A 72089-nucleotide genomic window follows, 5' to 3' on the forward strand; every position below is an offset into this window, starting at 1 on the left:
ATGTGTGTCTCGTTACGATTAACAATATATGTAGAGGATCTGATTACCATGAATATTATATAAGCGTCAACATGGAAACATGCCATCTTTTTCAGAACTGCCGCCAGGGATTCACAGCACATTTTGTAAGTATTAAATTTTATGTTGTCAATCGTTATTTCTTTATTTGTGATTTCGTGTTATTGTTTAGACTTGTCCTTTTTTCTGTTTGTTTGCTGCCCCAGAGGAGGAAGGTGGCAGAATGGTTAAGACGCTCAGCTGCCAGTACAGAGAGTCTGTGAGGGTGTGGATTCCAATCCCGCTCTCGCCCTTTCTCCCATGTTTGACTAAAATCAAACTGAGCGTCTAGTCTTTCGGATGAGACGATAAGCCGAGGTCCCGTGTGCAGCACGCACTTGGCGCACTGACTAAGAACCCATGGCAACGACAGTGTTGTCCTCTTGCAAAAGTATTTAAAACGAAATCCACTCTGATAGGTACACAAATACATAAGCATGCACTCAAGACCTGACAAGCGCGTTAGGTTATACTGCTGTCAGGCATCTATCTGCCTAGCAGTAGTGGTGTATGGATTTGTCCGAACGCAGTGACGCCTCCTTGAGAAACTGAAACTGCAACCCCATCATCGTCACTTCCATTGCTGAGACTCATGGCTTTCTTCCTTCAAAATGGCTTCCAACTGCTGTTTTTAAGGATTCAACTGCCTTTCTACCCCAGATCCCAAGCCCCCTGTTTTTATAATGATGTAGCACTTCCCCTGTGTCAGCGCTCATTTTCCTAGCAACGCTAAGGTTATGAGCGCCTCGTTCTTTTGCAGCTTAGTGACCATTTGACTCAGGGCTGTCTGCTGTCACCCACGATCTTCCTCCTCGTAGTAGACTGGATCATGTAGAAAACCACAGAAAATAGAGGGACAGGGATCCAGTAGACTCTCACCAAACAGTTAGAAGACCTGGACGTCGCAGGCGATGTATGCCTCCTCTCACATAGACACCAAGATGCCCAAGAGAAGCTAAACAGACTGTCTGAAGAAGCTGAGAAAACGGGTCTCAAGATTAACACCAGGAAGACCGAGCTGATGAGAATAAACAAGAGGCAGAATCAGCTCCATCTCAGAGGTGGATACATCAGTGAGGCAGAGAGGTTTGTCTACCTTGGCAGCGTAGTGAGCAAGAATGAAGGGGCGGATGAAGATATCAAGAGCCGCATCAACAAAGCGAGGCATGCCTTCAACACCTTGCGGCCAATTTGGAACTCCACATCTCTTTCCACTCACAACAAACTGAGGATCTTCAACACCAATCAACACCAGTGTTAAAGCAGTCCTGTACGGCTCTGAAACATGGCCAACAACCAATTCGAACACAACAAACTACAGGTCTTCGTCAATAGATGCCTACCCCATATTTTAAACATCAGATGGCCAGAGACCATATCAAATGCCTGCCTCTGGAATAGAACAAACCAGGTGCCCATCAGTGAGGAGATCAGGAGGAGGAAATGGGGGTAGATAGGCCACACCCTGTGAAAGCCTCCAGACGACACCACAAGACCGGCACTTGAATGATACCCCCAAGGAAAGAGGAAAGTAGGCAGACCAGAGCAGATCTGGAGAAGAAGCACAGAGGATGAGATGAAGGCAGCTAGATGGACATGTACCCGACTGAAGAGGACAGCCCCAAACCGAATCCGCTGGAGGAGTGCTGTAGCAGCCCTATGCTCCATAAGGAGTCAAGAGGCAAAAGTCAAAGTCAAGACCATTTGACTCCCAATAACTTACTCAGCCCTTTCCAGTCAGGATACAGGCCTCATCATAGCACTGAAAGTGCACTTGTAAAGATTATGAATATTCCAATATTCCTTGACAGTGGTAAAATTACTGTTCTTACTTTGCTTGATCTTTCTGCTGCTTTTGATACCATTGACCATGACATCTTGCTAAACAGACTTTGATAAACCTTTTGCATCTCTGGTTCCAATCCTACCTTAGAAACAGAACAGAAACAGTTACGGTAAATGGCCACCAATCTTTCCCATCAACAATTGAATAAGGCGTTCCTCAAGGATCTGTACTTGGACCAGTCCTGTTTATTCTTTATACACAACAACCATTATGTCAATCATCACGTCTTTGCTGATGATAACCACCTGTACAAGGAAACGACTTTATCCGATCTTGACTCTTCCACTGGTGTACTTCAACAGTGTATTGCTGACGTTAAGGCATGGATGACTCAAAACAAACTACAATTAAATGATAGTAAAACTGAAGCCATTATCATTTTTTCAAGCAGACTCAATAAACAACTCTTTAGCATCCTCTCTTAAAACTGGAGATTCAGATGTAGACTTTGTAATATTTTCAGTGAAAAATGTGGGTGTGATGTTTGATTCAAACCTTTCAGTGAAGAAGCACGTTAACAATCTCTGCAAGGCTGCATACTTTCAAATTCGTAAAATCAGTTCCATCCGCCATCTCCTTACTAAAGTAACACAAACTCTGGTGTGCTTTCTTGTCTTGTCCAGACTTGATTACTGAAACTCACTCCTCATAAGTTGTCCTCAATACTTAATACAAAAACTCCAGAAAGTTCAAAGCACAGCAGCAAGGTTAGTAATTAGAACCAAAAAAGACTGACAATATCACTCATCTCCTACATTCTCTTCACTGGTTACAAATTTCTGCCCGAATGCAGTACAAAGTCGCAACTCACCTTCAACTCGGGTGCTGCCCTTCAGTATCTGAGAGAAGTCATCCAAACCTACACATCCCCTCGACAACTCAGATCATCTTCCGATTCACGGCGGCTACTTGCTCCCCGTGTCAAAACCCGATCCTTCGGTGATTCTTCTTTTTCTCATTCAGCTCCGTCTGTCTGGAACATGATCTTCGTCGCTCTCCTTCATTTCAAACTATTAAAACTGGTGTGAAAATCATAGACCTTCCATGTCTTTCTAATGACATACAGCTATAACCCATGCAAACTCTGTGTGTGTGTGTGTGTGTGTGTATGTGTGTGTACACGCGCGTGTGTGTGTGCGTGTATGTGAATAAGTAATGTAATACGCTTAGTCTTTGATTCTGTTTTTATGCTTTTGTACGTTAAATCTTTTATTGTGTATGTGTTTTTAGTGTTTTTTGTAAAGCGCTTTGAGCTCCCTTTAAGGAAGGAAAGCACTCAACAAGCATTCATTATGATTATTGTTATGACACAGGTGAGCTGTCACACTCATGCTTCTCATGTTTTGACAGCCCATGCATTCTTTTTGATTTCGAAGCATAATGTGCAATGAAAGTTATTTGCTCTTTCATTTTCTTTTTAACATTAATTTAGACGTTTTTGTGCCTTCCATAACACATATCAACCCATGCACAGAACGAGCCGAACACGAAAGTAAGTTAGATGTTTTAAATGTGTATTAAACATTCTGTCATTATTCGTTATTCAATCACTATAACGAATATACAAACCATATTTCTCTCTCCTTCTCCTTCTCTCTCTCACTCTCTCTCTCCCTCTTTCTGTCTCTCTCTCTCTCTCTCTCTCTCTCTCTCTCTCTCTCTCTCTGAAACTGACATACAAACATGCGTAAAAAAGCGGTTGTTCAACTAGTGACCCACGCGCTTTCCAACGTACAAAAAAATCCGACCATTCTCTACCCGTTCCTCACACTTTTACAATTGTCATGCACCCATGTGACAGTCAACCGTGAACACATAGTTTCAGTTTCTCAAGGAGGCGTCACTGCGTTCGGACAAATTGATATATGCCACACCACATCTGCAAGGCAGATGCCTGACAGCAGCATAACCCAAACCGATCGTCAGGCTTAAGTGCACGCGTATGTTTGTGTACCTATCAGAGTGGATTTCTTCTACAGAACTGGACAGCACTCTTGTTGAGATGGATTCTTTTTCAGTGCGCCAAATGCGTGCTACATGCGGGACCAAGGTTTGTGGTCTGATCCGAACGACTAGACGCTCACTATGATTTTCCTGTCAAACTTGGGGAAAAAGGTGAGAGCCGGAATCGAACTAACACCCTCACGGACACTATTGGCAGATAAGCGTCAAAACTATTCTGCCACCTTCCTCCCTCACACTCATACACACGACACAATGCTTTTCTTTCTTTTTTTTCAGCTGGAACAGGACGTTACCGTCTTCCGAAGATCGGCGTATTGATAGCAGCACTGGCCCTCATCCTTTTCGTTGTCATTGTTATCGCTGTGGTCCTCAGTAGAAAGCTAAATGATTCTGCTGGTGAGTTGGCGGCGGTGAAATACATGACTGACTGAGATGGTACTCTGTTTCTTCTCCTTGCGTTTATTTTCTTCTTCTCTGTATCTTCTTCCCCTTTCTGTTTGTCTGTCTTTCTGACTGTTGTATCTACCCTTCCACTCAGCAACCGGGGTACTTACCTGCCTAACCACAGTTTGTTTTTTTTCTTTTTCATTTACTGCTTATTAACTTTCCGCCAGTTTAGGAAAGATAAACCCCACAAGGTGTTGGATCAAACGTTGGGTTTTAGCTTACGCAAAAACAGTTTACACGTTTCTAACAAAGGCATGGCATCCTATCCTGTGTTGAATAATGCAACTCTTTGTTTAGGAAGTGGTATTATGTTTAAATTGTTTGCATTTATACTGTGTCAGGAAGTGTGGAAGCGCTGAGGAAGAATCATGTAAAAGGGATGAGGTAGTTTTTGGAGTCAGTGGTTTTGAGTTCAGTGGAACATGTGTACTTCTTTGGGTAGTTATGTGAGGCAGCGATTTAGCTCTTATCTTGATTGGCAGCACTTTTTGTGAAAACAGTTCAGGAGTAAATTTTTATGTTGAAATGGAAAATTGTGGCCAAGTTTTTGTGTCACTCCTTTATGAGCCGCAGGCTCATGCATTTAGGCTCTGCTGCCTCTTGTTGGCATTTGATGGTCCGGGTACCAGTGCTGTAGCCGTGTAAGTATAGGTGCCTATTCCATAAACGATCCTCGCGAGACTGATAATTGAAAACTGGAAGATTGTTTTATTTAATCGAATTATTTACTTTTTCATTTGTGATTGTCTCTCGCGAATCAAATGTTATTTCAAGTTTGATTTATTATTTCACGGATCGTTTGTAGATACACTATGTTAAAGAAACCGAAATCCGGGTGAGTACAACTTTGTATATTTTTGTAGTCTGCAAAGATTTCCATTCGTGGAATCTAATTTGAGGCTACTCTAAAGATTTTGGATAGGCAGTATATGGTAGGGTGCTGAGTGTTTCAGGTGAACCTCAGTGCTTCCAACTTGCCCTGGGTCCGTAGGAGGCCCCTGGAGCTGCTCCCTCAATAACTGAGGCTGGAGGGGTCCAGTCGAGAATCGGGTTGCTGGAAATGGGACCAGGAGGGTCCAGTCAGATTTATTAGCTGCTTAGATGGATAGCCAGAAGAGGGTCTAAAATTGATTGGATGATTGCCAATATTAATTTTAAGGATCATATTATTTATTTCAAGATTTAGTTTCCTGAGAGAATGTGTGTGTGTCTGGAATAATTTGAAGTATTTTGATACATTAAGTTTGAATCATAAAGAGGGACCGTTATGAGTAGTTTTGTCTGTCTATTGGTGCGCCTTCCGAGTGAATGGAGTGATGCGTGACCGTGGAGTATGACATACCAGTATGAATTTTTTGCAAGTTCTTGTATTTATCTGTATTCGAGCATGTGGCACGATGATTCCCAGTTGTTGTCGATTCCCCAACAGAAAACACTAAACAGAAAGGCATCTCGCGGGCATATTAGAGATTTATTGAGAGGCTTGACAATAAACCTGTGTCCTTTACCTCCACCGTCCACACAAGTGCAACTGTGTATGGTCATGCAAAGCGTAGGTGTAAGACAAGAGGTCAGTTCAGACCTTTGCCAGTCTGTCATCCACATGATGTAAGAGATTATAATCGAAACAAGAATGGGGTGGATAAATCTGATCATCTCACTGAAAAACATAGTTGTCCCCGTAATGCATAGTTCTGGTGGGAAACTATTGCTGGAACAAACCCGTATATTCTCTTTCGACTTTTTGGCGGCTTGATTTCACAACAAAACCTAACCGTGAAATAGTCAAAATTGAGTAATCACGTCATACCTATGCCTGCCTCACCTCATAGAAAGAAAAAATCAGACAGCCGACTTGTCCATCCGACTTTCGACACAGATCAGCGTGATGATATAAAACTTTGCTATGTTAAATGAATGAAAGGGAAAAAAAGGTGTTATGTGTGAAACTTGTATAAGATTCGAATAATTTTATTATCTCCAACTGGAGAAATTTGGTCAGGTGCATTATCACACACACACACACACACACACACACACACACACACACAGTTCTCAAGAATTTAAAACGTGGAATAAAAGTCTTCAGAGCTCTGAATTTCAACTTAAAAGTTCTGTAGCGCCGTCTTGATGGCAGTAGCTCATACTACTTTGCTAAACTATGGGTGTCGTCAGTTGCATTCTGCTTGCTTTTCTTAACCACTCGCTTTTCATACAGGTCTTGTATACTAGCTTGTTTCACTCCCACAGTTTTACTGCATACACTCATGACATCGTTCAAAACACGCTTACTCCTCATTCCCAAACTTCCATACCAGCACATAAGTGAAACTGTGAGCACGGACTCAATACAACATCGATAGTAACTTTGAAGTATATTCGAATTTATACCAACATTTCTAAGCTTATGTAAACACAAAATTCTCGACTGGCATTTCTTATGAATGGAATCAACATTTCTGTCAAAAGTCAGCATATTGTCTAAGGTGGTCCCTAAATATCTATATTCATTGACCCTCTCCACTGTTTGACCATCTATAACAAGTTTAGCTACAGGCAAGGGGTCTTTCGAAAAATCTGTTAACATTCCTTTTGTTTTCAAAACGTTGAGATCCAGATAGTTTTCCTCACACCAAGAACAGAACTTTTTAATATCGCTGAAATAAATAGCATCAGAGTTGGACAGATCTTCAATAGCTGAATCATCATCATATTTTATGACAGGAGTTTCCTCCATGCCTCTGCAGTCATTTGTGTACAGTGTAAATAGGACAGGGGACAGCACTGTACCTTGGGGTGCACCAGTAGAAGTAGAGTTTAGAAAAGAGTGGGCAGAATGAAAACGGACTGAGTTCTATTGAGAAGAAAACTTACTATCCAAAGAGTAACCTTTGGATCAACATCCAAGCCTTGCAATTTGAGGGCAAGGAGATGAGGTTGTATTGTGTTAAAAGCAGAAGAGAAGTCGACAAAAAGGATACGAACAAAAGATCCTGTATTATTTAAATGAAGGAAAGCATTATGAAGGAGAGTTAGGATAACATCGTCAGTACTTCTGTGTGGTTTATAAGCAAACTGAAGAGGGTCAAGATGCTGTTTAGTGAAAGAAAGTAGATGGCGGAGAACAATTTTTGACTCACTTGTGTAAACAAAGTGAGTCTGTGTTTTAACCCGGTGTTCGGTTGTCTGTGTGTGTGTGTCTGTGTGTCCGTGGTAAACTTTAACATTGTCATTTTTTCTGCAAATACTTTGTCAGTTGACACTAAATTTGGCATAAAAAGAGGAAAAATTCAGTTCTTTCCAGTCATCTTGTTTAAAACAATATTGCATCTCTGGGATGGGTACAAAAAATAAAAAAAAGAAACCAAATTATATGCAAAATGAAGTCACTGTTATATATATATATTTTTTTTTATTCTCTAAACTTGGCACTTGATCTGATATTCTGACACAACAACAAGAGCAGTCATTATTATTATTATTTTTTGTTCAAACAGGAACTTCTTTTGCTAAGCATGGAAGTTATATCTATTTTGCATGTCTTTGTTGCAGATAGTAAAAAAGGGAAATTAATCTGTAATTAATGCTAAGGGGCTTAATTTGCTTTAAACTGATCTTTCTCATCTAAAAATTAATATTACATTTTGAAATTATACTCAATACATAAAAAGCTTGTGTGTCTTACTCTCAGTGTCCAGGGCTTTCACTATGTTCATTCGCCCAAGTGGTCTTTTTCGGAAAATACTACAATCAATACCACGAGTGGACTTTATAGATCTACTGGCTGAGCACTGAAGGTCATGGGCAAAAATCAATTGTGTACACATGTTTGAACAGATTCAAAGCACGTGCTCATATTCTTCGCGAACGCGAACGACGCCAATTTGTTTCAAGTTGTTGACCTGCCCGTTCAATCCTATATTCAATGTCAGGTCAGGTCATTATATCTGCTACTGGTAACCTGTAATCCAGTACAACCTGTTCAGGGTCGGGTTGCCGACGACTAAACCGGCACTCCCACCGCTCCCTTCCGGGACTGGTGAGGTGGGTGGCTAGACACCCTGATGGAGATCCATAAAAGGGCGTCGGCTCAGGAGAGCCACCGACGGCCATCTAGCTCCACCGTGCTGTGTGCATGCCACACGCAGTTGGCCCCCGGGGTGTGTCTACCCATGCATGCGAAGTCTGGATCCGGCAGAATCTGCGGAAGAAACATATCGGTTCAACGGAGAGGAAGGCAGTTACAGCAACGCACTGTGGAGTGCAGAGAGCAAGATGAGACACCGAAAGGATATCTTGGTCATCCACTGCATCCGTGTTCATCCTCCAGTCATCTCGACTTAGTCTTGCCACTGGATACTGGTGGACCCAGACGAGAGAGTGAGGTCGACGTTGCGCAACTCCTCTTCACTTTAAACAAACTCAACGCGCAAGGCATCAGTCATCCAAAATGACCTTTCATCCTTCATCATTTCATCACCCCCAAGTCCTGTGGCGACAGGCGAGCGACGAAACGACAGGTGTGGGTACACTGGCAGTCGCAGCCGCAGACCTGCACGCAGGCGGCTCAGGCCATAGGGTCGTTCTTCGTCGACAGGAGCAGCGATGGAGCTCGGCAGCCGTCTGAGCGTCTGAGCAGCCCTCTTTAGGAATGCACTGCTCACCTCCCTGGCATGAGGAAGGGGCTAGAAAAGGTGCCCTAAAAATTGCCTGCTCCATATCACCCTGGCCAGCATACCGCGGCTGGCAGGGACCCTACATCAGCGGTCGAAACAAAAAGAAAGAAAAGAAAAAAACAAGGATCGTTCCTCTCACCATTGGTGCTTGGAACATAAGGACTCTCCTGGACAGAGATAACGCGGACAGACCCCAAAGGAGAACGGCACTAGTTGCATCGAACTGGCCAGATACAACATTGACATCGCAGCCTTGAGTGAGACTCGGCTTGCAGGCGAAGGCGAGCTCTGTGAACGGGGATCTGGTTACACCTTCTTCTGGAGTGGACGAGGAAGCGAAGAGCGACGTGAGGCTGGCGTTGGTTTTGCAGTAAAAACAGCACTTGTCAGCAAGCTAGCTGGAATCCCAAAGGGAGTCAACGATAGGCTTATGACCATGAAACTCCCACTGGCATCTGGCCAGAAGCACCTCACCATTGTCAGTGCCTACGCACCAACCCAGATGAAGTGAAGGCGAAGTTCTATGAGGACCTTCACTCTGTCATAGCTGCTATCCCTAAAGCAGACAAGCTCATCATTCTTGGGGACTTCAGTGCTAGAGTTGGCTCTGACTACATCTCCTGGGATGGAGTGATTGGAAAGCACGGTGTGGGCCACTGCAACCCATATGGATTGTTTTTGCTTCAGACCTGTGCAGAGCACGGACTGCTGATAACCAACACAGTTTTCTGCCTCCCTACCCGTAACAGGACGTCATGGATGCACCCTCGCTCAAAGCATTGGCATCTCATCGATTATGTCATCGTCAGGAAAAGGGATTGGCAAGATGTACGTGTAACAAAGACCATGTGCGGCGCCGAGTGTTGGACAGACCATCGCCTTGTAGTCTCGAAGCTGAATATTCGAATCCAGCCCAAGAGACGCCCCCAAGGCCAAAAGGCTCCAAAACGGCTCAACATCGCTAAGCTGAAAAACATCACCATCAAACAGTCCTTTGTGGAGCTGCTGGAAGATCGTCTGGAATCCGCCTCTCTGGACAACCAGAATGTGGAGTCTGACTGGAGGACCCTGCGTGAGCTGATCTATAGTACAGCTTCAGAGACCCTGGGACCCATGACCAGAAAGCACAAAGACTGGTTTGATGAAAACTGTGATGAAATCAAGCAGCTTCTGGATGAGAAACGCCGTCTGCATCAAGCCTACCTGAGCAACCCAAAGTCCACATCAAAAAAGGATGCGTACGATGCCATCCTCAGGACTGTTCAGCAAAAGTTACGCCAGATGCAGGATAAGTGGCTGAGTGACAAAGCTGATGAGATCCAGGGATATGCTGACAGGCATGATATGAAGAGGTTCTATGATGCCTTAAAAGAAGTCTATGGCCCCACATCCTCAGGATCATCCCCCCCTCCTCAGTGCAGATGGGAATACCTTGATCACCGAGAAAGAGAAAATTCTCGCTGGGCTGAGCACTTCAACAGTGTCTTAAATCGCCCTTCCTCCATAAATGATGAAGCCATAGACCGTCTCCCACAAGTCCCCATCAACGAAGCACTGGACGGTCTGCCAACACTTCTTGAGACCCAGAAAGCAATCCGTCTGCTATCCAGTGGCAAAGCACCTGGCTCAGACTCCATACCAGCAGAGGTCTACAAGGATGGAGGCACTGTGCTGACTGAGAAGCTCCATCAGCTGTACTCACTCATGTGGAAAGAAGAGACAATCCCCCAGGATTTCAAAGATGCATCTATCATTCACTTGTACAAGTGAAAGGGGAACCGGCAAGCCTGTGATAACCATCGGGGCATTTCCTTGCTCTCCATCACAGGCAAGATACTTGCCAGGATCCTACTAAACCGCCTCACAGCACACCTTGACTAAGGTCATTTGCCTGAGAGCCAATGTGGATTCCGGAAAGAGTGCGGAACCACTGACATGGTGTTTGCTGCAAGGCAGCTGCAAGAGAAATGTCAGGAGCAAAATGCTGATCTGTTCTCCACCTATGTCGACCTCACAAAGGCCTTCGACACTGTGAGTAGAGGGGGACTGTGGAAGATCATGGCCAAGTATGGATGCCCTCGGAAATTTATTTCCTTGGTCAGCCAATTCCATGAAGGCATGCAGGCTCGAGTCCAGGACAATGGTGAAACATCTGCTCCTTTTCCTGTCACAAATGGTGTCAAGCAAGGCTGCGTCCTGGCTCCAACGCTGTTCAGCCTCATGTTCTCTGCAATGCTTACTGAGATGGCGATGTTGGAATCGGCCTAAAGTACCGAACAGATGGCAAGTTGTTTAACCTCAGAAGGCTTCAAGCAAAAACGAAGGTCATGACAGACATCATCAGAGACTTTTTGTTTGCTGATGATTGTGCCCTCAACGCTGGATCTGAAGCTGACATGCAACTCAGCGTCGACAAGTTTGCCACTGCCAGCAGGAACTTCGGCCTTACCATCAGCACGAGGAAAACTGAAGTTCTCCATCAGCCAGCCTCAGGGAAACCCCACGTTGAACCCAACATCACAGTCAACGGTCAGAGACTCAGTACGGTGGAGCGGTTCACATACCTTGGCAGCACACTGTCACGAAATGCGACCATCGACGATGAAGTGAACGTCAGGACTGCAAGAGCAAGCGCAACTTTTGGTAGACTCAATGCAAATGTCTGGAACAGAAAAGGCATTAGTCTTGAGACCAAGCTAAAGGTCTACAGAGCAGTAGTTCTCCCCACACTACTGTACGCCTGCGAAACTTGGACAGTGTACCAACGACATGCCAAGAAGCTGAACCACTTCCACACAACATGCCTTAGGAAGCTACTGAACATCAAGTGGCAAGACAGGACCCCAGACACAGAGGTGCTCGCAAAAGCCACCCTTCCCAGCATCTTCACCATCCTGATGCAGTCCCAGCTTCGCTGGGCTGGACACGTGGCGCGCATGCCAGACCATCGGCTGCCCAAAAGGCTCTTCTATGGCGAGCTGCAACAAGGGAAGAGATCACACGGAGGTCAGAAGAAGCGCTTCAGAGATACTCTGAAAGTCTCTCTGAAAGCGTTTGATATCAACCCTGACTCCCGGGAGGAATCTGCAGTGGACCGTGACAAATGGCGCACTGCTGTGCACAAAGGCGCCAAGTTGTGCGAGGCCAACAGGACTGCTGCAGCTGTTCAGAAGAAGCAGGCCAGAAAGTCATGGGCAAACAAGCTCCCTGACAATGATATGCCTGTCTTTGTCTGCCCCAACTGTCAGCGAACATTTCGTGCGCAGATTGGACTATTCAGCCATCTGCGCATTCACAGATAGATTAATGAGCATCCTCCTCCCCACCCCACCACCACCCTCCCCCCATCCCCCAGTTGGATGACAACGATGGTGATCATCGATCTCGATGCACACACCACCACCATATTCAATCGACAATACACGATAACATGTGATGGTTGGAGAAGGAGACCGTTACATATTTATTCAGAGAAAGATTTGTGAACGCCTCATCACTTACTGGATTATGCTCCAAACTGCCATAAAAATATCCATAGGATCAGTCGGAATTCACAGTTACAAATAATAAACCATGAGAGTTAATACCCTTGAATTGATGAACCGCAAAAATGTCCAGTCTTGACTTTTCTCAAAATGAAGCCCTTTTCACTTCATACGACGTTTAGAAGTACTTGTACTTGGCTCTGCATGTTATTAGTTTAACAAAATACTCAATTTTGTTATCAACTTTAAAACTATAAAACTAAAATGAACATAAAAGGGAAATTGAATCGACCGTGTCAACCAGGTGTAACTAAACTTAGACATCTATCTAGATCCAGGTAAAACGGTAAATGTTGCAGTGTGATTGCAGTGATAGCCACGTCTCCTTTACCTCGGACTTAAAAAGAATTTTTAATTGCCCTTAAAGATTTTTTGAATGCCCAAGATACACCAGAATAATATTATTTAAACAGCGTTCTCATGGCGATTGCCGCAATCGATTTATCGCCCTTTACTAAAAAGCATGTTTAAGTGTTATACTTTTGAACGTCAGTTAAGGAGCCACGATAGTGTAATAGGTAAGACAGTTTCTTCTGACTCGAACACGCGGGGTTCGAATCTGCCGTTAGGACTTTTTTTTCTTTCTTCTTTTTCTTTTAACCCGAAGCTTTATAATAACAAATACAGAACACATTTTAACGATTAGATTTTTTTTCAGGTGTATCACAAGTGAGTCTTGAAGGCCTTGCCTCTCTTGTTTCAAAGCATTTCATCACTATTGAAGTCAGGACGATAATCATTTATTGCGGCTGTTTTTTTTTGTTTGTTTGTTTGTTGTTGTTGTTGTTTTTTGTTTTTTCTTGGGGGTAGGACAGATAGTAGATTTTTTTTTCCAGATGCTGGGGACAGAGCTGTCCTTCAGAGACCAGTTGAAAATTTTACAGAACACGTCACACAGCTGGGAAGCACATGTTTTCAGTAATTTTCCGCATATATTGTCTGGGCCAACTGCCTTCGTGTCATTCAGTTTTAAAAATAGTCAACCTTTGCATCGATCTCAAAATCCTGACCTGTGTTCCTATCTTTGATCTTTTCATGCAACTGTGAGATAACACTATCCAGTTCCCTCCCCAGATCATTCCTTTCAAAGCAACAGTAGAAATTATTAAGTTTATTTGAAAAATCAAGCTGTTCATCCCTTTTCATTTCACAAGCTACTGTTTTCCTTTGCGTTTCTCCAGTGATAATTTTTAACCCATCCCATGCATCTTCCATTTTTCCTTTCTGAAACTGTTGCTCTACTTTTGATTTGAATTTCCTCTGTCCCCTCCGCAATTCCCCTCTAAGCTTCTTTTGTATCAGTTTCCTATCTTTCTTGTTCCCTGACTGAAATGCTACCTTTTTCTCGTTTAAAATGGCTTTGAGAGACTTTGAGATCCATGGTTTGTTGCTGGGGAAAAGTTTGATTATTTTTGTTGGAATTATCATGTCTTCACAGAAACTGATATAAGAGGCAACAACATCAGCTGCTTCATGAACATTCTCACATGGGTCAATCAACACACTCCAGTCAGTACAATAAAACATCCTCTCAGTTCATCCACACTCTCTGACGTCCAAACTTTCACACTCTTTTTCACAATCGGCTCTATCTTTATCTTTGGTCTGTAGGCTGGATTAAATGAACAACATCATGATCAGATGCACCCACTGGTGCCAGGGGAACAGATTTGTAGGCATTAGGAATGTTCCCTTAACATAGATCGACTGTCTTGTCCAGTCGGGTGTGGCAGGAAACATATTGTTTAAAAGAAGGTAAGGCTTTCTTTAAATCACAGTGATTAAAATCTCCAACAATAAAACACGGGGCGTCGGCAGAAACGAGTTGAAGGTCGCGAACAACGCCTGCGATTGTCTTTCCTGCACGTGCAGCAGATGCCTGGTCAAAGACTGGGGCGTACACAACAGTCAGAAAAATGCGGCCGAACTCACGTGGCAGATATCGAGGCCTCAGCGACACTGTTATGAGTTCAAATTCTGGAGTACACAATTGCTTTTTTACACACATTCGCACTGTCACACCACTTTTCGTTGACATACAGGCACACGCCACCACCCATTTTCTTCCCCACTTTCTTGCAGTCTCTGTCCATTCTGTACGGAGTGTTAAAAAACCGTTGATCGCAACACATTCATTCGACACTTTCTCACTAAACCAGGTTTCGGTAAAACAAAGCACACACGCGTTCCTAAAATCACTTAAAACTCGACAATTTGCTCGTACTTCATCTAAATTACAGTTTTTGCCGTTTGGGTTAAGAGATCTGACATTAGATAAAATCATAGATGGTAGTGGGGGGTTAGTACTATTTTTCTCAGTCTTCTCTTCATGCCTCCTCTCTTTCGTGCTTTCTTTCTCTCACCTGCTTCATTCTTTTCATCACAAATAACGTCACGAGGAAACAGTTGCTCAGTAAAAGCGGATGGATCGCGCACTGACCGTAAACTGAGAAGGAAATCACGGTCGTAATGTAAGGCGCCTGTACCTCCTCGCTGTCCGCCATTTGAACCACCCGGTGACACAAAAACACCAAAAACACAAGTCCAGAATACAGCCAGCACCACCACAAACAGCATCACAATTGTCATACTCTTCATCTTTAACACCTTGCACACCACTTTGAAACAATATTAAAGCACAAGGACAGGGCGAGGACAGCAAAAACACGGATGAAGCACAGAGCACAAACACCTGCATGTCGCCCCCTCGTGAAGCGCCACCTATGTATGTATGGGGGTATATTTTGGTATTTAGTTATTTGTTGAATTTTCTTTTGGGGTTTTGGAAAACAGAATTTTTGTATTCTATTCTTGTGTTCTAGAAAACACAGCAGACAACCCCACCGCCACCTCCATCACCGCCGCTCACAATGCAAACAACACTACAACCCAGGAGTCTTCCTCCTCTATAAGCCAGGAGCCTTCCTCCACTATAAGCCAGGAGCCTTCCTCCACTATAACCCAGGAGCCTTCCTCCACTATAAGCCAGGAGCCTTCCTCCACTGAATTCTCTTCGACAACGAGCACAGCACGTGAGGTGTTTTTGTTGTTGTTGTTGTTGTATTTTTGTTTGTTTCCTGCCTCTCTCTCACTCTCACTCTCTCACTCTCTCTCTTGCTCGCTCGCTCTGTGTGTGTGTGTGTGTGTGTGGTAAATCAAAGACATCGCATAGACCGGAAGTCAATTTTGCTTCAAAAAAATGAAACTGCAACTGTATCAGAAGCTGTTGGTGTTCATGCTATTACCGTCTGTTCATGAGGCGGATACACCACTTTCCATATTGATGATTGTATCATTCTACCCAGGTGTAGCAGCCTGTTCGTACCCTAGTGGTTTTCACCCCGGGATCAAAGCTAGTTAGTCCAGGGTATCTCTAAACTAGCCTGGAATGACCCAACGTAGATAAATTTGACCGTGTCTGAACGCCTTCTTCACCACATCCCCTGTCACATTTTACACCAGTGGATAGGGGTCGGGAGAATGGGGTGGGTGGGGGGGGGGTCATTCTGGGCTCGTTAAAAATAACCCCAAGGGTAAATTTGGAGCAGTTGGAATTTATCCCTTCCCACACTTATCTGACACTGACTTCCAGTGAAGGGGAAATGGGGTATTTTTGGCAGACTGCCAGTGTCCTGGCGTAACGGGCCAGACTCTCCCCTATCCAGAGTAAGCTCCTATATAAAGTGGCCTAGTCCAGAACATGCCCCTGTATAATCTGGCATTATCCAGAATATACCCTGGATATACCCTGGATATAAAGTTGCCTCGGCTTCTTCAGTTTATATCTCGTGTGCCATGTTATACCCCCCCCCCCCCCCCGCACGCGCCCCCCCCCCACCCCCTCCCCGTTTCTCTCTCTCTCTGTCTCTCTCTCTCTCTCTCTGAGATACATTGACATTTGAAGGGTGTGAATTGCCAAGAATTACAATCTTAGAACGTGGGCTATGTGAACTGCAATGGAATATTTTTACACAATGTTGATTAAATCCCGACCAATGGGCTTTTTATTCAAAATGAGAAAAGTTCAAAGCAACCAGTTTACTTTTTGTTTCGATAAAAGTGACTATTGTCTTATCATAATCGCGAAGTTGCGTATCGAAAATTTTCGACATGGAACACTGTTTTAAATTTTATGTTTTGGTGTGAAATTTGTTCTGGTCTGATCCAACCCTGATCTCCTATGGTGTGCCACAAGGCTCTGTCCTGGCCCCCGTTCTGTTCGTTCTGTACACTGCTCCTCTTTCTGATGTCATTTCTGACCATTCTGTTCTTCACCACTCTTTTGCTGATGTTACTCAGCTATAAAAGTCTGCAGAACCAAACCAAGTACACAGTCTGATTCTGTCAATGCAGGATTGTATTCTCGATGTTAAATGCTGGATGACATGCAACAAACTAAAGTTAAATGATGACAAAACTGACGCTATGATTATTTCCTCTGCAAGAATGACCACATCTACTTCTTTTCCTGCCTCTGTTGTGTTTGGTGATGCCACAGTTCAGTTATTTAAATCAGCAAGGAACCTTCGAGTCATTCTTGACTCAAACCTCAGCATGCATGCTCATGTAGTAAATCTGATATGCATAGTCAATTGTGAACTTCGTCGCATCAACTCTTTTCGTCAGTACCTTTCTGTTGAAACTACTAAAACTCTTATTTCTGCTTTTGTGCTGTCACGAATCGACTACTGTAATTCTCTTCTCATAGGCTGTCCACATAATACTCTTCAGCGAATTCAAAAACTTCAAAACAATGCTGCCCGTCTGACTCTCAGAGTCTCACATGCTGATCACATTTCTCCTCACCTCCGCACTTTACATTGGCTCCCCATTGAAGCGAGAATTAAATACAAAGTTGCGTGTCTCTGCTATTCTGCTTTCCACTCCGCAGGACCCACATATCTTTCTGACCTTATCAGTGTTTTCACTCCCGCAAGAAATCTCCGCTCCTCCTCTATTACCTTTTGAAACTTCCTCGTGTCAATACAAGAACTTATGGTGAACGTTCTCTCTTCTTTCCTGCTCCTCACATCTGGAAAAAACCTTCCTCATCATATCCGTGCATCTGATTCTATTTCTGCTTTTTGCTCATCACTAAAAACTCATCTTTTCAAAACCTATCTATAAGCACTCTCAGCTTCCTTGTTCTCCAACACGACCCGTCAGCTCATGTTGGATGTATGTATAGTGGGAAAGGGAGAGTGTGTGTGTGTAGAGGGAGGGTGGGGGATAGGGGAGGGTTTTTTGAGAAAGTGGTCATGAATGTTTTATGTAACTTTTAATATTTTTCGTTCATGTAAAGCACTCTGAGCTCTTAGAGAGAAAGGGCGCTATATGAATGTACATTATTATAATTATCATTATAAGTCCAGAATGTCTCCCTTCATCCGCTTCCACCACATCGTAATGTGGAGAGGCATCAGCACAACTTAGCCTCAAACCTTCCCCATTCCCTTACTTTAGTCACGATGGAGTGTGGAGGAGTTTAAACACAGGCCATTACAGTAGGTCTCCCATACCTTTACTTCCACTGAGTTGTAATGGAAAGGGGGAAGAGGGTCACAAAAGACTGTCCCAAACGACTCCACCTTTTTCATAGCTTGACTGGGGCCGTAGAAACGGGGTTATTTCAAACTGGAGAGGATCGATCTGGACTGGCTCTAAATGATCCTGGGATCATTCGAGGCAAGCAAAAATAAACCCCCCCCAAAACAAAAGAACAACAAAAAAACAACAACAACAAACACATAAAAAATAGCACAAGTGACATGAGGTACAAATATCTTATTGCTGATCCACTGTAGTCTACATTTCGAAATTTGAACTTTGTCATTGATAATAATAAATTATTTGTTTACGGACATTCAGAAAGGTTATTTCAGCCATTCGACAGCATGGAAGAATCTACATTTTCTCATTCACTATTTTATTCAGGATCACATCCGGCTGGTGGAAATGATGTCAAAGTAAACACCAAGAACACACCAACGGAAGCAGACAACGCCACGACCGGCCACGTCATCTGCACATTGTATCGGTAACATGCTGGACAGGTAGGGACGACGCACACACAGTTTTCTTACAAGGAGATAGTAGGCTAATCTCATACAAAATCATTGCAGTGATCTTGGAAAATAGCCCTCTTAACATCAACAAAACTCAGATCTCATCAATCAAATCTGTCTTTGCTTTGCTGATTAAAGCTGGCGTTCTCATAGTTTATTGCAGTGATCCTGGAAAATAGACCCCATAACATCAACAAAAACCAGATCTGATCAACGAAATCTGTCTTTGCTTTGCTGATAAAATGATAAAATCCGGTGTTCTCACTCTTTGTTCTTTTGGTGTTGTATTTTCCAGGAGGAGGTTAATATATATATATATATATATATATAGAGAGAGAGAGAGAGAGAGAGAGAGAGAGATAATGGTAATATATCAATATAGATAATGGTAAACGAGAATTCTTTGCCTTACCTAGTAAACTGTTTGTAATATTAATGCTTACGACATGGAGGTCAGCACAGAGAAGTCAAAGGTCATGGTCAACAGCACAACTAACATCAGTGCCAACATAACCATGAATGGTGAGCCCTTGGAAGAAGTGACCAGCTTCAAGTACCTGGGAGCAACCCTGTCCAAAGACGGCACCTGCACAGCAGAAATCCGAAATAGGATTAATTCTGCAACGGCAGCGATGGGCAGACTGAACAGGGTATGGAAGAGCAACATCAGATTCCACAAAAAATTCCTGCTCTACAAGTCACTGGTGGTCTCCATCCTCTTATATGGATGTGAGACATGGACACTGATGGCAGAAACAGAAAGAAGAATCCAAGCATTCGAAACCAAGTGCTTGAGGAGACGACTACACATCTCCAACAAGGAGCACAAGACCAATGACTTTGTGCGGAACCTGGTCAGCAACCTTGTTGGGCCCCAAGAACCACTGCTGGCGACTGTCAAACGACGGAAGATGGCATGGTTTGGTCACGTCAAACGACATAACACCCTCTCCAAAACCATCCTGCAAGGGACTGTAGAGGGAGGGCGCAGACGGGGACGGCAGAGAAAGAGCTGGTCCGACAAAGTCAAGGAATGGACCAAAATGATGATGACAGATCTCCTCACCACAGCTGCCAACAGAACGGCGTGGCGAGCTATGACATCTTCCTCATATCCCCCCAACGACCCCAACGGTCGAGGGAATGAGTGAGCGAGTGAGTGAATATTAAACAGCTGCTTAGAGGTGGCGCGGGCAAGTATCTTAGCACTGGCGAATTTGTCAAGATCTTTGAGGACGAGATTGAGTTTTTCAGCATCAAGCAGACTTTTAAATACAGAAATGTCAATGGTGGTTATGTTTCTGGCTTCAACAAGTACTGGGACAGGAGGGGGTTTGGAAAGGTTCAGTTGCATTTGCACAGTGAAAGTGATCTGAAGACAGTGTTATCAACAGAAATGGTATGCATTTGATAGTTTATCAAAGTGAAAGTTAAAATCTCCTATAATGAGACAAAGATATATAAAAGACAAATATACCGCCGTGAACATCAGTGTAGCTGTTCCTATCGTTTTGTACAATGTGTCTTCAGAACTTTTATCATCTTGCGACACCCCTGCCTCCTCTCCCAGATGGAGACAATGACTACATCCTTTCAACCACAGTCTTCACGAATCTGCTGACATCGAACTTTACCACGAACTTAACTTTTTTTTTAATGGGGTTTATGTACAGTTCCACAGCACTTGATTGTTAGAAAGTTTGAAAACTGCCACACTCTAGCAAAAAACAAACAGCAAACCAAAACCAACCAAAAATTATTTTAAAAAAAGGAAAATTCAGATGAACCCTAAGTCATCGGAGTAGTGTGTGTGCGCGCGCGTGTGTGTGTGTGTTTGTGTGTGCGCTCTCTCTCTATATATCTCTCTCTGTGTTATTAATTATATTATCTTTCTATTATTTTTTCAGGGAGAAACGCAGAACGCACCAACAGATGACTACAGCACTGTCGATTTCATCAAGCCACCACCACCACCCCCTCCCCCAAGAGCCCTCAGAAAATGCCGATCCACTGTTTCAAGGTGTTAGGACTGATCCATATACGCTGCCCAACATCTGATTAAAACAATGGAGTTGATGCCCTGCCTTCGTTGTCTGTTTGCCTGCCAGCCTGTCACTCTTGACTTTATTCTTATTATGTACTGGCGATAGATTTGTTAGATATGCGCCCATGTGTCTTTACAAAGCATTAAATTACAAAGAAAGAGGTGTTGGTCTGATGGCTGCCTCCGTAATCTTGATGATCGTTCTTCTTCAGTGTGCTAGTTCATGATTATCTATAACTGGTTATGAATTGATTTCTTTCCTCCTGTCGCGAGGGCACAGGTTACTGCCGTAAATATAACATTGGGTCTTGAGTCTCTCTCTTTCTCTGCTCCCTCCCTCCCCCTTTTCTCTCCCCTCTCTCGCTCTCTTTCTGCTCCCTCCGCTCCCCCCCTCTCTCTCTCTTTCTCTTCATTGTTACTCACAAAATGTTGTCGCTTTTTGATAATGTGTTCATGCCTCCCCCCCACCTGTCGATCTCTCAATGTCTGTCAATCTCTTTCATTTTTCCGTCGCCCTCTTTTTTTCTCCCCCCTCGCCCCCCCCCCCCCCCAACCCCCCCCCCCCCTCTCTCTCTCTCTCTCTCTCTCTCTCTTCTTGCACAACATTGCTGCGCTGACTTAAGTGTCGACACGAACCAATTTTTTTTTAATCACCTCAACTGATTGACGTTAGCTAGTTATGTGTTAAATAGTCCAGTTGGTTGTTTATTGTTGGTCCCCACATGAACCTCTTTTCAAATAATAATATACAGAAGTAGTGCATACAATATTTGATTATTGATCTTTTTTTTTCTTTTTTTTTTGGTCCAAATCCCGCTTCCCCCGTCCCGCCTCTCACACACACCCTTCCAGTATTATGTTTTTTTCTTTCTCCAATCACTGACACTCACCCTCTCCATTTTAGATTTTGTACTTTATCTTTTCCACATTCTGTTCTCTCCCTCTTCCTTTCTTAGTACCCTCCCACTCCCCCCCCCCCCCCCCAACCGCAACCGCCCCCCCCCCCTTTTCATTCGAATATAAAGAAATGTCGATTTCTAATTAATAATAACAATCATCATGATAGAAATGATAATAATCCAAATAATAATAATAATATCATTTATTTTCAGTCTAATATCATCTTGGATAAATAAACGAACGAAGAAGGCAGAGGTGTGGAAAGGAAACCCTCCCTTATACTTCATCTGTATTGATAAATAAGAAAACTCCACCAACATGTTACAATTCGTGGACTGGCGATTTCCACAGCTCTGACGAGCAACAAGCATCAACGCAGCCAACATCTGCAGGTTAGTGCACGATAAATTCAAGTCACTGCAACAGACATTACGCCATATCACCGAGGAGATTGACACTTTGAAAGATCAAGTACAGGAAGACAGGAACGACATACAGGACTTACAAGATGAAATAGAAGCCATTCTTCAGCGCCTTGAAAAGCTGGAGCAAAAACAGGAGACCACAGAAATGGACGCCAAACGGTACAACCTCAAGTTCGGCGTTCCTGAACCACGGAAAGGTATGATTTATCCATGTGTTGAGCAGATCGTCGACATTCTTAACGATTACTCTTACGACGAAACATGGAAACTGTTGCACCCCGACCCTCCTGGGACTGGACTTACCTTCTCACACAGAAGGAATCAGGAAATTGGAAAGTTAAATAAGTTTTATTCCCAATCAAACAATTGCAAATACAAATGACAATAAAGTAAACTCCCAAACAAAAATATACTGTTACGAACTATGGCATACAACACTCGTGCAATCAAAGCACACACTTGCACGCACACGCACACACGTACACATGATCACACACACACACACACACACACTTGGATCCCAGTGATGACTGATGAAAGTCGATGATGGATGTATTTTCTGCCCTCCATCCGAAGTTGGAACATGAAGGAAAGAATGGGAGGGGACAATCACAAGTCTTGACCTCTCCCACCTACCCCTGACCGCAAACGGTGAGCGGCACTGTTGAAGGGGCTGGGGGAAAAGCTGGAGTGATGAGGTTCCACACAAGATGATAAACGACGATGACTGAGACGAGGGACGACGATGAGAAGATGGATGAAAGGGTAATGTTCGGGAAGGGTCAAGGGACGCAACTGGGCTGGGAAAAGGGAAGCAAAGGAAAAGGGACGAAAGGGAATAGCTGGGTCATAGTGTCTGTGCCCAACTTAGGATGGCGTTGCAGTCTGGCGAAGAGACGCTGGCCCGTTTGCCGTCCCAGCGGACTCAGGCGGAAGAGGAAATACTAAGAACAGGAACAGGCCTAAAAGGCCAATGTTACTATGACAGTAATACCACGAACTTATATAAAAATTAGAAGAACGATTTTAAAACTAATTCAATTATGTTATTATAAAATCTGCTTTAATCACTGCACTTGGCAAACATGGCTCAATTTCAGTACGTGGTTTACATAAAACCCAACCAACTACAAAACAACAACCACTACTACTACTACTACCACTACCACTTCTACTGCCACTACCAACATCATTACTTGGGAAATGAACTTTCCGGGTCCTATTGATATACGGAAGAATTACAACGATGCATTCTACTAAAAAATCCCCCAAATATTGGGAAGCTTTTTATCTACGAAGAGTAATGATTTAATTAAGTGCAACAAGAAAGTCAACATCAAACGAGCTAGCAAACTAATTTTACATTATACAGAATCATTACGAAAGAGACCCCTTCCTATTCATCCAATGTAGCATTCACACAAAAAATAAGAACATTTAAATGTTTAACTAAACATATGTACTAGCTACTCAATGGAACAACTTAGTTTGTCAGGAAACCCGACTTCAACACACACAGGTGTTTTGCAAAACTGGGCAACACATATTGCCACACACACAACATCCACATGTATGTTACTTTTGAGAGCTCTTCCGCGCGTCTGCCTTCCAAAAACCAGTTTTAAATTTTCAGCTGCTGCTTCCCTGGGTGCAGCTTAATGGGGGGAAAAAACAGCACGTGAAAACCCAAGAAATGACACTATATGAAACTCAAGCACAAAACAGGCGTTCGACACACGAAATAGCAAAAAGATCAAAAGGTAAAAAATGTAATCTATCTCGCGACAGAAACTGTCCGATGTTAGACATGCTTTTTGGGTTGGGGACTTCCGTCAGCACAGTGATGACCCCCGACCTGTGGTAGTCCAGTTTTCTTTGTGGACAGACAAAATTCCTGTTCTCACTGACAAGGAATGAGGGAAGAGCTGCAACGGGATGGTATCAAAGTCACCTCCGATCTGACATCAAGTCAACGAGAGATGATGGAGTTCTACAGAAAGCAAGGTCAGTCAGTTTATTACCGCAACGGACGTCTACATTTTCTACATAGGTCTCAACAAACCAGCAACAGAAATCCACATTTTCATCATCAGGAGCGTGATTTTGAACTATCTGGAAAAGCCTCCAGTGATGTTAGACAGGCTCTGCACGATAAAGACTGGCCACGCCTCTCACGCTGCAGATGGAACGAACATGAAACGGGTCACGGTCACCGGCAAGGACAGAGCCGGTCTGGTGAGGGATGGAGGGCAGACAGGACCACTGACCACAGACACCAACACACCAGTGACAGAAACAGGAGAGGACTTCGCCAACAGCAACACGAACACCGAAGGGACAACGAGGGAGACAGGCGGACAGAGACAGAACCCAGGACTGCTGACCTATTCAATGACTTTCTTTTATTCACTTCCAAGGCTTCTAAATTGTCACACCATGGTAGGTATTCAGGTGGAGTTATTGTCATGTTCAGGAAAATATTTTCTGCATATATTAAGCACATTCGGGTCACAACGGAAAACACTATAGTTTTTAAGTTGAGAAAAACTGTATTCGGAACCGATAAAGATGTTATGTGTATATGTTCTTATATTCCCCCACATGATTTAAACTACTGGAAGACACATCTGGATGGATAAGGTATAGAGTTGCTGAAAGATTATTACTTCAATTACTAGACATGTATAATGATTTTTATGTTTTGATGTTCGGTGACTTCAATGCCAGAACTTCAAGCGCTAACTACTGCTCTGTGCGGGCGATAGAGGAGATTATGTTCAAGCAAATGAAGAAACGTGATTTTCATAGTGATAAGGCCGCTTTTCTCAGCTCAAATTCATTAGATCCAAAAATAGTTTCGCAAGAACTAAAAAGTATTGGATGTGGAAATAATAACAAAAAAAACTCAGCAACAATATAACGATTGATGAATGGTATGAACATTTTAAGAATGTTCTTGGAAATAATACTGATGACTTCAGTCGTGAACTTCCCGAGTTTGATCGGTTTGAAGAGCCAGAACACATCTTAAATGCAGTTATTACAGAAGAGGAAGTGAAACTTGCCATTAAAAAGCTAAAACGTGCAAAGCAAGTGGTCTTGATGGTGTAAGTGCAGAAAGTTGAAATTAGGTGAGGAGGAAATTATTTCAGGAATGGGCAAAAGCTATTGTTATACCAGTCCTTAAAAAAGATGTTATAGAAGATGTAGACAGTTTCAGAGGGGTGTCCATGCTTAGTATCATATCCAAATGTTACACAACTGTGTTGAATTCAAGGTTGTATTTATGGCTAGAAGATAATAGCCTAATCTCTGAATGTCAAGCTCGTTTTCGAAAATATCACTCTACTATAGATCATATTTTTACCCTCTATGCTATAGTCCAGAATAGTCTAAACAAAAAAGGTTAAAAAAAAAAATGTATGTTGCTTTTGTAGATTTTAAGAAAGCATTTGACTCTGTTCGACATGATAGACTGTTAGAATGTAAAAATTAAAAAGATTTTTAAAAATTGAATAAAAGGAAAATTTTTATGTTCACTTCGGGCTATGTATGAGGTTTTGATGTCATGTGTATGGATAAACTATCAGCTAATAGATTATTTTGTCTGTCCTGTTGCTGTTCATCAAGGATGTGTATTAAACCCAACTTTTTTTTTCTTTTCTTTTTATAAACCAGTTAGCAGATCATGTATCAGGAAATGGAAAGCATGGTATTCAAATGCTTCGTGGAATTATGGAATTGTTTATATTTTTGCCGACGGTGTTGTTTTGCTCTCATCCACTCCTTCAGGTCTGCAAACACAGTTGAACTGTCTAAAGGCTTGATGTGAAAGCATGGAACTTGAGTTTCTCCCGGAAGTTTTCAGTCTACAGAAACTATCATATAAACCCTGTATGAAACCGCGTAATCCATTTCAGTATGAAACCAAAGAGACAACCATCATCGAAAAATTAAGACGCAGAAGAAACAAAAGAACGGCGCTGAACCGAAAGCGAACTATTCAGCCCCCATGGTGGAATACTGACACAGAGAGAGAGCCTAGATAGAAAAGCATGTGGCTGTCAAATTTTGGCAAAAAGAAAGAACAAAGCCTTCTCCGGACAAGGAAATTTAAACGAAAATGAAAGAAAAAACAAAACAATTTGAAGTAATTGCTCAAGAGGCCAAAAATGACAAATGGTAACAGTTTTGCGAGGCACTCAGTTATGACACAACATTAACAGAGTTCTGGCACTTTTATTGTTGCATGGAAGGGAAAACGTACACAGCAACAACCCCAGATATGTTATATACTGAAGGAACCAAGCTTAAGACAAGTGAAGAAAAAGGATCTGCCCTGCTCAAACGGATCATGCAACAGAGTGATCAAAGAAACTTCGATGAAAGAAAAATAAATACATTGAGAGTTAAACCAAAAGCTTATGCAGACCGGATCTGATGATGACTTGACAATAGATGATCTAAACGAATCAACAGCTAAATGGAAGAAAGAATCGGCTCCTGTCCCATACAAAGTTCGTTACTCGGACATCAAGGGGCTATCGGAAGGAGACAGAAACAAACTTTTCAATCTGTATCAAAACAGTTTCCACAATGGACATGTGCCGGAGGACTGGACACACAATTTCTTAAAACCCATACAAAAACCAGGAAAGGACCATCGTCAGGTAAGTGGCTACCGAATCCTAACCATGCAAAACATTGCTGGAAATCTCATGGAACGCATAATAGCCAGGAAACTTGCAAGGAATCTTGAACAGAGGCACATTCTCCCTTAAAATCAAGGTGGTTACAGAACAGGTAAGTCAACATGGGAAAATGCAGCTGCTTTCGCATATGAGGTCTATGAAGGATTTCAAAGAAAAGAAGAAACACTAGCAGTAGCAAACGACCTTGAAGATGCCTACAATAAAGTCCAACTTGTGCACCTCATGGAGCTGCTACTAAGGTATGGAGTAAGTTTGACACTTACAAGATGGATAGCAGCAGCGCTTCAGGAAAGAACTGTCGTCCTACACCTGGGAGATTGGATGTTTGCGCCTTCTAAACTATCCATGGGACTGCCACAAGGGTCTCCGTTCCCTCCTGTCCTCTACAACGTCTACATGAAAGGCCTTGCAGACGTAAGCAACAATGGAAAAGCTCGGGTGCTTACTCTTGCGGATGATGGCCTGGTCTTCAAAACTTCGAATGATGCCCAAGAAAGATCTAAATCCGTCCAGAAACAACTGAACAATATCGCTCAATGGTGCAAGGACACAGGATCTTCCATCAATCCAGCGAAAGCTGAAACGTTGCTGTGCACCCTCAACAACAGAACCACGAGCAAATCACCACCACCTGTGTCATTCGACGGAATTCAGATCGAGAAAACTGAATGCCTACACTACCTAGGAATACAGTTCGACAGGATGCTGACCTTCAGAAAACATACGGAAAATACTGTACTCAAATTGCTTGGGTTTACATGACATGAGGCACAACAATTGTCAGGCTAAATGCTGATCAACTGAAGTCCCCATTTCGAAATATGAACTGTATCATTAAAACACTGAAAGATTTGTTTACGGATGTTCAGCAAGATTATTTCAGACACTCGTAAACTTGAAATAATCTACGTTTTGTCATTTCCGGTTTTGTTCTTGAACTGCTGTGATTCCCTTGTTTTCTCAGATCCAACTATTGTGTCTTACTGTGAGGTAAATTTCAACGACGTAGACCAGACTTTGTAAAAGAAAAACGGCGTGTTTGTTTTTGTTCAGTATTGCAGTCGACTATGAAGAATATTTCTCGACTGAACGCACCCAACAGAATGCAGAATGATGACAGCCTGTACTATTGAAAAGAAACCCGTTTTAAATTGGATCCCAGGTGTTGGCAGATTCAGTTTCAGTTTCAAGGAGGTGTTAAAGCGTGAAGACTGATCCATATACGCTACACAGCATCTGTTGGGAGGGGAGCACATGCATCACCTTGGCATAAACCCAACACACTGATCAGAGCTTTTAGAACCTGCATGAGGTTAAGATAACAAAATATACAAATAAATGAACACACGGTGTCGGCGATCCTAACGACTGTTCGTTTGAACTGCTCTTTTTACCCCAACACTACAGTTGGCACTGTAATGCCCATCTTCATTTCCTGCCATTCATGGGAGTCATGGGCGGTCTTCTGGCCTGCAGAGCTAGAAACCCCTTCCCGTCCCCATCATGCCACTCCCATACAGAGCTTATGTGTCAATCACCCGTCTTTCCTCTGTCAACTTACGACTGAACAAACAGTTCACGCTTTCATCATAGTTCATCCCCTTTCCGGGTTTATTGAACTGTATCCCCGCCCCCAGCACTACCCCCTCCCCCCCACTCCTTCACCGTTCCCTTACCCCTATCCACTTGCCCGGTTTACTGAACTGTGACACTCCTCGCCACCTTTATGTACTGGATCGACTCACTGATTGTGTGACTGAGTGCTTTTGACTGATTTGATGGGTTGGTGCCTGACTGCCTGGTTCAGTGAGCTGATTGACTTTTAATTATGGTGTGCTCATTCAATTATGTGTGATGTATGTGTGTGAACGCGTGCGCGCACACGTGCCTCTGTGTGTGTGTGTGTGTGTGTGTGTGTGTGTGTGTGTGTGTGTGTATTTGTGTGTGTGTGTGTGTGTGTGTGTGTGTGTGTGTGTGTGTTTGCTTGATATTTTAGTTTCGGAAATTTAAACTTGGGTCTGGTCTATTATGTTGTGATGTAGAGAGCAATTCCATTTATTCTGTTTTATCTTTAACCATAAGTCTTAGATGCTGATTATGTTTGTTTTTAGATTGTGCTTATTTCTATATTTTTCAAAGTGTAAGTCTGACATTATACTGACTGTGCTTATTTTTCTTATTTTTCATCATGTATTACTAATTCATTCTTATTTTGTTTAGGCAATGCTACATATATGTGTGTGTGTCTACGACTGTGCACATTTTATTTATCGTCGAATATTATTGATTTATTCTTCTTCATTTTAAGCTTAGATAATGGTGTGTGTGTGTGTGTGTGTGTGTGTGTGTGTGTGTGTGTGTGTGTGTGTGTGTGTGTGTGTGTTCTTTAATACTGCAGTTTTATTACTGTTGTTAGTTTTTAGGTATTGAGTGTTGTATTTTAATCCAAGGGTGTGCCTAGTTTCTAGTATAGGACAAGGAGTCTTCATTCATTCATTCATTCATTCATTCATTATTATTATTATTGATAGTAGTAGTGGTGGTGGTGATTGTGGTGGTAGTAGTAGTGGCAGTGGTAGTATCATTGTTATTCTTATTATCATTACTGTTGTTGTTGTTATCATCATTATTATTGTTATTATCATGATCATCATCATTGTTTCTATTATTGATATTGTTATTTTTGTTGCCATAAATATGTATTTGATTATTTGATTATTCATTTATGTTATAAACTCTCCTTGATTTACGGGCTTATTTATTATTGAAACCTACTTGTTTATATTTGAAGGTCGTTTTACATGTTTTTAGTAATTTCTTATAACGAGTGTGAAATGGAGACTGATGGCGGGCGCATGGACATTTGATGCAGCTGAGATTGTGTGCTTCTGAGCGTATGCAAATTAGCTGAATGGCTTATGCATGTCTATATTTGTACCATATAGAATTTAACTGTGTGTCACCACACGAAGCATCTCCTTTTAAGGACAATAAATTATCTTGTGATCTTGTGCATATATGGAAGGATATATTGCCTTCAAACTGGATCTCATCCAACCAATTTGTCTTCATTCTTTTTATTTTGTCCGTGGCCAGACGGGGTGGTGTGTGTGTGTGTGTGTGTGTGTGTGTGTGTGTGTGTGTGAACAAAGCACTTGGGAAGTCTTGCTCTGTGTGAGTGGGTGTTTGTGTATGTGTGAGTTAAAGGTGCGAGCGCGCGCGCGCGCGCGCGCGCGCGTGTGTGTGTGTATGTGTGTGTGTGTGTGTGCGCGCGCGCGCGCGCATGCAAGGCACATGGAAAGTCTTGCTCTTTTTAGGTGCATTCAAGACCGAACTGATAAAAGATTTGTTTTGCTTTGTATTGCTTTTGTAAAACACATTTCGATGTCCTACCAATCACTTTGTCGGATTTGTATTAAACTATAGTTCAAATTACAAATTCATACAATACTCAGCTTTATGCAACAACACGACGAGTCAAAAGGACACACAGTCAAACAACCGATGTCGGCATTACGTCCCTATCAACTGGCCGATGACGGCAACCGAAACCAAATGCCGAGAACGCGAACAACACCAACACCAATCGGAAACAGCAGCAGACGACACTGGCCCCACAAAATGGACGCAACGAACGATGATGTCCACAACGTAATCAAAACGTCCGACAATGCGGATCCTCAACAAATTCAGTGACAACAGCAAGACAGCGAAAAGAACGGCGAGGAAAACATATCCAAACATATCCTTCTCGGCGCATTTACACAACAAACATTGTAACCGGAATGAAGAATTTCTGGCAGATTTTAACGAATGATTCCATCTACATAAACATCAAACTCCAAATCTAAATTTAGTTTAATAATTCTTTACATATCTGTTTATAGTAGTTTACAGAGGCAACGCGTCCGCCTAGGAAGCAAGAAATCTGAGCGCGCTGGTGTAAGTCACGGCTCAGCCACCGATATTCTCACCCCCTCCACCAGACCTTGAGTGGTGGTCTGGACGCTAGTCATTCGGATGAGACGGTAAACCGAGGTCCCGTGTGCAGCATGCACTTAGCGCACGTAAAAGAAACCACGGCAATAAAAGGTTGTAGAAAAATCCACTTCGATAAGAAAAACAAATAAAACTGCACGCAGGAAAAAAAAAAGAAAAAAGGGGGTGGCGTTGTAGTGTAGCGACGCGCTCTCCCTGGGGAGAGCAACCCGAATTTCACACAGAGAAATCTGTTGTGATAAAAAAAAGAATACAAGAACAAAATACAAATACATTCATAGATGGATACGGTCTCCATGAGAGACCATCAGAGAGAGAGAGAGGTGTGCGGCGAAGCGACCGACACTCATGTAGTCACACTCTATTCAGAAAGTTTTTGGTGAGCCGGCTGGTGAAGGATTAAACACACACACACAGAGTGAATGTGGCGTTGCAACACGGAAGAAGTTCATAAAGAAAAAAAAAGGAAGTAAAAAGAGACATAACGCGCACGGCCCATTGTTTGTTTGCACTTTCTGAAAACGAAGGAGGCGGATGTGATAAATTTCAACTGTACACTTCTCTGTTTGCAGTTTAAATTGTCAACATTCAGTTTCTAACTCAAGGCTTCAAAGTATCTCAAAGCACCGAACACACACAAATGGCAGTGTTGTCACTTTGCCTTTCATTTGCAGACAGGCTTTGAAGCCTGGTGTGTGTTTGTGTCAAAGTGCAAGTGTGCCAAAATGACTGGTGTCGGGGTGTTAATTCTGTGTTTCGCTGCCTTCAGAATTGCGGGTAAGGATGTGATTCTGTCTGTATTTCCGTCTCCTGGTTCAGTTTGCTGCTCTCTCTCTCTCATTCTCCCCCCCCCTCTCTCTCTCTGAGTTTTGTAGCTGCATGCGGGGATCTTTCAAGCAAAGAATGTTCTGTTACATATTATTTAGAATCTTTTTTTTTATTGAGCAATAATTCTTTGGATATTTTCATTAAGACTTTTTCATACCCAGATACAGCCCATCGTACAACATGGTTCAGAATTATGGGGTTCAGATAAAAATGTTTCAATACAATGCGAGTCCGTTCATTTATTTGGACTTTAAAAAAGTTTTTAGGAGTGGAAATAAAGGCACCGCACACACACACACACACACACACACACACACACACACACTCTCTCTCTCTCTCTCTCTCCCTATATGTCGTGAGAGAGAGCAGGGGCTTTGTAAAATTTAAAACTTGTTTAATTCGTTTTCTCATTAGAAAAAAAGAACAACAACAACAACAAAACGTTTGATTGTCTCTCTGCACAATTCAGCACTTCTTCTTCCTGGTGTTTTTAGTTTGTGGGCGCGTGCTCACATGTGTTTATTTTTGTGTACTGTTCTTGCGTGTATGCTTATGCTATTTTGTTTTTAGTGCAGTTGATATATATATATATATATATATATATATATATATATATATATATATGTGTGTGTGTGTGTGTGTGTGTGTGTGTGTGTGTGTGTGTGTGTGTGTGCCACGGTGTGTGTGTGTGTGTGTATGTGTGTGTGTGTGTGTGTGTGTGTGTGTGTGTGTGTGTGTGTGTGTGTTCTATGAAATGCATTTTGTTTTAATCTAAGCCTTATTAATTCATAGCTTTTATAATCTGATTCATCTCTTAAGTGTGCTTTTTCATTGATATGAACACACTGGATGTTTTCCATTGTCAGATAGTGGTTGATGTGTTTTTTAAGGCATGTTTATAGTCAACTGGATGATGTAAGGCGCTTTGAGCAGCATTGGTGCTGGATATCGCGCCAAAGAAAAAAACTATGTATTATTATTATTATTATTATTATTATGCACGCTCGCATGTGTCAAGTCAACCAAGTCTTTTTTTTTATTTTTTACCCGGACTTTCTTGGGTCGACCACCGTTTTATTTTGTATATAAATTACACAATCAACTAAACAACATGGAAATAATCAAACCAATACTTGGCACTCCATAATAACTATATGTCATAGTAATCAGTAGCATTTATGGAATAAATACAACTTTTCATTTACGGATTTTAGGCTTGTTAAAAAAAAAGAAAAAAAGAGAGAGAGAAAAAAAAGAAGACAATAATATGGCAGGAATCCGTACAATATCATATGATATATAATATCATATCATAAATCATACAATCATGTGTACCAAACTTAGAATCAATCTTTTTTTTTCTTTTCTTTTTTTTTCTTTTCTTTTTCTCTCTCTCTCCCTCCCCTTCTTTTTGTGGCCTCAGTTGCATGCAGGTCATGGAGCACCAGAAAACTGTTTTGTTTTGTTTTTTTGTTTGTTTGTTGTTGTTTTTTTGGTGCTTTCACACGCCTTCATTGGCCCAAAAAAACAAACCCAAAAACCCTTTTTTTTTCTTCTGTTTTCTTTCGCTTTTTTTTTCTTCTGTATAACATGTCAGTTTTCAATCAATATATGTAAGTACATCTAAATGTATTGAAAGTAGCATTCCTCCGAATACACTGAGCTCTTTGTCTGAATATTCAGTTTTCATGGACAGTTTCAGTGAATATTTTAACAGTATGCATGTGTTTTCAGTTGTCTGTGACTAAGTTTGCTCTGATGTGAGTGTGTGGATTCTGTATGTGAGATAATCATCGAAATCATCTTAGTATAATACATATACGTCGAAAAACATGCAATTAGATCAACATTAATTATTGGAGGGGGAAAAAAAAGGAGAAGAAGAAAAAAAAAAAAAAAGAAGGAAAGTTGACGCTCGGACAGGAGCTAGGTTCCGCCCTCCCCCGAAACGACGCACAGTGATTGTTCTTCTGCCGGACGCATTGATCAAGGACGCTCGCCACATTGTCCTCGGGACAACTCGTCGTGTAACACATGAAAGTAAATGACATACTTGACATTATACAATGCACATTGTCAACATTTTACATATACTCATTCGGCCAGTCCGTGAAATAAATACAAGTATTTAGCAATAATGATAATAAAAGATACGAAAGTGAATATGTGAAAGGTGTTTGCGTACAGTGTGTGTGTGTGTGTGTGTGTGTGTGTGTGTGTGTGTGTGTGTGTTCTTTTTTTTTTCCTTTTTCTTTTTTTTTTTTTAAAGTCAACCAAGTCAAAATGATCTTGACTGAGGGTAAAACAATAAGCGATTACAACTTTTTCACATCCTGCCCTCGAGGGAAAAAACTGATGAAAAGAAGAACAACGAAAAAAAAGAAAAAGAAAAGGGGGAGTGGGGGTATGGAAAGCATAACATGAAATGAAAATCAACAATTACAAGCAACACACAAGATTTTCTATGTCGAAATAGGACACACGATCGAATAGTGAATAAACATAATTATATATGATGCTGATACAGTTATGGGGCACTGGAAAGCGACATACTTACGTCATTAACATCACTAGTCAGGGAGAGAGAGAGAGAGAGATCGAGGGGGGCGGGGGGGAGGGGGGAGGAGAGAGACAGGAAGCCGGAAGACAGACAGTAACAGATATGTTTTATGTAGGTGGGTGCCTACTGGTTTCTGTCTGGCGTTTGTTAGTGAGTGTAGGCCTGTGTGTGTGTGTGTGTGTGTGTGTGTGTGACGAGAGAGAGAGAGAGCGAAACGCGGACACATTTCAGGCAACTTCCTGACTGCCTTTCAAACAGGCTGTATTCACTCACTCAGCAGACTCAACAACAGTCTCAAAGAACGAACGAGCGCCGCTGTTATCGCGACTCGTGCAATTGTTTGCTGTCTTCCTCAAGCTTTTGACAGTTTCGTTTCAGCCATATTTTCCTCCCCATGACCATTATGTGTGTGCGTGTGTGTGTGTGGTGTGTGTGTGTGTGGTGTGTGTGTGTGTGTGGTGTGTGTGTGTGTGTGTGTGTGTGTGCGTGCGTGCGTGTTTGTGTGTGTTATTTGTGTGTGTTTTTTTGTGTGTCTCTTTGTGTGTTATGGTACACACACACACACACACACACACACACGACGCCGGCGCATGCTCACTTTATGACATATGACAGTCAACTGCTCTCTGTATGCGCTGGGGCAGGCGTATGTACGTGTGTGTGCGTAGTTGGCTGCGGTCGGGTCTTCCCCGGTGCTGGTTCCCTTTCCCTTCAGCTTCCGTCTGGTGTGATGCACCGGAAGACAGACAGTAACAGATACAGTCATGGTCAAATAACCTGACCAGGATCGGACGAGGCTTGTCACTGCTGCGTCGTCCTGTTCTGTGTGCCACGTCTGCTGGTTTCACCTCCACGCCAGAACACAGCACACAACCTTCTTCACACAGTCCTCTGCAGTCTCTGCCTCGAGCTCTGGAACCCGGAAGTCACGGAGATGACTTCGGCGTGAATATTGTTCCAGATCATTCTGTTCCCTACCCACTTCCTTCACTTTGATGTCTTGTTTCGTAATCTTATTTTATGGAGTCTCACATTCATTTTCTTTTTCAACTGTCTGATTTGAAAAAAAAAAATTCTATCTTGTCTGTCCATGTGTGTCTCCATCTCAGAGAGTTTACCCTCTGACACACGGATTTGTCCCATGAAGGTGGCAGTTAGGGTTTTCATGTCTACTTTCATTTCAAGAAAATCTTCCTTCGTTGGTGTAAACGTCGAATCTCTTTGCTATTCTTGAATAAAAGCAGCTTGCATATCCATGTCTGGAAGTTCTGAGTCACCACTTACTTCCACAATGTGTTGACGTTTCCTGTCTTGTTGACTGCTTTCCTTCACAACCTTCACTTCACCACAAAACCTGTGTCACTTTTCCCTGTCGAGGAAGAATAAATCCTCTTTGCACCCACTTTTTTTTTAGAGAGAAGTTATTGAAATCACTCATTTCAGTTCGCATCACACGGCACGCTCCTCGAAATGTCACCTGACACCGAAATATACCACTGGTGGGTGCACGTGTACCCATATCTCAAAAGACCGCACTGTCGCCATTTATCCATTTTCCTCACCAACTTCAAGTGCTTGTGCCCACCGATTCTGGATTCAGATCCTACCAAAAAGCTTATCGATGGACTCGGCTGTTGCTTGGCACCTTTTCTGTGCACGTTTTGAGGTAATTGAGTCCCTAATTAAATCGTGATCAATTAAAACATCGCCGCGACGAGAGGAACAAGCATGCGCCAGTCATGATCGGAGACCCGCCTTCCCCACGGTCACTTCTGTTGCTGCAGCTACTGTAGCGAGCTTCAACATGTAATGCTGGTGGTTATTCACTATTTGTACGCAGCTTTTTCTACCATGCTGTAGCTGTCATTCATGGAACTACTTCCACATCTACTACTACTGCTGCTGCTGCCACTATCACAACTACTGATACTACTGCTACGACAACAACAACTACTATTACTACTACAACTACCACTACTATTACTACTGCAGCAGCAACTGCTGCTACTACTACTACTATCACAATGGGCCTTCCACCACCATTTCTACTACGTACACCACAAATACACCTACTACCACCACTACTGCTACCACCTTACCACCATCAATACACCATCACCACCACTTCTAACACCAACACAACTACTGTTCTACCACTACGACTGCTGCCACTGCCAACGCCAACGCCAACACCACGACCACCACACCATCATTTCCAACGCAAATATACCATCTGACCAGTTCATCAAAGAACAATAAAACTACAGACGCTGCATCCAGCCTAGACGCTTTGCTGACTTTTCCTCCAGCAATATTGTGGAGAAGTCAGCCTGGAAGAACAACAGAACTCTAACGGTTCCAGAAACAAGAACAGAACAATTTAAGAAGTCGTTCTTTGTTAGAACAGCTGTAGACTGGAACAATCTGAACGACATTCAGCTGCTGGCAAGGGTGCAAGACCACCATCACAGTAGCAGCAGTATGCGCGCTGTGTAGAAGCTACACAACCAAACCCCCCTGTTGTGTATATAGCTGACTAGGCTCATACAACGAAAGCCATCAAAGTCAAAGTTAACTAAAACTGCCATTACCACCAACACCACCACTGTTATCACCACCACCACGACGAAATCCATCATTTTCACTAGCAATACCACTAATGACCCAGTCACCACTATCCATATCACTGCTTACCACCGCTTGATTAGGAAAACCCTTCAGTGTTCTATGTCTTTTTTACTTCTCAGTTACATTTAGCTGTTTATTTTTCAGACAGTTCTGGGTACATGTGAGTGAAATGGTTCCTTGATCCACCTAAATGAATGACTTGCTTGTAAAACTCGCGATCATTGTAAACTTTCCGGCCTCAAAAACATATCAAGTGAGGTCTTCAACTTCTCACAATGACATAGTCAAACCTGACTGCAATCGCAGTCTGTTGGCCCACGATTTCTGGGAATCCCACGATTTCTCTCACTTTACGAGAAAGCGTGGGATTGCGAGAAAGTGTGGTCGTTCGGGTCATTCCCCTCCCTGATCGTGGATTGCGAGAAGTCGTGGGCTAACATATATATATATATATATATATATATATATATATATATATATATCTGTGTGTGTGTGTGTGTGTGTGTGTGTGTGTGTGTGTGTGTGTGTGTGTGTGTGTAACTAAAACCCACTCCATCATCACATATCAATCGCATGAATGCTTCAACGAAGTTGATTTTCTCCATGATCTGCACAAATGCTCATTTAAAGGAAGTTATGAATCTAACGATCCAGATGAAGAAGTTAGTAGAAAACTATATAACAAATCATAAGCTCTTCCTTGGTCCATTGCCATCATATCAGTAACGATGAAAATTACTGAACAGTGTAAAAAAAACTATCCCACGTCTAGCGTTTAAGCAGCAAAGAAAGCACATTCAGAACGAGAACCGTCAGGTAAAAAAATCTTTTGATAGAATGATATACGTCAGGTTTAGACAATACCTCGTGTGTCTGGGGGACTCTCAATATTCAAACCATTCAGTCATTACCTGGAAAATAATTGAAATCTGGTTGTTTTACGGCAGCATTCTTTAACAATCATTTGCTAACCATTGCAGAAAGTTTGAAAAACAGTCTAAAAAACACTGGAAAAACACCTCTTTTTATAGGACGATATACATCAGGCTTTTGACAACGCCTCATTTATCTAGACTCTCAGTGCTCTCTCAGACTTTGGTTCGCAAACCACTTTTAGAAAATCCGATGAAAAGACAGTGACTGCTTCATCTAGAACGGTAGATTCATGGCTTTCCTTAAGTGATCAGATTATGGTGAAAACCAACTTCATAAAAAACATTACACTAAAGTTACAGTTCTGGATGATAGCAGTATTGGATCTGCTTCTGTGATTCCTAGCCTTAAAACAGAAATATCGTATTATTTAGAAAAAAAGGATACTCAATTTCTAGAGCTGAGTTAGTGGCCATCCTTATACCAATGACGATTAGTAATATCTTTTTTGTGTTGATTCTCAATTAGTCTTGCTCCATTTTGAAAATAATCCCTTGCTTATAACCCTTTTCCCCCAACTGACTGACTCGCTGATAGATTCTTTGACTGACTGACTGACTGATTCCAGGTGGGGTCCGCATCAAGGAATGCAGCAATTCACACTGGGTGGAGATCCGAGAAAACGACAACCCCCAAACGATCATCACCTGTGACGGGTTCAGCCCTTCCAGCACAGTGACCTGGACGCTGTTTTCTGACGGGAACCAACAGGCCAACTACACCTGCGGTTCTAGTGACCAGCTCTGCATTAAATTAGGTGGCGATGTTGTCGTGTTGAGGGCAAACAATGGGACAGAGTCACACAGTGAGCTGGTCATTTACCGCAATCACCGGACTCTGGCAGGGAACGGAAGGATCAGGTGTCATGAACAGGGGAAAGGAGAGACCGCATCCTGTAACACAAATGTTATACGTAAGTGTGTGTGTGTGTGTGTGTGTGTGTGTGTGTGTGTGTGCGCGCGCGCGCGCACGTGCATGCGTGTAAGGAAAAAGGGGATACGGAATTAATTATAAAAACGTGTGCAGATCTTATCTCTCTCTCTCTCTGTGCGTGCGAGCGTGTGGGTTTGTGTGTGTGTGCGTGTGTGTGTGTGTGTGTGTGTGCGCGCGCGCTCGCGCGCACGTTAAATCAAAGACGTATTTTGTGAATCGAAATAAACAATACGTTGACAAGAGTCACAGACTGGATTAAAAAAAAAAAATACACAGCGTCCTGGCTCCAACACTGTTCAGCCTCATGTTCTCTGCAATGCTTACTGATGCCTTCAGAGATGGCGATGTTGGAATCGGCCTAAAGTACCAAACAGATGGCAAGCTGTTTAACCTCAGAAGGCTTCAAGCAAAAACGAAGGTCATGACAGACATCATCAGAGACTTTTTGTTTGCTGATGATTGTGCCCTCAACGCTGGATCTGAAGCTGACATACAACTCAACGTTGACAAGTTTGCCACTGCCAGCAGGAACTTCGGCCTTACCATCAGCACGAGGAAAACTGAAGTTCTCCATCAGCCAGCCCCAGGGAAACCCCACGTTGAGCCCAACATCACAGTCAACGGTCAGAGACTCAGTGCGGTGGAGCAGTTCACATACCTTGGCAGCACACTGTCACGAAATGCGACCATGGACGATGAAGTGAACGTCAGGATGGCAAGAGCAAGCACAACTTCTGGTAGACTCTATGCAAATGTCTGGAACAGAAGAGGCATTGGTCTTGAGACCAAGCTAAAGGTCTACAGAGCAGTAGTTCTCCCCACACTACTGTACGCCTGCGAAACTTGGACAGTGTACCAACGACATGCCAAGAAGCTGAACCACTTCCACACAACATGCCTCAGGAAGCTACCCTTCCCAGCATCTTCACCATCCTGATGCAGTCCCAGCTTCGCTGGACTGGACACATGGCGCGCATGCCAGACCATCGGCTGCCCAAAAGGCTCTTCTATGGCGAGCTGCAACAAGGGAAGAGATCACACGGAGGTCAGAAGAAGCGCTTCAGAGATACTCTGAAAGTCTCTCTGAAAGCGTTTGATATCAACCCTGACTCCTGGGAGGAATCTGCAGTGGACCGTGACAAATGGCGCGCTGCTGTGCACAAAGGCGCTAAGTTGTGCGAGGCCAACAGGACTGCTGCAGCTGTTCAGAAGAGGCAGGCCAGAAAGTCACAGGCAAACAAGCTCCCTGACAATGATATGCCTGTCTTTGTCTGCCGCAACTGTCAGCGAACATTTCGTGCGCAGATTGAACTATTCAGCCATCTGCGCATTCACAGATAGATTCATGAGCATCCCCCCCTACCACCACCACCCTCCCCCGATCCCCCTGCTGGATGACAACGATGGTCATCATCGATCTCGATGGACACACACCACCATACATGTGTATGTGTACGTAACTACATGCATGTATATGAATGTGTATTGTGTGTGTGTGTGTGTGTGTGTGTGTGTGTGTGTGTGTGTGTGTGTGTGCGTGTGTGTGTGTGTGTGTGTGTGTGTGCGTGTGTGTGTGTGTGTGTGCGTGTGTGTGTGTTTAGTCACATTTTGGTGTGTGAATGTAACATCGATGTAATGTGTTATGTTAACAAAAGTGTTTTTGTAAAGCACCTAGAGCAGATTTCTGGATAGTGTACTATATGTATCCATTATTATCAAGTCCAGAACGTCTCCCTTCCTCCGCTTCCACCACATCGTAATGTGGAGAGGTATCAGCACAAGGCGGCCCAGACCTACCTCATTTTCTTTCCTTCACCACGATGGAGTGTGGAGGAGGTTAAGCACAAGCTAGCTATTGCAGGACACCAACACCATCGCTTCGCCGAGCTGTGATAGGTAGTGGGGAGGGCCAGTAAAGACGATTCCAGGACGGTGCCCATCGGGTTTTTGGTTTTTCTTTTTTGGGGGGTGGGTGGGGGGGGAGGTGGGGGGGGGGGGGGGGAGGGGGGTTGTTTGTTTGTTGTTGTTGTTTTCTTCTATTTTTTAAAGATTGATTATGCCCCCGAACAGAGAAAAAAACATTCCGAAGACCCCAGTTCGTTCAAGGCTAGCCCAGAAATACTCTGGGGTAAAATCGAACAACACGACTGCTTAGATTTACGTGACATGAGGCACACAGATTTCAATGCTAAATGCTGATCCACTGACGTCTCCGTTTCGAAATATGAACTGTATCATTAAAACACTATATGATTGATTTACGGATATTCGGGAAGACTATTTCAGACACTCGAAAACTTGAAAGAACCCATACTTCGTCATTTTCTGCTTTATTCATAAACTGTCTTGATTTCTTTGTTCTCTCAGATCCAGCTGATGTGTCTGACTGTGAGGTAAACCTCAACGACACAGACAGGGCAGCATCAGGCAGCTGTCAGTATCAGAAGGCTTTCTCCTCCAACGGCACCTACACCTGTACATGGTATCGGCAATACCCTGGGCAGGTAGGGACGAGGAGATAGTAATCTGAAGCAAAATGACAGCAGCGTTCGTGGAAAATAGACCCCCAACATCAACAAAAACTAGATTTGATCAACGGAACTTGTGTGTGTGTGTGTGTGTGTGTGTGTGTGTGAAGTTTGAAAGTCTCATAACCTTTAACAGCCATCGGGGCAATGAATACTTATCTACTGTGTGATAGCGTTAGCGGTAAATTTGTTCTGCCATTTTGAACTTCCCCAGCCGAAGTCGGGTACCCATTTTCACCCGGGTGGGCTAAAGAAAATCGGAGCAAAGTGCCTTTGCCGAAACGGTGACTCGAACCCTTACCACTGGGAATACTGGATCAGAAATGTGAGTGTTTGTGTGTGTCTCTGTGTTTGTGGCGGGAATGAACCTTTTGTATACTGACATACACACACGTGTCCTCTCCAGTCCTCAAGGAACTATGTGACCACTGGGGTCCTGACGAAGACAGAGCAGACTACAGAGGGCCAGCTGTACTACAGTGGTGTCTGTCGCCTTCCACCATCACCTGTACCTCAAACACAGGGACGGTATTCTTACAGTGTGGACCTTCTGCCTGGTCCTGTCAATCTGCATGTGGGAAACATCACCATACGTACGTCTGTCTGTCTGTCTGTCTGTCTGTCTGTTTCTCTCTCTCTCTCTCTCTCTCTCTCTCTCTGCCTCTCTCTCTCTCTCTCCGTTTGACCGTTGATAACTTTAGAAAATCATTCTTTTGAGTTGCTTATGAAACTATTTGATTCTCAGATACAACCTATTGTTCAGTATGCAGCTGAAATTTGGGGTCTGTCTAATGCTGCAGTATTTTGTGAGAATGTACATTTATTTGCGTTGAAAAAGTTTCTAGGAGTAAGTATGAAAACGCCTAATGATTTGATCTATGGCGAGACAAAAAGATATCCGATATATCTCAATTCTGTGACAAGATGTATCTCTTACTGGTTAAAATTAACACAAATGGAAGATTTTAGGTTGCCAACAAAAGCATATAATATGTTATATGATTTGGATGTAAGGGGTAAGAAAAAATGGGTATCAATGGTGAGAATTAAGTTATATGAAATGGGATTTGGTTATGTGTGGTTACAGCAGGGAGTAGGGGATATAAATGGATTTATCCGTACATTTCGAAATAGATTAATTGATTGTAGATGGCAAGTATGGTCGTACCACATTAAAGATAGCGATCGATTTGAGTTTTATAGGCAGTTTATTTCTGCGCATTCACTTCCGGTTTATCTGTCAATGAAGATGGATAGGCATTTGAAATGTATTATGACAATGTTTAGATTTGGGATTTCCGATCTCTCTCTTCATCGTTATCGTTATAGTAAATTGAATGATCACGATATTACTTGTCCCTTGTGCAGATGTGCTGAAGAAAATGAACTTCACTTCGTGTTACGTTGCCCTGCCTTAAATGACCTTAGGCTACAGTTAATTCCACAAAAATATCATAGACATCCATCTCTGTTTCGACTTTCCTTGCTAATGTCATCAACAAATGAAACCATTGTAAAACAGTTCGCTATATACTTGTATAAGGCATTCAAAATCCGCAGTTTGATATGTGATTAATTGTGCTTTATGTGTGTGCATGTGCATTGCTAGAATTGTAGTTAAATCTTTTCTGTTCCACATTGTTCTGGAATGTAACAATTTGTGTTCACTGATCCCCTTCATGAGGGGCTACGGCCTTTATTGAATAAAAATGTTCGTTCGTTCGTTCTCTCTCTCTCCCATCAGTTCACTGTCCTGTCTTTTTTTCTGTCTGTCTCTTCTTTGAACATTTCTGCAAACTCACCATTCCGTGTCACAATACATGTGGTGTGTGTCCATCCAGATCGATGATGACCATCGTTGTCATCCAGCTGGGGGATGGGGGGAGGGTGGTGGTGGTGGGGGGGGATGCTCATGAATCTATCTGTGAATGCGCAGATGGCTGAATAGTCCAATCTGCGCACGAAATGTTCGCATACAGTTGGGGCAGACAAAGACAGGCATATCATTGTCAGGGAGCTTGTTTGCCCGTGACTTTCTCGCCTGCCTCTTCTGAACAGCTGCAGCAGTCCTGTTGGCCTCGCACAACTTAGCGCCTTTGTGCACAACAGCGCGCCATTTGTCACGGTCCACTGCAGATTCCTCCCAGGAGTCAGGGTTGATATCAAACGCTTTCAGAGAGACTTTCAGAGTATCTCTGAAGCGCTTCTTCTGACCTCCGTGTGATCTCTTCCCTTGTTGCAGCTCGCCATAGAAGAGCCTTTTGGGCAGCCGATGGTCTGGCATGCGCGCCACGTGTCCAGCCCAGCGAAGCTGGGACTGCATCAGGATGGTGAAGATGCTGGGAAGGGTGGCTTTTGCAAGCACCTCCGTGTCTGGGGTCCTGTCTTGCCACTTGATGTTCAGTAGCTTCCTGAGGCATGTTGTGTGGAAGTGGTTCAGCTTCTTGGCGTGTCGTTGGTACACTGTCCAAGTTTCGCAGGCGTACAGTAGTAACAGGAAAAGGAGCAGATGTTTCGCCATTGTCCTGCACTCGAGCCTTGTACTGCCAAGGTATTTGAACCGCTCCACCGCACTGAGTCTTTGACTGTTGACTGTGATGTTGGGCTCAACGTGGGGTTTCCCTGGGGCTGGCTGATGGAGAACTTCTGTTTTTTTCGTGCTGATGGTAAGGCCGAAGTTCCTGCTGGCAGTGGCAAACTTGTCAACGCTGAGTTGTATGTCAGCTTCAGATCCAGCGTTGAAGGCACAGTCATCAGCAAACAAAAAGTCTCTGATGATGTCTGTCATGACCTTCGTTTTTGCTTGAAGCCTTCTGAGGTTAAACAGCTTGCCATCTGTTCGGTACTTTAGGCCGATTCCAACATCGCCATCTCTGAAGGCATCAGTAAGCATTGCAGAGAACACGAGGCTGAACAGTGTTGGGGCCAGGACGCAGCCTTGTTTGACACATTTGTGACAGGAAAAGGAGCAGATGTTTCGCCATTGTCCTGGACTCGAGCCTGCATGCCTTCATGGAATTGGCTGACCAAGGAAATAAATTTCCGAGGGCATCCGTACTTGGCCATGATTTTCCACAGTCCCTCTCTACTCACTGTGTCGAAGGCCTTAGTGAGGTCGACATAGGTGGAGAACAGATCAGCATTTTGCTCCTGACATTTCTCTTGCAGCTGCCTTGCAACAAACACCATGTCGGTGGTTCCACGCTCTTTACGGAATTCACATTGGCTTTCAGGCAAATGACCTTGGTCAAGGTGTGCTGTGAGGCGGTTTAGTAGGATCCTGGCAAGTATCTTGCCTGCGATGGAGAGCAAGGAAATGCCCCGATGGTTATCACAGGCTTGCCGGTTCCCCATCCGCTTGTACAAATGAATGATAGATGCATCTTTGAAATCCTGGTGGATCGTCTCTTCTTTCCACATGAGTGAGTACACCTGATGGAGCTTCTCAGTCAGCACAATGCCTCTATCCTTGTAGACCTCTGCTGGTATGGAGTCTGAGCCAGGTGCTTTGCCACTGGATAGCAGACGGATTGCTTTTTGGGTCTCAAGAAGTGTTGGCGGATCGTCCAGTGCTTCGTTGATGGGGACTTGTGGGAGACGGTCTATGGCTTCATCATTTATGGAGGAAGGGCGATTTAAGACACTGTTGAAGTGCTCAGCCCAGCGTTCGAGAATTTTCTCCTTCTCGGTGATCAAGGTATTCCCATCTGCACTGAGGAGGGGGGATGATCCTGAGGATGTGGGGCCTCATCCAGAAGCTGCTTGATTTCATCACAGGTTTCATCAAACCAGTATTTGTGCTTTCTGGTTATGGGTCCCAGGGTCTCTGAAGCTGTACTATAGATCAGCTCGCGCAGGGTCCTCCAGTCAGACTCCACATTCTGGTTGTCCAGAGAGGCGGATTCCAGACGATATTCCAGCAGCTCCACAAAGGTCTGTTTGATGGTGATGTTTTTCAGCTTAGCGATGTTGAGCCGTTTTGGAGCCTTCTGGCCTTGGGGGCGTCTCTTGGGTTGGATTCGAATATTCAGCTTCGAGACTACAAGGCGATGGTCTGTCCAACACTCGGCGCCGCTCATGGTCTTTGTCACACGTACATCTTGCCTATCCCTTTTCCTGACGATGACGTAATCGATGAGATGCCAATGCTTTGAGCGAGGGTGCATCCATGACGTCCTGTTACGGGTAGGGAGGCAGAAAAATGTGTTGGTTATCAGCAGTTCGTGCTCTGCACAGGTCTGAAGCAAAAGCAATCCATTTGGGTTGCAGTGGCCCACGCCGTGCTTTCCAATCAGGAGATGTAGTCAGAGCCAACTCTAGCATTGAAGTCCCCAAGAATGATGAGCTTGTCTGCTTTAGGGATAGCAGCAATGACAGAGTGAAGGTCCTCGTAGAACTTCGCCTTCACTTCATCTGGGTTGGTCATGGTTGGGGCGTAGGCACTGACAATGGTGAGGTGCTTCTGGCCAGATGCCAGTGGGAGTTTCATGGTCATAAGCCTATCGTTGACTCCCTTTGGGATTCCAGCTAGCTTGCTGACAAGTGCTGTTTTTACTGCAAAACCATCGGCAGCCTCACGTCGCCCTTCGCTTCCTCGTCCACTCCAGAAGAAGGTGTAACCAGATCCCCGTTCATAGAGCTCGCCTTCGCCTGCAAGCCGAGTCTCACTCAAGGCTGCGATGTCGATGTTGTATCTGGCGAGTTCGGATGCAACTAGTGCCGTTCTCCTTTGGGGTCTGTCCGCGTCATCTCTGTCCAGGAGAGTCCTTATGTTCCAAGCACCATTGGTGAGAGGAACGATCCTTGTTTTTTTTTTTTTCTTTTCTTTCTCTTTGTTTCGACCGCTGATGTAGGGTCCCCGCCAGCCGCGGTATGCTGGCAGGGTGATATGGAGCAGGCAATTTTTAGGGCACCTTTTCTGGCCCCTTCCTCATGCCAGGGAGGTGAGCAGTGCATTCCTAAAGAGGGGTTCTCAGACGGCTGCCGAGCGACGGCTGAAGAACGACCCTATGGCCTGAGCCGCCTGCGTGCAGGTCTGCGGCTGCGACTTCCAGTATACCCACACCTGTCGTTTCGTCGCTCGCCTGTCGCCACAGGACTTAGGGGTGATGAAAGGATGAAGGATGAAAGGTCATTAAGGATGACTGATGACTTGCGCAATCAGTTTGTTTAAAGTGAAGAGGAGTTGCGCAACGTCGACCTCGAGGATGAGCACGGATGCAGTGGATGACCAAGATATCCTTTCGGTGTCTCATCTTGCTCTCTGCACTCCACAGTGCGTTGCTGTAACCGCCTTACTCTCCGTTGATCCGATGGGTTTCTTCTGCAGATTCTGCCGGATCCAGACTTCGCATGCATGGGTAGACACACCCCGGGGACCAACTGCGTGTGGCATGCACACAGCACGGTGGAGCTAGATGGCCGTCGGTGGCTCTCCTAAGCCGACGCCCTTTTATGGATCTCGTTTTTAATTCCATAAGGGTGTCTAGCCACCCGCCTCACCAGTCCCGCAAGGGAGGGGTGGGAGTGCCGGTTTAGTCGCCGGCAACCCGACCCTGAACAGGTTGTACTGGTTACCAGTAGCAGATCTAATGACCTGGCCTGACAATACATGACTGAATTGTTAATAACATAGTGTAATGCCGTTGCTCAGTGGACCAGGGAGGTAAGCTTTCAAAGCTTAGCTCAGGAAACAACGAATGTAAAAAAGCCATAAAAAAACAACGTATGGTTTGACAAAACTCTCAAAGTGCATGTGAATATATCACGCTTACATTTATGGATATGTTATGTATTAAATCACTGAAAACACGAGAAAGTAAAACCAACTGGCATTTCATCAACATACACACGCACGCGGAAGCACATACTCACACTGGATCGTGCACACACACACACACACACACACACACACACACACACACACACACACACACACACAGGAGAAGAAGAAAGACATACGGACAAGCAGACAAGCAGAAAGATAGAAAGAGAAGAAGGGGAGAAAGAGAGAGGCGATGGTGATGTGGTTGTCACTAAGCAACCCCTCGAAAGTCCATGCGGTCAGTTACTTTACTGTATGTCAGCTGCTTCCTTGAAACAATCCAACAGATCTTGACAACATTGAATAAACTATGAAATAGCAATGACATTTCCCATGTGTGAAGTCAGTGGGTGCAGTTTGTTTTTGGTGTTGTTTTTTTCTTCTTCTGTGAAAATGATATACTGCTCGATAGCGTAAGATATAACTATCTTGTTTGAATTTCAGAGGTACCGGGAGACCCAGTGACGAACTGTCCAGAGAGTGTACAGGAGGGTCAAGGTGTGCAGTGTGACTGTCTGGTGAATCCTTCATCTCCAGGCCGTCCTCTTCCTGTTGTACACTGGCAAGGACTACAGCCTGGACAACCACTGGTCATAGAGAACACCACTCGTGACGACATAGGAACAGTCTTCTCCTGTCAGCTCTCATGGGGACCTCCACACAACAGAGTTAACAAAACCGCCAACTACACCTTGAATGTAACGAGTACGTACGAACTACGGATATGATATAATCACATTTATGGTTGTCGTTTTTTTGTTTGTTATTTTCCAAAGTGTTTTTGTTATCTTTAGACATGACATTTCAGGTAATGTCAGTTGCTATCACAGAAATACACTCACACGTTCACACAGGAGAAAGATTGGTCTCGGGACCTGGAGGTGTGAGTGCAATGGGACACACACACACACACACACACACACACACACACGCACGCACGCACGCACGCACACACACACACACACACACACACACACACACACACACATACAGAGAGAGAGAGAGAGAAATTCTTTAATAACGAACGTAAAAGATATAACATCAAACATGCCTTTATACATCCAGCCCTCATCCTAAATAGGGATTAAATTAAAAGTAGCGTTTGCATTCAAAAACAACAACAAACAAACAACACATAAAAACGACCACAGCACAATGAAAATGCACGTATCATTACAGCCAGCCTTCCGACAGTCGGGTCATCCCCTTCTCTATTGCAGCTTGTTCAATACTCAGAAAAAAAAAAAACTGGTACACATGACCACTTTAAACATTAAGTAATATGCAAGCAATCTGCGGTCAACCCCAACCCCCACTTCACAATATGTGCACGAACGTAGCGACAGATATGCAGGTGGACAGACTGACAGCAGGAGAGAAATGACACAGCTATACAATAGAGAGAGATGGGTGGAACGAGGGTATTACGCGTGTGTTCGTGTGTTCATGTTTATCGTTCATACATGATTAATTAACAGGCTTTATCGAGGATCTGATTACCATCAAAATTATATAATCGCCAACATGAAGCCTTTTTTCAGAACAAACATCGCCTCCAGGCTCCAAACGTAAGTGTGTACAATTTCGTTTTGTAATTAGTATTTATTATTTTATTCATTGCTTTATTTGCTATTTATTAGAATCATCTTATATATATATATATATATATATATATATATATATATTGTCCATCATCCCTTTTTCCATTGCCGAGATATCTGAATAGTCTACAGGAGAGGAAACTGCAGTCATATCAGGTAATAGATTACCTGTCTCCCTCAGAAAGAATTGGAATGGCCTCGACTTATTGTTTTTGAATGGTTCAAGCATATATAGCAAGCAGAGAGAGAGAGAGAGAGAAAACGAACGAACGAACGAACGAACGAAATTTTATTTTACGAGGGTAAAGGAGTAAGCACAAAGTACTTTTTTACATCCAGCCCTCTGGGCATAAATAATAATTGGAAAAAAGCAACAAAGTAAAAAAAAAAAAAAAAAGCGAGAGTCAATTCACAACATCAACGTCAAAATTGCATAAGCATGTGCAAACATAAACATAGAACGTATGTACAATACAATATCGCGATAGATGAATAACAACGAGGACAATAGGGTAGGGGCGTGGTGGAGAGCGGAAGGAAGAATGGACAAGGGGAAGAGTAAAGAAGGCAGGGGAGGCTGACAACAGACAGATATAGTGACAGTGACAGTGGAGAGACATAGAGACTGACAGGGGAGGAGAGAGGCGTATATATATTGACAATCTATACATGATTTTTTGTTTATAATTGATATGTGTCACATAATCACATGTTTTTCAATAAATGTGCACGATATATGTTTTTAAAGTTAGGGATGCTTTTTACAGTGTTTACACTGAGGCAGGATAATAATTCATTCCATAAACAGCCCCCTGAATAAGACAGACTAGATTTAAAAAGATCGATCCTTGGAAGTGGTACCATAACTTTATGAAGATGACGATGAGTGTTGATTACAAATTTATTCTTCAGTGAGGGGGGAGCAAATCCAGACATGAATTTAAACATAAATAGACCTTTGTTAAATAGAAGTTTTGTTTTCAGCGGGAGGATATCGAGAGCTTTATAATCAGATACAGTCAATGATGAAGATTTTAAAAGAATCAATTTTACAGCTCATCTATGCAGACTCAATAGAGGTTTTATAATACTGTCACTCGCCGAATCCCACACTGTCGAAGCATAGTTAATGTGTGATTCTATATAAGTACTGACAAATAGAGAGAGAGAGAGAGAGAGAGAGTACCACATACATGTGTACGTGAGCTGTCCACCAAAAATCAGATAATTCTCTTCCTGTTCCTCAATGTAATGGTTTTCAAGTATACATGTAGCACAGCCGTCCGTAAACACACATACGCACGAAACTGTTTGATTTTTTTTCTGAACAGCGAAGAAAAGCGGTTTTCCCATTGAAGCTGTGATCGTCCTGGTGATAGGCGCGATAGTCGTCATTGCCATCATCATCGTTATCGTTGTAGTCATCAAGAGAAAGCGACGTCAGAAGCCAAGGAATCCTGCTGGTGAGTCAGCGACAGTCAAGTGCATGACTGATTGTGAGGACACTCACTCTATGTGTTCTCTCTATGTGTTCTCCATGTGTTTCTTTTCTTCTTTTCTTTATCGTCTTCCCATTTCTGTTTGTCTGTCTATCTCTCTGACTATTGTATCCACCCATCCACTCAGCAAACCCCCTTGCCTATTCACAGTTTCTGTCTTTGTTTATCCTCAGATTTTTTTTAGCCATTAGTGAAAGATAAAGGAAACTGGATTCTGGCTGGTGCAAAAACAGACAGCGTATGCTTTAATTATCGTTTCAGATTTATGTTGGAAAATACACTCCAGTTTTTTACACAGGCATAGAATACGAAGTTGTTTTAAGATTTGTAGCTCTTTTTTTTAGGCATGGGTATCATGTTTCTTTCCACAACTTCTATACCCGTGTTAATTTGCTGAAAGGGCTTGCCGTTCGTTGTTTTCGAGCACATGATACGAAGATTTCCCCAGTCACCGTTGTTTCTCAGGACACCGAAACATTTCTTAAAAAGACAGCCCGTGGTCATTGAAAAGGGATGGATCTTTCCTGTTTCAACACTGGCTTGATAGTAAACCTGTGGAAAACTCTATTCCTAGAGCAAATCCGTGTATTCCTTTTTCAAGATTTTGGGGGTAACTTGAGTTCATAATAAAACATTTCCGTGAGTAAATCAAAATTCAGAGTAATCATAACATACCCAAGCCTGCCAGCCCTCAATGATGGAAGAAATCCGACTATCGCACTGTCCGTCCGACTTTTGACACAAATAACTGGTAAATGAATAAAAGATAGGAAAAGTGTCATGTGTGAAACTTGTGGAAATCATTATTATTTTGGTGAAACAGTTTGTTGAAATCCCCATGACTGATGTGAGTATTCACATGAGTGAGTGATGGTTTCAATTTTCCTGTTCGTAAGTTGGTCAGCTGTGTAGAGAAATGGATTTTGAGGCGGTTGGTTTTCAAAAGTCTTACCTTACTGAAGATTTTGTGATGTAGACATTATATGCCATTTTGGCGGGTCTTATACTGTCATAAAAAACCCTCATATTTGCAGATCTTGCTAAACAATTCTCCAAAAGTAAATTTCGCAAGGTACAAATGACAGCAGTCTTCAGTTTAATGGAGCAAACAATGAATAATTAAGAAATTCCTTCATACTATTTCAAAATGTCGTTTAAAAAAGTTGAACCTACGGTTTGTTTTCGAAGAATTTCATATACAATTTTCATCATTAAAAAAACACACGAAATTTCATTTTCTTACTTATCTGTCTGTCTATCTGTGTATCTAGAAGATTTCTTTTAAAAACACAAGTGTCCTGACAAAGGGAAATAATCAAAGCACAACTGATATAAATTAAAATACTGCCAGTAAAAATCAACACCTGTCTTTCAAAGTTCCAGATGCTAAATAATAACTTGCAATTCAGAGAAAAACGATATCTAATATTCCCACGTATTGGACAACTTTGTAAAAAAAAAAGGAATCTAATTGAACTTGGAGACGATTTCCATTACACTTTTAAAAGTCTTTTTTTCATTTTTCGGTGAAAATAGAACAAAGCCGTTGAGAGAAAACTACCACAACTTACTAAAGTTTCATACACTATCCGATATAAAATAGAATACAGAGGACCTCGTTAAACTGCTTCGCTTTGTGGAAGTAATATCAAATACATTTGAAAATATTTTTTAACCCTTATATATATATATATATATATATATTGGCTTCGAAGGGGTGGGGTGTTTTAGGCTGTGCTCCTGTATATCATCGTAAATGTGTACAATCTTCGGCTTCCTTTGTTTTCTTTTCTGTCTTTCTTTCTTTGCTCGATGGCACTAAATCTGATTCTGAGTTTAGTTGGTTCTGATTAATTTGTCCATTTTCACTTATCTCGATTAAAAAAGAAGAAGAAGAATTCTTCTCTTTCATTCTTGTGTTTAGTAAGATTCTTCTATTTTATTCTTGTGTTCAATTAAAAAAAAAAAACAAAAAACAACTAAAAATAAATAAATAAATTATTCTATTTCATTCTGGTGTTCGTGACAACACAGAAGCCACCAGCCCCACCCCCACACCCCCCACCGCCCCCGGCACTGAAGACAAACGTGAACAGGACGGACCATCGATGCAGAGTCCTGCTCCGAGTGAGGTATGACTGTTTCATTGCTATTGGTCAATCTAGAGCAATGCACTTGTAATGGGTATCAAACGTGAAAGCTCTTTGTGTCATGAGCTTCGATTATTGAATGGTTATAATCAACAATTCTGCACACATTGACCAAGTTAAATGCTTTGGGTTACACTGTCGTATCAAATTTAGAATTAGTCTGTGTTAATTAATCAATTTATTTCAGTTGTTGATCAAAGTTATAATCGTTCTTTATCGGAAAAAGTCTCAGTCAGTTGGTATTAGGATATCACTTCTTTTTTTTTTCCTTTTCTTTTTTTTTTTTTTTTTTTTGCATCTGTACATCAGGGAACATGATTGTAAACATCAACTTTGCTGTCTCCATTCTATATTACAAATTATAAGTACTTTTATCACCTTTGATTCCACACCCCTGCCACACATCATTTCAGCTCCGGTCCTCGTCAATCTACTGACATGAGACTTTCCTTCGAACGTTTTTGCTTGCTTGTTTGCTTTGTTTATGAAGCTCTTGAATGTCGGTGACTCTGAAAATCGGCAAACACATGTTTTAGATACAAATCAAGAGCATGAGAATATTACAGTCTGGAAGATCAGATCTATATCTATGTGGAGTGATGACCTAGAGGTAACGCGTCCGCCTAAGAAGCGAGAGAATCTGAGCGCGCTGGTTCGAATTACGACTCAGCCGCCGATAGTAATTCGGATAAGACGATAAACCGAGGTCCCGTGTGCAGCATGCACTTAGCGCACGCAGGAAAAAAATACAAAAGAATGTGTGGGGCTGCAGTGTAGCGACGCGCTCTCCCTGGGGAGAGCAGCCCGAATTTCACACAGAGAAATCTGTTGTGATAAAAACGAAATACAAATATAGGAGGAAACTGCAACTAAACTGGATATGAGTTGCTTCCCTTAGACCGCTGTCGGCCTGCACACACACTCTCTCTCTCTCCCCCACCATCCACCCTCTCTCTCCACTCTCTCTCTCTCCCATCATCCACCCTCTCTCTCCACTGCCTCCTCCCCCCCCCCCCCGGATCTCCCCCTGTGTGTGTGTGTGTGGGGGGGGGGGGGTTGTTTTGTATTGTCGTTTGTCTGCTTTAAAAAAGTCTTTCCTCTCTTTTTTTTTCCTTCTTCTTTTTAAGCGCATCCCACAAAATCATCATACATATTGAAGGAGATGTTCAGGTCACCATGAAAACATGGCGTGAAGCGTTAAAGGATCTGAGGTGTTTGGTTTTTGTTTTTTGTTTTTTCTCTTTTACATTATTTCACCCTTATACAATATATGTCACTTCTATATACATAATGAGTCTGTGAGATCTATTGTATTGCATTACTCTCAATGTTAATTCAAATTACTAACTAATGAAAACTATTATCGTTCTTATTTGAAATTACTGCCATTTCATTTTCATAGAATTTCGTTTTCGCCACATCACATGCAGCTGTGTGACTTCTAACTCCTCCTGTTGAAATAATTTATACCCTCATGAACATCATTGTAACTATCTCCATTATCTATATCATACATATGATCAGAACTTTTATCATCTTTCCACATCCCTTCCTCCCCTCCCAGACGGAAACAATCACACATTCTTTCAACTACAATTTTTGCCAGTCTGCAGACAGAATTTTCCAGGAACTTTTTTTTTAAATTCTTTATTATTATTATTATTATTATTATCATTCGGATAGCCCTTTAGTGTCAGTGAGTTGCCTCACACCAGTTAAGAATCAATGTACCCAATCCAAGCCAAAAAGAAACAACTGATAATTTTTAAAAAGTCATATAAAAATTTAAGCAGCCTCAAGACATCGGAAAAGAATAATAATGAAAGGCGGAAAAATCTGCAAAAATAGCAGAGATTGCTTCCCATAGACTGCTATCGGCCCATTAACTCTGTGTGTGTGTGTGTGTGTGTGTGTGTGTGTGTGTGTGCGTGCGTGCGTGCGTGCGTGGGTGCGTCTGTGTGTGTATCAGTGACTCTCTTGATAAGTTCTGTTCCTTTTTCTTTCCATTATGTTTTCAGGGAGGGACGCAGAATGCATCAACTGATGAGTACAGCACTTTGAATTTCAACCCGTCCCCAGAGCGGTCAGCTGGAGATCCACTGTATGATCATGCCACCGGTAAGTAAAGAAAGGCAACAGGAGCGATGGGGACGCAGATAAGGGACGGAATCTCAGCCATGGCGTGGGCAACTCGTTTCAGTTTCAGAGAGGTGTCAGAGTGTGCGGACTGATCCATATAAGCTATATATACAAAAAAAAAAAAAAAAAAAAAAAAAAAGAGAGGAAGGAACAGGTGTCTTCCCTTTGCATAAACCCGTCACACTTGTCGAGGCCTTGGGAGCCTACCATAGGTTTGTTTAAAACATCGACGCAAAACAGATAAAATGATTTAACAAAATCAACAAATATAGGGTAGGTATGGGTAATTGCGAACAGCGTGTAATTACGAATGATTGGTATACCACCCCATTTCGAAGCGTTCTTAACGGTTTGCATGTCACAATTTAACGTCTGCTTCGACCTTTTCCTAATACCTTAATGAATATCCATTTCAAAGAACAAGTCAAACATAAGCTATTTCTGGTTATTTCCGCGCTATTTTTTCTCTTCGCGCAGCACTGCCGACCAAGGTTACAAACGAACTCTCAAAATCCTAAAATCAAGGGAAGCAAGTTGTAGGACTTGAACTTCGACACAGTTTAAAATACTTTTATTTGATTGGATATGCTGAATGCGCATTACCAGCGCTGGGAGAATTTAAGAAAGCATATTGGTGACAGATCAGAACGTCAGTTTTGACAGGAATCTGCAAAATATTGTCGTATGCAATTAGACCATGGGATATTTTTGACGTCAGTCTATTTGCGAACGATGCTGCACAGTTTACTGAGCACTCTCCAAAGGGTGCGTATGTGTGCGGTGTAGGGTGCGTGTGTTTAAATTTATGTCTGTGTGTTTGTGTGCATGTGTGATCAAAACCAACAATACAACAATCTGGTGCGACTATGTTATGTCTAATAAGTTCAAGACCTGCTTCTGTTTTAATTGTCTACATGTACCCAGAGCCATCGTTCGCAATTTGACTTGCCCGTTCGCAATTTGACTTGCCCGTTCGCAATTTGACTTGCCCGTTCGCATTTGCCCTCACGCACCCCTGCTAATTCAAACATCGACAAAAAGTTGAAAACAATGAGCAGACATACTTTTCCTCATGCAACCAGTCGGGGAAAGCCTTCAAAAGCAAAAGAACAACGTTTGACTATCGCACGACATGTAACATTTACAGTACACACGTTGAGCTGGTCGCTTCGACTGGATCGTTCGCAATTACCCACACCTACCCTATATATATATATATATATATATATATATATATATATATATATATATATATATATATATATATATATATATATATATATGTCACACACACACATGTATGTATGTATGTATGTATGTATATCGTCTCATCCGAATGACTAGCGTCCAGACCACCACTCTCAAAGTCTGGTGGATGGGGAGAAAATACTGGAGACTGTGACTGGATTCGAACCAGAGCGCTCATATTCTCTCGCTTCCTAGGCGGACGCGTTACATCTAGGATATATGATTGTATATATCTATGATGTCAGCAGTCCAAACGGCTGTTGGTTTGTCACTGCCTTTATACATCAGCACCAGAGTAGGCGCCCTGTCTGCCCATCCCGACCTGAATGGGTGAATGAAATGGATTCATACAAGGCGCATAAAAATGCCCACATTCAGCTTGGTCTTCACAGTGCCACCCACACACAAACGCAAGAAACAACCAAACGCGTGCACAGCAGATCAAACACAGACACACACACACACACACACACACACACACACACACACAATATTATATATATATATATATATATATATATATATATATATATACATATATATACATGCTTACTTCAGCAGATTTGGTGGAAGATGCATGACTTCCAACCATTCATGGAGGTTCTGTTGGCCTTTGAAGCAGGAAATCCCCATTCCCATTCCTGTTACATCACTGCTATTGTATTGTATTGTATTGTATTGTATTGTATTGTGTTACTCTTTTTTGTTACAACATATTTCTCTGTGTGAAATTCGGGCTGCTCTCCCCAGGGAGAGCAGGTCGCTACACTGAGAGCGCCACCCATTTTAATTTTTTTTTTTTCATGTCTGCAATTTTATTTGTTTTCCTATCAAAGTGGATTTTTCGACAAAATTTTGCCAGGGACAACCCTTTTGTTGCCGTGGGTTCTTTTAAGTGCGCGATGTGCATGCTGCACACCGGACCTCGGTTTATTGTCTCTTACGAATGACTAGCGTCCAGACCACCACTCAAAGTCTGGTGGAAGGGGAGAAAATACTAGCGGCTGTGACTGGATTCGAACCAGTGCGCTCAGATTCTCTCGCTTCCTAAGCGGACGCGTTACCTCTAGGCCATCACTCTACTATATAGACCTTACTTGTCTCTCCCCTTTCCCCTTTCAACTAGCGTCTGAACAAATGAGATAATGCCTTCAACGTGGGCCTCGGTACGTATCTATCCAACACATTTTAGTCTGGATATAATGATGGGGATGTGGTATGATGAGGAAGGGACGAAGGTATGGAACACATGGTTTGTGTGTGTGTGTGTGTGTGTGTGTGTGTGTGTGTGTGTGTGTGTGAGCGTCTCTCTCTCTCTCTCTCTCTATCTATCTATCTATCTATTTATCTATCTATCTGTCTGCTGGTGTGTGTGTGTGTGCATGTGTGTGTGTGTGCATGTCCCTCTCTCTCTCTCTCTCTCTCTCTCTCTCTCTCTTTCCAATAAGGTCTACTCTTCTTCCTTCGCACTGTTTTCAGGAAGGGACCCAAAACACACCAACTGATGACTACAACACTCCTGATTTCTACAGGCCGCCTTCAGAGCCCCCAGAGCATGGAGATTCACGTTACAATCGTGTTCCCCGCAAGTGAAGGCAACTGAAGACGGGGAGACGCAGACAAGGGACATAATCGCTCCGTGGCACAGCCATGGTGTCGACAGCGTCAACTTTCGTTTCAAAGTGTCGAAGCTTGCGGACTGCTCCATATATGCTGTGAAAAGGGAGGTGGGGGTGCAAAGGGGGGAGGGGGGGAGGGGGAACAGAGAGATGCCTGACCTTCGTATAAACTCGACGCTTTAATCAGGGCGTTTAGAGTCCAACATTGGTGTGCATAAAACAGACATGAAATGAAAAGGATCAAACCAAACAAACAAAAATCGAAAACATGTGGGGACAACTGTCCTAAAAGCTGTTGGTATATCACCCCGCCCCCCGCTCTTTGTTTTTTTACCGCAATACTGCAGTTGGCGATGTAATACCCACCTTGAATTTCTACCGTTCATGGAAGTTCTGTTGGCCTACAGAGTTGGAAACTGCGTTTTGTATTCATCTGTTCTCCACTGTATCTTATAAGATGTGGAGGATATATCACTGCCCTCATCACGGATCTAAAACAGCTTCTCTCCAACCATTGTTTTTTTTTGGTTTTTTTTAATTGTTGTTGTTGTTGTGTTGTTGTTTTTTTATGAGTGGGGAGAGGTGGTAGGGGGAGGGGGTTCTCGGAATGATGTTGGGAAAGTGCATATTCGATGTACGTACCAGTCACTTATATTCTAATTCCAAACGCATATTTGTACTATATTCATTATCTGTGTATCACAAGAAACCCAACTACAAAACATCATCTCAAGGTGATATTGTTGTTGTTTTATTTTCGTTTTCTTTTTCATCAATGTGTTGCTTTTCGTTTCATCAATATGACATCAAATACTTTTTGTGTTAAATGTATCTGATGTTGCTTTTTGTATATAGAATATGTTCGATGGTGTCAGTTTTATAAGCGAACTAGCTTGAGAAAGACAGACGAGACAATGTTGAACTTAAAGATACTAGACCAATATGATTTGTAGCTTTTTGCGGTTGCTTTTCACAGTGTTTTGAAAATTCTAATTCTAAAAGCATTGTTACTTGTTCTACGTCTGCTGTGTAATTATCTTACTTTGTTTTGGTAGAGTTGTCTTTCTTTATAACAAAACTGTACAGTCCGAACCATGCATCGTTTCAAAATGATACGTTACCATCCCTGTAAACGGTGTAAACGACATAGTATTGTTGCATGCTTATAACGTTTGTGTTTCATGATTGATCTCTTGTATAAAACTGCTTGAATTGTAAAGTAAGCCCAAGTAAGTGTAGATATAGATACACAATGTAAGGGTTTTAGTTGTTATGTACATGTTGTACAACCACGTAGCCACGTTACGATCAGTCCACCTGCCGTTATTGTACACTTAGTCATGCGCTCATTCACCACACACACACACACACTATAACACATACACACTATAACAAACACACACATACATATACAGATGTATGTATACACACACACACACACACACATATACATATATAGATATATGTATATACACACACACATAGATATATGTATATATACACACACATAGATATATGTATATATACACACACACATAGATATATGTATATACACACACACACACATATAGATATATGTATACACACACACACACATATAGATATATGTATACACACACACACATATAGATATATGTATACACACACACATATAGATATATGTATACACACACACGTGTGGACACTCATGAACCAGTAAAGGATTTTTCAATGTATCATTTTTATTGTTGTTCACCTCTTTATTCATTAATAGTAATAATACATAATTTTTCTGTGGCGCGATATCCAGCACCAGTGCTGCTCAAAGCGCCTTACATCATCCAGCCGACTATAAACATGCTTTAAAAAACACTTCGACAGCTCTCTGTCAGCAAAAAAACATACAATGTGTTCATATAAATCAAAAGCACCCCTCAGAAATGAATCCGATGATAAACACTATCTAGTAAATGAGGCTCAGAACAGCGTACACACACACACACACATACATGTGGGGATTAAAAATAACCAGATAGAAAAGGGATATATCTAAGACCAAACTACATAAAATACACAATGCATTAAAAAGGATATCAAAAACACTTCTTCAAAGATACTTGCTAACCAACATACTTTGGTTTAACTGTTCTGCCCAGAACGAGACTGCTTTCGGAAAAGGTATGTTTTCAGATCTGACTTAAAAGAATGTAGATCAGAGGCATTTCAAAGAGACGAAGGTAGAGAATTCCACACTTGGTGAACCTGAGCTCTGAAAGACCTATTTCCAGCGCATTTCAGATTTGTTCTTGGGACTATAAAGCAGCTTTTCAGAACTGGATCTTAATGTTCTGTGCGGTTCGTAAGTTTCCAGTACAGAGGAGAGATACAGTGGAAGAGACTTGTCAAAATTTTTAGAAGGCGAATGTCGCTACCTTACAGTGAATGCTGGACTCAGTTGGAAGCCAGTGCAACCGATTCAGAAGAGGTGTAACATGATCAGATTTCTTTTGGGCGAGAACCAGTCGTGCAGCATTGTTCTGAATTTTCTGTACGAAAACTATTCGTTGTTCATCTTCCATTTAGGTATTTTCGTGTATGATAACCGAGGGGCAGTTTGATTTGGGTTCATTCCTGATGTTTTGGATATGCCACAGGTACCTGTAGTTGTGAGTTAGTGAATGGACAGCTCTTTTTTGGGAAATGAATGTTTGATTTTAAACTGATCTCGGTAGTATCTGAATTTTGAACTGCTGCACTTCTCAAGATATACTTTGCTGATGCAAGCTTCACCTGTTCTTCAAAAGGTAATATTTTAATTTCTTTTTATGTTTTAAAGCTGAATCGTGGACTGGAACTCGAATAGAAAGTTTGTATGCTTTACTATCCACACTTTGTAAATTTTCACCATGCGTATTGGTAATTTTCAACAAATAAATTGGTACAGAAAAAAAAAATTCGTGTGCATAAGTTAGCTTTGAACGTACCAGTGATATGTGAGTGTATGTGTGTGTGTGTGTGCATGCGTGCGTGTGTGTGTGTGTGTGTGCGCGCGCGCATTTATGTGTCTATCTGTCTGTGCCTGTGTGTATGTGTATGTGTATGTGTATGCGTGTTAATGCGTGTGCTTGTGTCTGTAAAAGGCGGATGGCTGATAGAGAAATAGTGAGAGAGAGTGAAAGGAGTGGAGACAGAATAATGAGAGAGAGAGGGGGGGGGAGGGAGAGAGAAAGAGAGAGAGGGAAGACTAATTAAAATATACTCACAGTGAGTGAAAATATGAACGAAAGTACATTAATGAAAAATCGGTAGAATATACTTGCATATATAGTAATAAAACAAGACACCTTATGAATGGAATACGAGTACCAACTCACAAGACATTCAAGTCATGGCAAAAAAGATATACACCTATACAATAATCTCACATTCGTATTGTTCATGCATATAGATAACACATAGTACAATAGTTCAATAATCATATGGCCTGTAAAACACACACACACACACACACACACGCGCGCGCGCGCACACACACACACACACACACACACACACACACACAGAGAGCTATAGCTCTTCATTTCGTTTTCATTCTGTTTCTAACACACAAAAAAACCTTCGCGGGCAGTTTCAGGTTATGGAAGTCGCCGTGATTGTTTTTTTGTTTGTTTGTTGTTGTTGTTTTTTGTTGTTGTTGTGTGTGTGTGTGTGTGTGTGCTTGTGTTTTGTTGTTTTTTGTTGTTGTTTTTTTTCTAGAAAAGACAGAGATCAACACCACACTCAGTGGTTCACATTGTGGAACGAGTCAACTCAGGGGGCGAAACTCGAGTCAGTATCAAGTACACAATGGCCTTGTCTCCCTTAGAGCGTATTCCAATGGACCAGGAGATGAAATGATCCTTGTGAATGGAGAGAGTTACCACTCTTTACTATTTGTTGTGCTTGTAGTTTCTACAAGATGCAGGTTCTCAAGAAGCAAAGACTGTACGTGTTGTGTGTCCTGTTGTGTCCAGGGGAGGATTCCTCATGGCCCTGGGGCTGACTCACTTCAGTTGGGAATGTTCTCCCAGCCCCTCAAGACCTTCTTTCAGGGTCTGCTGGTGGAGGACCCTGCACACAGACTGGGGGTGGGAAGGGAGGGGCAGATCAGGCAGCAGCGACTGTTCCATCGGTGAGGCTTGTGAGGCCACAGGAACGGGAGCTGACACTGACTGACGATGGACAGATAGGAAGGGATTGAAAGGGAATGAAGGAGGAAGAAGAGAAGAGAGAGAGGAACACATCAAGGGCCAAAACGGTCTTCAATGGCCGTCAGATGGCGCTCCTGGCTGCCGAGCTGTCTATAGCTATCTTGTATCTTCAGAACTTAAGTTGGGCTTAAAATATCTACGATGCAATAGAATGTTACAGGAATGCACGAACAGCATATAGAGTAGCGTGTTCTTTTGTATCATATTACAGGTGTGTTTATGACAACCACGTTGTCAAGAAAAAGAGAGAAAGCACAGAAACATAGCTGTTGTATAGATCAGTTTGTTGTTTTGTCGGTTTTTTTTTTTGAATTGATATATATTAAACATATCAGATATCACAGCAAAACACATGGTGATTGTGTGTGTTAATTTGACATTCTGATCCACTTTGACAGAATGAAACCAACTATCCACACTTACAGATACATTGTTACATCATATCAGTCTCCATGTGTTTTTCCTTTCGTAAATAATAATCGTTTCGTTTCCTTTGCAGAACTCATTGCCAAGCCGACAATGTGATTCGATGGCATCGAAAGAAATGAATGCTGAGAAAAATTCTGACAAAAGAAAAAAAAAGTTTTGCTTGTAATTAAAACAATGACCAGGAGATGAAATGATTAACAAATAGTAAAGAGTGGTAACTCTCTCCATTCACAAGGTACACAACTTCAAGTCAGTGCTGCTTACGCTGCCGATTCAGCGAGCACACAGGTAAATAAAAGGTATACTGGAACAAACCCAGACACTTCCTCAAAAAAGGAAGCGCCGGGCCTGTCCTTATACCTTTCATTTGACATGTGCACACAGCAGCAAAGACAGAAGAAATGTGCAAACACAAACTGGCTTTCATTCAAGACTGGCATAGCCTCTTTAATCCTGAACAAGCCACACAGAACACATGGACAATACAGAACAAACACATGGTTGCCTTGGTGGGTTTTTTCAACTGGAAATTAACAGTAAGTCCAGGAGATGAAATGATCCTTGTGAATGGAGAGAGTTACCACTCTTTACTATTTGTTGTGCTTGTAGTTTCTACAAGATGCAGGTTCTCAAGAAGCAAAGACTGTACGTGTTGTGTGTCCTGTTGTGTCCAGGGGAGGATTCCTCATGGCCCCGGGGCTGACTCACTTCAGGCTGGGAATGTTCTCCCAGCCCCTCAAGACCTTCATTCAGGGTCTGCTGGTGGAGGACCCTGCACACAGACTGGGGGTGGGAGGGGAGGGGCAGATCAGGCAGCAACGACTGTTCCATGCTGGCGGACTACTATCGGTGAGGCTTGTGAGGTCACATGAGTGAGAGCTCTCTCTCTCTCTCTCTCTCTCTCTCTCTCCCATCATCTCTCTCTCTCTTTACCTCATCATATCTCTCTCTCTCTCCCATCATCTCTCTCTCTCTCTCTTTACCCCATCATACACACACACACACACACACACACACACACATATATATATATATATATATATATATATATATCTTTCTCTCTCTCTCTCTCTCTCAAATATATTTCGTACTTTTCTGCGAAAGTTATTCGACCAAAAATTCAAATTTGAGTGTCTCTATATCGTCAACGTCTACTGAAATGGTTATAATTTGTGTATCTTTGTTTTCATACCTTTCATCTGAAGATGTTCAAGTTGATGCATTCACCTGCTCTTTATCATGTTTTTCGAATTGTTATACATACAAATCTTCACATGCCTATTCACGAAGGATCTAGAACTACAAGTATATGAATAGATCATCGGAGTCCATCTTTCTTTCCGATTTGTTTTTTCTTACTGCATTTCTTCTTTCTTCTCTTTTCACTCATGTTCTCTACTGTATCGTCATATAAAAGAAGCGGATGTAAGTCAGACCATAATATTTCCAGTTTATCATGTGTGTGTGTGTGTGTGTGTGTGTGTGTGTGTGTGTGTGTGTGTGCAGACTGACCTGAAGTGGGAAGCCCTCAGTTTCAGTTTCAGTAGCTCAAGGAGGCGTCACTGCGTTCGGACAAATCCATATACGCTACAGAAACCCTCAGAAATGGGGAATGTCCTCCTCCGCTTGAAAACAGTGAACATCATGAGCCAAAGCTGCTTGACTGGTTGCAGCTGATTATGACGACGACAACGACGATTACTATGAGGTAGGCAAGAACATCCGTTTGTCAACAGTGTGTGTGTTTGCTGCCTACCCAGCTAGATAGATAGTCAGCTATATAGACAGATAAGCATGTTATACAATGATATATATATATATATATATATATATATATATATATATATATATATATATGCGTATGTGTGTGTGAGAGAGAGAGAGAGAGAGAGAGAAAGAGAGAGAGAGAGAGAGAGATGTTTACGTCCATATTTTCTTGTGTAAAACTACGGTCTGTTCATGTGAACCTCAAACCTGATCTCTTATTGTCTTTAATTTACAACTGTCGTTTTGTTTTCCAGTAGATCATTATGAATGGCTTGTAATGTTTACGTGTAAGCGTTTGAGGGAGAGAGAGAGAGAGAGAACACTGAACACTGAACACTGAAATGTTCAATGTCATTAGCTGTAGAGCTCTAGTGACATAGTAGGTACAAATCAGAACAAAACTGGTGCAAAACAGATAAAATGGAACAGAAAGGAAAAACATAATTGAAGCAGAATAAACTACTAAGGGATAAGCGACACTTTGAGAGAGAGAGAGAGAAAGAGAGAGAGAGAGTTAAGGTGATAGTGAGAGAAATTATTTCAAATTACTGATATACTAACAAGCATAGGAAAAAGAATACATGTAAAAAAATGTATTTTCTTTGATTATTTCAAATGAGTATAGGAAAAAAAACATGTTTTTACATAAATAACCTATATGTTACTTTTCAGGGATACAACAGCATTTTCCTCACATATGAGGACGATTCAATTCAGAAGTGAACTGAACTCCCGTCCACCTTGCCTCAGACACACCCTGGTGATGTCAGGCCATGACAACGTTCCCTTCACCGAGGTGCTCAACAGAGCCAGGTCCACAAGCCTGGTGTCACTGATTTCTCAGCCAGCCATTGGGGTCCATTGGAATCCTCTCAAAGGGTGACAATCCATTGTTGTACCTGATACTATTTCGAGTTTCGTCCCATGTGTTGACCCTCCCCACCAAAATGAAGAGACGTCATTTACAGTGTGGTGGTGATGCCTGCCTCTGCTGTAAAAAAAAAAAAAATAAATAAATAAATAAAAGATAAAATCACAGTAATTTAAAAGTAAACAGTGTTATAAGCAGGAGAGAAAAAAATGAAGATACATTATCACAGTGTGTGTGTGTGTGTGTGTGTGTGTGGGTGGGTGGGTGGGTGTGTGTGTGTGCGCGCGCGCGGTTGCGCTGCTGGTCAGGGATGTACTTTGCAGATTTTGGTGTAGCGTATATGGATTTGTTCGAACGCAGTGACGCTTCCTCGAGTAACTGAACTGAACTGTGTGTGTGTGTGTGTGTGTGTGTGTGTGTGTGTGTGTGTGTGTGTGTGTGTGTGTGTGTGTGTGTGAACGAGAGAAAGGGATTTTACATGCCATATGATTATTGTACATTTATGTACTATCTATACGTATGAACTATATGAATATGATTATTATTGTACAGGTGTAAATCTTTTTTTGCATTAACTTGAGTGTCTTGTGTGCTGGTACTCGTGTTCCTTTTTATAAAGTGTCTTGTCTTATTGTGATGTGTGTTATGCAGATGTGATCAATGTTCAAATATATTTTATCGACTTATTAAATGTACTTCTGTTCATATTTTTACTGACTGTCAGTATGTTTTAATCAGTCTTTCTTTTCGCTCTCTCTCCTCTTTCTGCACACCGCCTTTTAAAGACACAAGCACACGCATCGACACACATAGACATACACACAGACACCGACAGATAAACACACACACACACACACACACACACACACACACACACACACACACACACACACACACACACACACACACACTTATGCACACGGGGATTTATAACACTGACTGACGAACAGAGATCTGTCATTCTCAGAGTTAAATATATAAAATACAAATAATATAAAAATTATTGTATGGGTGGCACTGGATGAAGGTAGAGAATTCCACACTTGGGGAACCTGAGCCGTGAAAGACCTATTTCCATCGCATTTCAGATTAGTCCTTGGGACTATAATCAGCTTTTCAGAACTGGATCTTAATGTTCTATGCGGTTCGTAAGTTTCCAGTACAGAGGAGAGATACAGTGGAAGAGACTTGTCAAAATGTTAGAAGGCGAGTGTTGCTAACTTACAGTGAATGCTGGACTCAGTTGGAAGCCAGTGCAACCGATTCAGAAGAGGTGTAACATGATCAGATTTCTTTTGGGCGAGAACCAGTCGTGCAGCATTGTTCTGAATTATCTGTAATCTGTGGATGGAGTGAGATGGTAAACCTGCAAGAGTGGAATTGCAGTAATCCAGTCTGGTCAGGACGAAAGAGGAAACCAATTGAGCCATAATTTTCTCTGATTCGTGGGGTCTGACTGAGGCTAGCCTACGAAGATGAAAGTTACATGAGCGACACAAGAATGAAATCTGTTCGTTCATTGTCAAGATTTGATCAACATATATACCCAGGTATTTGGCTGGTGTTTGGAATGCTACTGAAGCAGGGATAAATGTGACTGGGTCTCTCTCTCTCTCTCTCTTTGTTTCAAGGAGGCCTCAAAGAATACGAACTGACCATCTGCTTTATAAAAAAAAAAAGAAAAAAAAAGAGGAGCAGATGCTTGACCTACGCATAAACTGAACGCACTGGTCAAGTCTTGAGTTAAAGCGTCTTTAAGCTGTCTCGCCAAATGAACTTTTTCTATACACACACTGCTGTGCTTGTTTTGAAGCCAAACAACTACACCTTTGTTCGTTTATTTGTGTATGTGTGTTCTTCTTGCTTTTTTTTTTTTTTTTTCAAAAACCATCTTTCCTAACACGCATCTCCGCTTTCTACCATTCAACTTGCTCAACGCTTCAGTAACCTTGAAATGTTACCCCACCAACACGACCCAGCCCTTCCCCTCACCCCCACGGCACCCCACCCTCTTTCTCTCTTCCCTTGGCCCCTGAAGTCACTCCCCACTCAACGCTCCACGAAACTGCTCAACACCGCCGCCACCACTACACCCCACGACACTCCCAACTTCGTCCTCTCTGACAGTATAAAATTGTGGCTTTTGTGTACATCCGTGTATGTGTGTGTGTGTGTGTGTGTGTGTGTGTGTGTGTGTGTGTGTGTGACAGAGAGGTCGAGAGAAGGACCGCAAACACACACACACACACACACACACACACACCAGCCTTTGAAACTCAAACCACACAAACACGCATGCGCTCTTTTCGGTCTTCCACATGCTTTCCGTACGCTTTTCAACGCACACCAACCAATCAAACAACTGAACCATTACAGCGACCCAATCAGCACCACGACTGCAGCTGTTTTTTGTTTTTTTTTCTGACTGACACAGCTATCTGCAGCAGAGGTTGGTATCTGACTGGGCGGACTCCATTACTTTGAGTTGGAGTGGTGTACCCTATCCTGGAGAAGAATAAGTAGAAGAAGAGGAAGGAGAAGAAGTAGAAGAAGAAGAGCAAAAGGCGTAGGCCGGGAATCGTGACTGAAAAGAGAGAGAGAGAGAGAGAGGGGGGGGGGGGTGAGGAAACCTGAGCATACCTAGACGATCTCCAGGTCATTGTCAAACACTGGCTGTGCCGGGAGGGAACGTTATTATCTACTGTGGAGTGTGGTCTTGCCGAGAAAGCTGTGCCGTCTTCCTCACACCCTTTTTTTTTTTTTTTTTTTTTTTTTACTGCAGTAGTAGTAGTAGTTGTTGTAGCAGTTGTCGTCGTCATCGTCGTCGTCGTCGTCGTCGTCGTAGTAGTAGTAGTAGTAGTAGTAATATTAGCAGTAGTAATGATGATAATGATTATCATAATAGACGTGTTGAGTCCTTTCTTTACGAAATACAAATTGAAAGTGACTGAGAGAGAGAGAGAGAGAGAGAGAGAGAGAGAGTATACAGGATGTCAACAACAACAACAACAACAAAAATCTAAAAAGTATCGGCAAATGCATCATTCGGTGTACTCTTTTCGCATGTTCTCCATCTGATGATGAAGATGATGATAATATGTTCAATGTTTCTCAGTTCTCAGAAGGAGAGCAAAGCATGTTTAATCTAAGAGAAGAAACTGCCAAGAGTGTAATAAAACATTTATTAAAACACACACACACACACACACACACACACACACACACACACACACACACACACACACACACGCACGCACGCACGCACGCACGCACGCACGCACGCACGCACACACACACAAAAAAAAAAAAACAAAAAAAAAAAAAAAAACACTACAGCAACTCCCACGCATTGAATACTCTTGTACTTGCATACATACATATAGAAACATTGATGAATAAATTTACAGCATGATACCAACGCAGTATTCGTTGTTGTTGTTTGTGTGTGTGTGTGTGTGTGTGTGTGTGTGTGTGTGTGTGTGTGTGTGTTTGGGTTTTTTTTGGTGTTTTTTTTTGTTTTGTTTTTGTTTGTTTTTTGTTGTTTTTTTGGGGGGGAGGTGGTGGTGGTATTTGTTTTGTTTTGTTTTGTTTATTTGTTTGTTTGTGATTTTGCCTACTTGCTCCGAACGATTTATATATTTTTCACCTGAGTATAGTCTGTTGCAACACACACACACACACACACACACACACACACACACACACACACACACACACACACACACACACACACAGAGAGAGAGTCTTCTTTCTTTCTCCGGTATAAACCTCCTTTTATGAAACGCATCTTAAATCTCTGCGCTTGGCCGGTAAACCAGAACGCCCGGCCGTCGGTTGAGACACTCACCAGTACAGGGCGGGAGAAGACAAACGGCAACAATAAAATAAAGAGAGAAAAAAAGATAGATTAAAAAAAAAGGGCGGGGGTGGAGGGGGGGATGGGGGGGGGGGGGGGGGGGGGGAGAGCTGTGGCGCTGTACTTTTGAGACGACATGTGATTGGACAAGATCGCACATAATTTCAACAGGGAGAAGCGAGTCTGGTGTGACCTGATATCATACAATGCATGCAATACCATGCAGTATTATGCAACACGACAGGCACAACAATACAACACAACACAATACAATACAATACAACACAATACAATACAATATAATACATTGCAATAATGCACTGTATAGCACAATGTTTTACAGACAGACAGACAGACAGACAAGTTGGGAAAATAAACAGTTGGGAAGTGATAGGGAGAGACAGAGGCAGAGGTGTGTGTGTGTGTGTGTGTGTGTGTGTGTGAATAGAATAGAATAGAATAGAATAGAATAGATTTTATTGTCATGAAACCGTAAGGTTTATAAGACACAATTGCAATGGTAAATGAATGAACGAATGAAAAACACACAATTTATCAATCAGTTAATGCGGTAAATTGCAGCAGCATTCATACACAAATTTTCCTAATCTTGTTTGTATATATTCATCATCTGTTAGCATCACCTGACTGGGAATATGTCCTGTGTTATTCGAATTTTGAATATCCTTTAAAAATTGTTGCCTTAAGGTTTTATATTTAATACAATGATCAAGAAGATGGATTTCGTCTTCCAGGATGTTACACTTGTTGCATAATCTGTCTTCTTGTGGAATATTTAAATATCTACCTTTCTCAATCTTTAGGTCATGCGCGCTTATTCTGAGTTTCGTTAAAGCTTGTCTGTGTTTTGTATCTGATATATTTAAAAGGTAGGTTTCAGTTTTGTACTCTGCTACAATCGTATTGTAAAATTTTAGCTTTAATGTTTTTTCTCTTTTCTCTTTCCAGTATTTGATATATTCATTTTCTAATTTTTTATACACGACGTATTTCAGTCTGTGTGTGTGTGTGTGTGAGAGAGAGAGAGAGAGAGAGAGAGAGAGAGAGAGAGACAGACAGACAGACAGACAGACAGACAGACAGACAGACAGAGACAGAGAGGCTTTTTGACGCTGTGACACTTTAATGTCATTGGCCACGACGTCCTTATCACATGGGCGAATGTGTAAACATATTTTCATTGCATAACAATAACAACATTGAATAAACGAATGAATATGATGAAAGCAAATATTGAAACAAAACAAAGTGATTTCCTTGAAGCAAAATGGTAGCGACCAACAATAACTCCATCAGATAAACAGATTCCAACATCGGCTGCAGAAGAAAGAAAAGGCAAACCTATCTAACCACGTAGTTTGTACTGAGCTGTTTGGAGAGAGAGGGGGAAGGGGGAGGGGGGGGGGGCAGAGGAAGAATAAAAGGCGTTCCTTACATTCTACAGTGTGCGTGGAGGTGAGTGAAAAGTAGGCGTGTGGATCTTGTGTTGGCTTTTAAAATAAAGCCTGACAATATCGACAGTGTGGGCATGAAAAAGCACCCATGTTTTGACAGAGAGAGAGAGGGGGAGAGAGAGAGGAGAGAGAGAGAGAGAGAGAGAGAGAGGGAGGGAGGGAGGAGGAGGGAGGCAGGAAGGGAGGGAGGGACAGAGGAAGAATAAAAGGCGTTCCTTACACTGTACAGTGTGCGTGGAGGTGGGTGAAAAAGAAGGCGTGTGGATCTTGTGTTGGCTTTTAAAATAAAGCCTGACAGTATCAACAATGTGGGTATGAAAAAGCATCCATGTTTTGACAGAGAGAGAGAGAGAGAGAGAGAGAGAGAGAGAGAGACAGAGAGAGACAGAGAGAGACACAGAGAGAGACACAGAGAGAGAGAGAGAGAGAGAGAGACAGTGACAGAGACAGAGAGGACACATTCTTTATTAACGAAGGTAACAAATAAGGAACGTACTTTTTTTCTTTTTTTTTTTTACACTCAGCTTTCGCACTAAAGAGGGTGAGAGAGGGGTAAAATAGAGAAAGACGGACAGACAGACAGACAGACCGACAGACAGACAGACAGACAGACAGACAGACGGACAGACAGACAAACCGACAGACAGACAGACCGACAGACAGACAGACTGACAGACAGACAGACCGACAGAAACAGATAACCAACCAACCAAAACCTACCTACCCACCGCTCACCCTACCCCTGCACATGACTGAAGAGGGAAGAAACGAAAAACCAGCGAACAGGTTTGGGGGATACTTTGGGGGACTCTCTCTCTCTCTCTCTCTCTCTATCTCTCTCTCTCTGTCTTTCTCTCTCTTTCCCAGTGTGTACCACTACCACCACCACCACCCACAACCAACTCTCCCACCTCTGCTGCCAGCGACCACACCACACCACCCTACCCCACCCCACACCACACCACACACACAACCCAAGTATGTGGCGGGTGTGTCAGTGTGGTGCGTGTGTGTGTATGGGTGGGTGTGAGTGTGTGTGTGTGTGTGTATTATTAGCCCCACATACCCCGAACTTTGAAACTCCTCAAGCTTTCAGCTCCCGTGAACGAAGCAGTGAAGTAATAGCTGTCGCCCCGGTCACTGAGGACCAACTACTTGCTTTTGTGTTGTTTGTGCTTTCTTCTCTTTCCTCTTCTTCTCTTTCTGTGTCCCGAGTGTTCATTCCCTTTCTCTGTGCATCGCCACAAAGTGGATTCCTTCGTTCCCTTCAGTCGTCTAGTCAGTGGCCCGCTTGTGGATTGACATGGTGTGATGGAGCCAATCTGATCAGAAATCGATTTGTGCTGCCCGCGCCGTGACAGGGCAAGAAAAGAAAGGAAAGGAAAGGAAAGAAAGAAAGAAAGAAAGAGAGGACAAGTAAAGAACAGACTTTGGAACAGGGAAACTCAGTGCGAAGAAGAGAAGGCAAAGCGCTGCACTGTACTGACAACAGACTGGTTTTGCACAACACGGATGTTTACGCATCTGTTGTTGGTTTGTTGAAGGATTTGTGTGTGTGTTTGTTTCGCGAATGTAGGTGTGACAGGGTGTCACTCTCTGAAAGCACTGAGGTGTTCGGAGGTTGCTTCTTCGTGAAACAGGTGATCCTGGCAGATGACTGAAGATGGCAGTTGTTGAGAAGTCCCAGGTGCTGCTGCAGACTCTGCTGCTGACGCTAGCATTTCTTGTCACAGGTGAGATTCATATTGTGGCTGTGATGGTGATGGTGGTGGTGATGGTGATGGTGGGGTGTTTCAAGTGGCAGCTGTGTCAGTGTGGTTGTAGTGGGTGTGATAGTGTGTGACTGTGTTGTTGTGATGTGTGTGAGAGTGTCGTGTCGTGGTGGTGGTGGTGGGTGTGACAGTGTGTGACTGTGTGTGAAAGTGTGGTGGATGTGACAGTTTTGTGACTGTATGCTTGTGGTTGAAGTAACACTGTAGTGTGACATTGTGGTGTGACAGTGTAGTTGTGGTGGGTGTGACAGTGTGGTTATGATGGGTGTGACAGTGTGGTTATGATGGGTGTGATGGTGTTGTTGTGATGGGCGTGACAATATAAACAGTGTGGTGTGGTGGGTGTGACCGTATGTTTATGCTGGGTGTGACAGTGTGGGTGTGGTGGGTGTGACAGTGTGGTGTGGTGGGTGTGATGGTGTTGTTGTGATGGGTGTGACAGTGTGGTTATGATGGGTGTGACAGTGTGGTTGTGGTGGGTGTGACGGTGTTGTTGTTGTGATGGTGTTGTTATGATGG

The 72089-nt window shown here is 42.6% G+C and overlaps 2 protein-coding genes and 1 long non-coding RNA gene across 3 annotated transcripts in view; all 3 read left to right on the forward strand.

Moving 5' to 3' along the window:
* Positions 1-4150: 4150 nt before the first annotated feature.
* LOC143292671 (uncharacterized) lies at positions 4151-20625 on the forward strand. Its single transcript, XR_013056676.1, has 4 exons — positions 4151-4264; positions 15359-15568; positions 18471-18589; positions 20509-20625. It is a non-coding gene; the product is annotated as an uncharacterized LOC143292671 (long non-coding RNA).
* Positions 20626-31116: 10491 nt separating this feature from the next.
* LOC143293178 (uncharacterized) lies at positions 31117-58552 on the forward strand. The gene is made up of 9 exons (XM_076604105.1): positions 31117-31458; positions 38199-38543; positions 40931-41067; positions 41498-41684; positions 47360-47620; positions 49848-49979; positions 52050-52147; positions 54184-54283; positions 57032-58552. The coding sequence occupies exons 1-9, from the start codon at positions 31407-31409 to the stop codon at positions 57055-57057; spliced, it is 1338 nt and encodes a 445-aa protein (XP_076460220.1). The 5' UTR covers positions 31117-31406; the 3' UTR covers positions 57058-58552.
* Positions 58553-70821: 12269 nt separating this feature from the next.
* The window catches only part of LOC143292452 (uncharacterized), a 40759-nt gene continuing 39491 nt past the window's right edge, over positions 70822-72089 (forward strand). The window contains exon 1 of the mRNA XM_076602740.1: positions 70822-71531. Within this exon, the coding sequence (XP_076458855.1) occupies positions 71462-71531 (70 nt within the window). The 5' untranslated portion in view covers positions 70822-71461. The remainder of the gene's footprint in view (positions 71532-72089) is intronic.

The sequence above is a fragment of the Babylonia areolata genome, chromosome 18 (assembly GCF_041734735.1).
Source record: "Babylonia areolata isolate BAREFJ2019XMU chromosome 18, ASM4173473v1, whole genome shotgun sequence".
In the NCBI taxonomy this organism is placed as follows: domain Eukaryota; kingdom Metazoa; phylum Mollusca; class Gastropoda; order Neogastropoda; family Buccinidae; genus Babylonia; species Babylonia areolata.

Excerpts from the sequence above, each read along its gene's own strand:
- LOC143293178 (XM_076604105.1), top strand. The coding sequence starts at position 31,407 with ATGACTGGTGTCGGGGTGTTAATTCTGTGTTTCGCTGCCTTCAGAATT. Across the intron at positions 41,685-47,359 it reads TGTGGGAAACATCACCATAC|AGGTACCGGGAGACCCAGTG; the intron begins GTACGTCTGTCT and ends TTTGAATTTCAG. Across the intron at positions 54,284-57,031 it reads ACTGTATGATCATGCCACCG|GAAGGGACCCAAAACACACC; the intron begins GTAAGTAAAGAA and ends CACTGTTTTCAG.